This window comes from Excalfactoria chinensis, chromosome 17 (assembly GCF_039878825.1).
Source record: "Excalfactoria chinensis isolate bCotChi1 chromosome 17, bCotChi1.hap2, whole genome shotgun sequence".
Lineage (NCBI taxonomy): Eukaryota > Metazoa > Chordata > Aves > Galliformes > Phasianidae > Excalfactoria > Excalfactoria chinensis.
In genome coordinates, this window is record NC_092841.1 from 2472083 (window position 1) to 2544171 (window position 72089).

Sequence of the window (72089 nt, forward strand, 5' to 3'; positions counted from 1 at the left end):
GTCACAAGGCCCCTTGGTGATGGATCTACTTCCCCCTGCCCTGTCCCAAACCCTGCTTTCCACCACAATGGGATGTTTTCTTTGGGGGCAGCTCCATGTCAGGCCATGCTCCCTTTGCCTCCAGCCCTATAAGCGCTCATTAAGCACTGAGTTCTCCATTCCCATTTTGACCACGCTCCCAGTTTAACCCCTGATCTCTTGTGGGCTATGGGTCAGTGGGAAAAGGGAAAAATCACAGCTATGAGGCATTGGCATGGGCTGAGTGTTTGGGAGGATCTGGGCTTGAAGCCTTTCCTTGTGAGTCGTACGGGAGAACCTGGAAAGGTTGAGGTTGAGTAAAAGCTGTGTTGAGCAAAAAGTCTTGGTACCAAGAGAAACTCATCCAAAATCAAGGGCAAAACCTAATCAACCTCCAAGAGGTGTCACGTTTGCAGCTTTGCCAGCAGAGCCTGCAGCAACATAGGGTGAAGCTTTTGGTGATCTCCCAACTGCTCTGCCCAATGAGTAAATCCCCTTTTTGGGAGGCTGCTGCTGGAGCCCCACATTCAGCCCCAGCAGCAGCAGCGATGAGTCAGGCTCGGAAATAAAATCACAGCATTGCCTTAAATATCTCAGCGCCGGTTTAAACACAGATATATTGGGCTGACTGCTTTCTAGACACCAAAACTCTATTTAAATAGAGTCTGGTCATATTTTCCCCAGGCAACTGGTGACTGTTTCATGGAAAGTTGAGATTCTCACTGATATTTCCAGGAAATATAAAGCAGCAAGCAGTGTGTGCTGTGGCTCAGCCTCATGCAGGCACTCATCCCATCCCATTCACCCTTCTTGTTTTCCCCACTTGAAATGACCATTGATTCAAACTGAAAACGTAGCATTGTTCCGAGCACCCAGGAAAGAAGCCCCATAATAAGCAGCAGGGAAAAGTCAGAGCACTTCCCATTGATTGCATTCCTTCTGCAGGGCCCACTCCAAAGCCCATTGATGTCAGCAAAGTCTTTTCATTGACTTCAATGAGCACGGGATCACAGGGTAGGCTTATAAAGGCATTTAGGTTCCTAATGATGTAAGTAGGCATTTAGGTTCCTAATGATGTAAGTAGTTGCCTAGAGGTGTTGGGGGCCTAACCTGCTTACAGCCCTTTGTAACTCACACCAGGCATCTGCCTGCATGTCGGAGCAGGGAAATACCTGCAACACTGCAGCATGGCCAAACACACAGAGCTGGAACTGCATTTGCAAACGTCAGGTGTATGGATCTGGTTGCACCGCTGCTTAGTGGGTCTAAGTTTGGAAGTCCCGACATTCGAGGTGAGTGTCAGCTTAGAGAGGAAACATCGAGTTGAGAGAAGATCGAGTGGAATAATTCATTGCAAGTAACATTTGTTATGAATTTTGGCCTGTTTACTATTTGGAAACACATTTCTAGTAGTCAGCCAGCTCTGCAGATGGCTGATTACTATTCATTGCAATTTTTTCCCCCTTCTCATGGAATAATTTGTAGACGCACCAGCTTAACTTCCAAAGAGTTGAAGTTTAATTCCTTAGTTAAGTCCACACCAAACAGAGCTGGTGGGGGGGGGGGGGAAGGGCATGAGGGGGGGTATCTAAGACAAGTAAGACAAGTGTTTTATGTGTGAGTTTGTTTTAAAAGTCTGCAATCTATGACAAACATTTCAAATTAAAAGGACATTCCCACAGGCAATGGAATAATGAAGCCCTCAGCACCAGGCAGCCAAAGCATGGATGGAGCTGATGGCTGCTTGGGCATTTCGTGTGCTCTCAAAGGAGGAGAGCAAATTCAGAGGGCAGCGTTGCTTTTCGTTCCTGGGAATGCCAGCATGTGCTGATTCCACAGCCAGCCTGCGGGTCATTAGTTCAGGGGAGTGGGGAAAAGAAGCCTGATTTCAGGTCTTCCAGCACTGATTTCAGGTCTTTCAATGCTGAATTCGGACGTTTCCTTGCTGATTCTGTGTCTTTCAGCACTGATCTCAGATTTTCCACACTGATTTCAGGTCTTTCCTTGCTGGTTTCAGGTCTTTCAGCACCGATTTCAGGTCTTTCCGTGCTGATTCCAGGTCCTTCAGCACCCATTTCGGGTCTTTCAGTGCTGCACGCATTACAGCTCTCAGTGTAACAACATCCCCGCAGCTGGACTGATGCTATAAGGAGGATGGTTCTGTGCGAAGACCCTCTTTCCAGGTAAGGATACAGCCATCGGGCACACCAGGACTTTGTCCCGCACACTGCGCTGATGATGACGGACACCGCGTTGGGGGGGGAGGGAGCTGACACCCCCCGACAGACGCCCGCCGGACTCACCACGAGAGCAACTGGGCTGACGGTGTGGCCGGGATCGATGGGCCACTCCCGGGGCCGCCCTCCGCCGCCGCTCCCCGCGGACACCCCGCAGCTCCCTCCCGCCGGGATGGGCCGTGCCGCCCCCGCCCCTCCATTGGCCGCCGTTCCTCCCCGCCCCGCCCCGCTCCCCGCCGGTGGTTCGGGCGAACTTTGCCGCGGCGACCGCCGCACGTGGAAGCCCCGCGCCGAACGCCCCCCCCGCTCCCCCCCTCACCCAGAGCCGGCGGCTCCCGGCAGCGCTTCCCCACCCGGCCCCGGGGGCGGCGGCTCCGCCGAGGCGATGCCCCCTTGAAGCTCCGCCGCGGCGAGGTCCGGGGGGCGGCGGGGATGCGGCGGAGCGCGGTCCCCCCCCTCCTCCTCTTCCTCCTCCGCCGCCGCTGAGCGCTGCGGGGCGGCGGCGGAGCATGGCCAGGGCGCCCGGCCGCCGCCTCGGGGTAGCATGGCCGTGAGCGCGGCGGCCGCCCCCGCCGCCGAGCCGCTGCCCCGCAGCATCTTCAAGAAGTTCCTGGTGATGCTCTGCTCCTTGCTCATGTCCCTCTACGTCTTTTACTGCCTGGCCGATCGCTGCCAGACCTTACCCGGACCCATCATCGCCGCCGGCGCCGCCTCGGAGGAGGAGGAGGGCGGCGGCGGGGGGTACCTGGGGGGCTCGGCCGAACTGGCCCCCTGGCAGGCGGCGGCGGCGCGGAGGAAGCGGCTCCTGCAGCGGCTCAAGCAGCGGCGGCGGCGGCAGGAGGCGGCGCCGGGCCCGGAGGTGCCGGCCGGGGAAGGAGGGAGCCGTGCCGGAGGTTCGGGAGGAGGAGGCGGCGGGGGCAGCGCGGCGGGCACGGCCGGCACCCTGACACTGCTGCTGGGAGAGGGCAGCAAGCGGCTGCCGCAGGCCATCATCATCGGCGTGAAGAAGGGCGGCACGCGGGCGCTGCTGGAGTTCCTGCGGGTGCACCCCGACGTGCGCGCCGTCGGCGCCGAGCCCCATTTCTTCGACCGCAACTACGAGCGGGGCCTCGCCTGGTACAGGTACGGGACGGGGGTGCGGGCGGCGGCACGGCGGGGTCGGGCAGCGCTGTACCCGAGCCGGCAGTGCCCCCCGCTGGCTGCCGAACCTCAGCCCCGCTCCCCGGTCCTCAGCCCGAGCGCGCTTCTCTCTCCCCGCATCCCCCAGCCCACGGCTCTCCACCGCTTTCCCCGTCCCTGCTGCTCCCGAACCATCTCCACCAGCCCTCTCCGTCACCCTCAGCTCTCCCCGCTCCCAGCGCTTCTCCCGACTCTCGCGGGGCAGAGCTGCGGGATGCTCCGGGGGCTGCCAGCGAGGTGAGCTCCGCGTCCCGGGGCTGCGCGGTGATACGGGGTGGGAGCCGAGCCCCAAACCCCGCTGCTCCTCAGACTCCCAGCCCTTCGCAGCCTTTAAAAGCGGCTTTTCTGCCGTTGCAGAAGCCCTGTGATGAGTAACCCAAACTGTCAGTTCCAGGGCAACCCACGCGCTCACCTGCCTCAAAAACAAACAGTACGGTGGATGGGGTTCTTATTTAGATGCGTTAGTGTTTCATTGAACCAAAGAGAAGGAGTCCCCTTGAGAAGAAAGAGAACGTTACAGCCGAGGGGCATTGCTGCCGCTCAGATGCTTGCCTTATGTGTTGCAAAGTTCGCAGAGCAGCATCTGCCGGAGGTTCCTATGGAAAAGATTGGGGTGAGGGAGAAACAGCTCTTCTGCATAGCGTGTTTGTGGCTTTTGTGAATAAGCAAGCAAAAAGGAGACGATTCGGGGCAGCCCTGGAGCTTATTTTGCTTGCAAGTGAAGCACGGCTGTTGGTAGAGAAAAAGAATGATTTTGACTGAGCTCGTGGTGACAGCCTTGAAATGTGGAGTAGGATAGTACCGACAGTCCGGTGTTTATGTAAAGTCTTAACACGTGGAAGTGATGAGCTTCCCTGCGTGTCCGATGGTGTCAGGAGCGCGCCGGGCTGCTGCTGGCAGGGTGTGGGTTCTCCAAGCAGAAAGATTTCCTTTGGTGTGGGCTGAAGCTGTCTACAGAATTACATGTTTAGTGCGCGCTTATCCCATTTCCACATGCCGACCCCATATCAGAAAGGAAGCATTAAAAAGGAATCTGCAAACCTCAAGGAGTTTAATCGAGGCTTGACTTGGAAAAATAAACACATGGCTTTGGGATGGCATCTACTGAAATTTATGGGGGATACGCAGGGAAGCTCATTTATCAGCGATGCTCTCGTAGCACTGGGGAGCAGACAGCAGTGTGTTTGCCCTGCTGGCTTTGAAATGAAGCTTGGGCGAGGACTGCAGACCCAGACAGAGGAGGAGCCACCGGCAGTGAGTGCACAACGCAGCCCTCAGCACAGGGGGTTTCATTTCCCAGAGGTTTGGTCCTGATCTGGCAGCTCGCACTGGTTGGAGGTGCTGCCCTGCAGGCTGTTTGTGTAATCGTTATGTGTGAGCACTGGGTACGCGGAGCGCTCCCATTAATTGCTGCAGTTTGTTTGTTCTGGTATTTGATGTAGTGAATTTCAGCATTTTATTTTTGCTTTTATTAGCCCTATGGGGGCTGAGGTACAGTGAATGCTTTGTATGGGATTATTCCTCTGAGACCTAATCTTGCCTGCTTTGCTTGTGTGAGTAATCTCTCCAAATGCACAGGGTCCCATTGTGATGGCAGTGTCCGCCCGCCACTTACCCATTATCCACCCATTCTAAATGCTCACTGTACAAAAATCTGTGTCCCTCCATGGGTCTGCTGTAATCTTTGATGAGGGTTCAGTGCTGGGGAAAGGGCCAGATGTTTGCCAGGGGTCCTCGTTTCTTATCTTTGGCATCAGAGTCTTAGGTTTCACGTGCATTTCTGTTTCCCGGCCGTCAGACTAAACAGCATCATTACAAAGCATAAACAGTGGGGTTGGCTTTCAGCGCCCAGGGGAAACCAGCTTGGCCAGCACCCTGTTGCAGGGAGCACCACGTTTATGGCTGTTTGCATGGACACAGGTTTGCATCAGGGGGAACTGCTCCTGGGTCAGTGGGTCCAGGTGGCACCGCAGAGGGCACCCTGGGAAGCAAAGAGGTGGAATATCATAGAATCATAGAATGGCCTGGGTTGCAAAGGCCCACAGTGCTCATCCAGTTCCAACCCCCTGCTATGTGCAGGGTCACCAACTAGCAGACCAGGATGCCCAGAGCCACATCCAGCCTGGCTTTGAATGCTTCCAGGGATGGGGCATCCACAGCCTCCTTGGGCAACCTGTTCCAGATGGGACCGCAGGTGTGAGAGGATTGTGGTTCCTCCTGGGAACAAAAGAGCACCTCCAGTGTCTGCTGCTTGTTACAGATGGAAGTGGGTCTGGATGGTCCTGGGGTGCCGCACAGTGCACACAAGTGATGGGAAGTGCTGCCTGTTAAATCAAGCAGAATAATGGCTCACCTCACAGCCAGCATTGTGTCTGGGCAGGAAGGCGGTTGTCCTACAGAGAGGCTGATTTATAAAAGTCAATCTGACTGGTTTTATTTGAGAAGTGTGACACCTCCGAGCTGGTGTGTGGGTTGAATATGGAGGGAAGATGTGTGCTGATGGCAGCACTCTCTGTTTGGGTTTGCAAGTCCCCTGTTTGTATGGGGACAAAGGGAGGGAGGGGGCAGCCCACAAAGCTCTCATTGACTTCCCAGCACAGAAATCGCTGCTTCAGCCCTGAACAAGGCTATTGAGCTCACAGAGTTCAATAGCAGGTGAGCATGTGTTTTAATAGTGTTCAAGTGCAACCCCCCACCCAGAGCACTGCTCGCACACAGCCCGGGGACAACTCAGGAATAGGGGCTAATCCAGTCAAGGGAAAAGAGGAGGGAAAAAAAAGCCTGAATAAAAAAATATCTGTGTTTGTGGGTGATATTGCAAGTCTGGCTGGTTCCCTCTGATCCTTTGTTAGCCTCGCGCTGATTGAGCTGCCTGTTGGAATGTCATTAGGCTGTCAGTCACCCCAGGAACATTTATTTCATATGTTTTAATCTCCCTGCTCTGCAGCACCGATGCCAATTCCACTAGAGCGAAGCCAAGCTAATGTCATTAGATTACACCCGATCCAGGGGAAGATGAAAGATGCTTCAAAGTTACCCCGTCAGGTTGGGAGTGTAAGTCTCACTCCTCCCCACTGCTCCCAGATCTGGGGAGTTCTCTGTCTCGTAATTAATGGCCTCTTGAGATTTCTCTACAAGGCTTTCTATAGTTTTCCTTCTTTTTTTTTCTTCTTCTTCTTTGTTTTTAAGTCCGGGCAACCAGTGATGTTTGTGAGTCGTAGGGAATGGAGGATGTCTTGGGATGGTTTGGGGGGGAAGGAACGTGCTCAGAGCAGCTGCTCACAGCTGCATCCCACCTTCTTGTGTAATTTCCCATCCTCAAATCACAGCAAAACAAGACCCTGGGGATGGAGGAGGTGGCCCACTCCTGCAGTGCTGGCTGGCCCAGAGCTCTGGGTTTTGTGGTCCCTGTGATTCAGCAGCACCATCTGGGAGTGCTTTATGATCCCAGCGGTGAGCAGGGGGACAAGAGGGCACGGATGGTGGCAGGGGAGGTGTTGGGGAGCAAATACAATTAATGAACATTGCAGCAGGCACCGGGAGGTGCAAACCTCTCTGTAGGAGGGAGATGCTGTAGCAATAGCTGCCTTGGAGCAGCATGATCTTATCACCTGTCCTCGCAGCATCTGCAACAACACCAAGGCTGTGTGTTCACAACATGCCCTGCCAGAATGTGGCTTGTGCTGTTGGACATCAAGTTCGTGCTAGTTTTGGTTTTCCACTCCCTGCTATGCGTGTGTGAGAAGTTCTGGTTTAGCAACGGCTGCTCCTTGTCCTGAGAACACCGCGTCTCCCAAACACATCTGAATTGCAAATAGCATGGAGTGCAGCCTGCAGCACTTTTAATGGAGCATGCAGCCTTGGACAAACCCATGCTGAAGAGGATCAAGGTCCTTGTTTATTTATTAGCTGTGTAATCAGATAGCGTTTCACACCGAGTTCATTGTGCCAGGTGTTGTATAAGAAAAGGAACAAAGGATGGTCTTGGCCCCAAAGCACAGATAATTCACTGTCAACAGCAGGTGGAGACAGGCTGGGATAGGCTCGAAGACAGTGCTCATGTCCTGGGCAAGGAGTTGCTATATGATGGTAACTGACCGGTTCTGGTGCTCAGCACTGCATTTGCAGGGAATCTGGGCTTGGACACTCTATGGCACGTTAGTGAAGGCTTGAAGCAGTTGGAAGGTTATGCCCTGTGACTTTGGAGGCACACAGAGTATCTCTGTTTGCCCATCTGTAAAAGCAGGAGGGATGTCACTGCCCTGCGTTTGAGACATCGGGATGTGGCACTGAGGTTTAGTGATGGGACTCGGCAGATCAGGTAAAGGTTGCACTTTGTGATCTTAAAAGTCTTCTCCAACACTACCAGTTCTGTTGATTCTAAGGCACTGAGAACACCAGGAAGGCAGATACAGACGGGCCTTTCCCTGTCGCAGATGCCTGGGACAGCCTCGGCTCACTGTCACCTCGCAGCAAGGCAGAGTGCCATCTAGTGTACATGCCTGATGGCACCGTCAGATGGTGGCACCGTCTGGATGCAGCACCCCAGCAAATCCAAGTGCAAAGAGCTGGTTTTGGGGCTCTCATCCCTTAAATAAGCCCCCAAACGTTATTATTATTGGTGGTGCTTTTAAACATTTTGCATCCATATGTATCACTTCTCGTTTTGGAGAGCAGAGAATTATGTATCCAGTGTTGGTTCCTGATGGTGGGGTGAGCTCCCCTGTTGGCACATAGGGAGAAGTCAACCCCGTTCCCATCAGAAAGCATTCAAACAAATGGACAGTGTTTTATTGGACTCGTTGTCTCAGTTCTGTATGGGGACATTCAGAGATTCAGAAGTCTGGGGGGCCCATCATCCTCTTCAGCTCAGCTTCTCACCCTGGTTGGTGCCTGGGTGCAGGAGCCCCAGGGGATAGAAGCGGGGTCTGTCCTGACCCTGCCTGCTGATGCTGAGCAAGCTTGAAAATATGGCCCCGGCCGTCCAAGATTTTGTCAGTTAAATTCATAGAGCTGCATCTTGTGAAAAGCAGCGCGAGGCTCCAGCTGGCTGGGGCCAGAGCCCATTTATGGCAAAAATTGTGATGCTGCTTTAGAGAAGCAGCAAATTCACCCTGCTTATAAACCCTCCTCTGGGGTCGGATCCTGCATCAGCCCTCCCTCCTGCAATTTCTCTGCTGCCTGCAGGGGCTCCTGCCAGTAATTCTGCCAGGGGCTGCCCCATCCCTACCACTGTGCCTGCAGCTGAGCTTGGGTTTCACCCCGACCTTTTGAAGTCTCTAATAAGAGCAGTTGGGTCTGGGGAGGGGGAAGGGAGCTGGGTCCTTTCCAAAGAGCTCAGAGCAACGAACATGTAAGCAGCAAATCGGAGAGTCACCTCCCCCCTGTTTGCCCTCCTTGTCTGCATTAAAACTCCTGAGCTGCTAATTACACTTTTTCCCTGGAGAGCATCGAGGTAACCCAAACTGCCTCCACAGTGAAACAGAAGAGGTTGGCAACAGGGAGCAGGGGCTGCTGTTGTGGCCATAAATCTTTGCAAATTCATTATGTGCAGGTATTAGGGAAGGGAAGTGGATTAGATTGCAGTTAAGGTCATGTTCCTAGGGTGGGATGCTATGGGTATTCCCCCAGTGCAGAGCCCTGTTGGGGCAGTGGGGCTGTTCAAGTATGGTCTGGATAACTGACGCTGCCCCACTATCCTGGCTGCTGTCCCTGCATTGCCTGGAACATGTGAGTTTTCATGGCTTGGGGTTAAACACGTTCACCCCCAAGCTGTGGGACCATTAGCAGGATGTGAATCACAAACAATTCTGCAGGAAGACATTCTCAGAAATCCCTGGTTCCCTTTGGGCACAGCCAGCCCATCCTCCTTGCTTCCCAGAAGTGCTGCATAACTCGTTTTTTCAGTTGCAACATCATCAGTTGTGGAGATAGATAGAAAGATCCCCACTTCAAACCCCCATTGAGCCACAGCCTGGGTCTGGAGCAGCATCCCCTGCCCTGACCGGTGGGTGAGTGGGAGCTGGGAGCAGCCGGTGAGACCATCAGCTTCCATTGCTGCTGAGCCATCTGAACCTGCTCGATTGTCATTATATTTTCTTTTTCCTCTAACAAGACATTTATTTTCTGCTGAAAATGTTAGAAAGTCAGGGTGATTTGTTGTGACGTTTCCAGCTGGAAAAGGGCAACTTCCCGGAGCCTGTGCTTGCTGGGGTTGCCTTTTATGGGAAAATATCAAAGCTAATTGTTTCTGATTTCCATGTATATCTGATGATCGATACGTCTGCACCTTCACACCAGCATTTTTGGGCTCTCAAATGTTGCATTTTGTCAGTAACATTCAATTTCACTTTCACGTTCCTTATTGCAATGCCATACACCAGCATCTTTCACTGTTCTTAGTAAGTGTTTGTGCTGTCTGGAAGCCTTTTTGGGGGAAGAAATCCCACATCCCAGCTTCTGGGTTTCCCACCATGAGGAAGCTGTGTCCCTGTGGCACAGGGTTAGTGAGAGAAGGTCCCTGTGTTGTACCTTGACAGGCCTTGGGAAGCTCCCTCAGCCTGACTGAGTGATGATGAGCCAAGGCTGTTGGCTCTGGGCTGTTTCCCCATCTGTAAAATGGGGCTGCTCTGCTGCACTCACCCACAAAGAGCTTTGTTAGAGCTGCTTTGCCTCCTGTGCTTTCCAGAGCAGTGGATCCACAAGAAGGAGCTCAGAGAGGAAGGATTTAGTGGGATGTGCACACCTGGAAGCCTCAGAGGAGCCAGAAGTGGGGGAAGGGCTTCCTGGCTGGACCCAGATGCAGAGCATGACAATTAATTGAGTTTGTCTTCCATGCTCCATGGGGGTGGGACACAGGCAGGAGCCCTGCACAAATCCCCTGTGAGCAAAGCATTTGGGTGCAGATATCACAGGATTCATCTGCTCGTAGCTTCCTGATTACAAATGGGGTGTCTGGCCGGGTGACAGTGACCTGCCAGCTTGCAGCTGGTGCCTGGATTTGTCCCCATTTCTGGCTCCCATCTGTGCACCCTGATGATCCCAGAGGCTCTGGCAGGGTCGGTGCCACTGAGCAGCTATCACCCTCCCCTTGGCTGTGCTGACCCTGGCCAGCAAAGGGAAGTGAGTGAGGCTACCATGTCACACCTCAGCTCAGGTACCTTTCTCCTCTCCATCCAGATTCACCTTGGCACCCATGCTTGTGATCTGGCACTTCCTGAAGGCACAAATCATCCTGCTGCACAGAGCTGCTGGAGCTCGCTGGAAGTCCTGCCATGCATGAGGGCTCTTCCCTCCATCCCTGGGAGTTCCTACTGAATTCCCATGGTCACACTCACTGAGTGCCCTGTCGGGTCCTGCTCTGCCCCAGGTCACCTTCATGGTCACCTTGCCTTGCCGGGAGCCAGCTCATCCAGGAGCTTTACCTTACTACCCCAGGAACGTATATATCTATCAGACCACTGAGTTTAGCAGACTCTCTGGAGTCTGTCTGTCCGTCTGCATCCCTCAGTGCAGCTGAACCCATCATCCTCACACTGCAGTGCTTTCCCACAAGTGAGTCCTCCCCAGTCCCACAGTTCAGGTCCCCCCAGGGCAGGTTTCCAGGAATGCTGTCCTTAGCATCTCCTGCTTAGCAAATCGTGGCCATCATATGTTTAGGGGAGAAATTGGATTTGCCTTGTAATCTAATCGATGTTAAATAACAGTAATTCTAACTCCGTGGCTGTGTATTTAAAGTGCAGTTGGTCTCTGGGGATCATCGGAGTTATTTAATCTAATGAAATCACCATTACTGTCTAATGAGGGTGCACCACGGGGATGCCTTTCACTGTGCCTTTCTTTCCCTGGAAGAAAGCAATGGTTTTAATAACTGGCAGCCAGAGCAGAGCATTCAGCAGAGGTAGACAGGTAGGGTGCAGCGGGGTGAAGATGGGAACCCTAAACTTGTTGTGCTTTTTTTTGTTGTTGTTCTCATTAAGCGATGTTTCCTTATCTCCTTGCAGAGAGAGACAGGGCCTGTCCCAGTGCAGTTTCTGAGCCTCCCAGTCCGCTCAAGCCAAGCACATGCTGCTCTCCTACGCATGGAGCTCATTGTGTGCAAATGAATGAGAGTTACGGCAGCAGCAGGCAGGGGCTGCGCTGCTGTCAGCTGTCAGGATGGCTGCATCCCGCCTAGCCAGGGCAGTGCTCCTTCCCCATAGCATGTGCTCTAATTTCCCATTATGATTTCTTTAATAGAACCGATACTTACTGTACGTCGCTCATTTGCTGCTAAAATGGGAACCATTAGAGCAATAAGTGGCAATTACCGTCGGTGCGGCATTTGCGGGTGAACTCAGCACAGTGCTTCCCTGAAGGCTGAGCCCTGCCTTTGTGGAATGGACACCCACAGCCTGCAGTGCTGGGGCTCCAGGGCAGTTTGTTTGGGATGGGGTGGGATGCAATAGGATGGGATGCGGTGGGATGAGATGCAGTGAGATGGGATGGGATGGAGTGGAGTGGGATGGGATGGGGTACCTGCTGTAAGGGTGCCCAGCAGCCTCCAGGTGCAGTGGATGTATCTGGCTTGCTATTGGCAGCTGTTGTGGATGAGGATGGGTTGTGGCTCTGTGAGTGCTGCTGATCCACCTGGGGATGTGTCCCCATCCTCCGGGCAGCCCATCCTCAGGCTTTTCCCCAAGAAACAGTTTCCATGATGGGAGAAAAAGAAAAAAAAGAGGGACACATCTACTGATTCAAACAACTCCTAAAAAACCCATATCCATGTTGCACAATAGCACATCAGAGGTCTGGGAAGGATCTGACACCCTGGTGAGGTTGGGTGCAGGTTGGGTCCCCATGCATGTCAGTGAGCACAGGGGATGGCTGCATTCAGTGCCTGCAGCCCTCTCACACTGCCTTCATTATTTGTGTGCTATCCAGCGTCATTAAGATATCAAGTTCATTTAGGTACATCCACATTGGCAGTTTAATTATGTCTGGGTACTACTCTGTATTTTATTCATGGACTATCTGGGGGCGGTTGTCAAACACAAGCCCAGGAGATAAAGGTTTGGTGGCTGCAGAATGCTAATGTCCTGCTGGCTCCCTTTTGACAAATACACATGCCAGTTATTACCAAACTGATTATTTCATTCATTAACACCACATACATCAGCTCCCTTCACCCGCTATTATTGTATACATTCATCTTTTCATAAACAATTACCTGACAAGGTTGGGAAAGGCAAGTACTGGGGAATTAATGCTCTGATGGGAATTTCCTGGCGTGGGCTCGTAACAAGGTGCTGGGTGTGTGTGGAATGCCCCGTTAGCGTGATCGCTTCATTAATCAAATTAGGGACAATAGCACATCACATGTGCCCTTGTCCCTCAATGGGTTGGGAGCTGCTTGCCTTGTGCTGGGCACAGCGGATGGGCCCCGTGTCTGTGATGGTAACAGGGGACCTGCAGTGATGCTTACAGAGCATCCCCTGTGACCAGCCCATGGTGTGCAGCTTTTCTTTTTATTAGTGTTATTACTGTCACAAGGAACATTTGCATGAGAACAGGTTCTTTGTTCATTTTTTTCTGCCTTTTTTTTTCCTGGCTCTCTTGTGCTGCTTTCCCTTACTACAATGGTGATGGGAAAGAGTAAGGCACCAGGGAACGTCTGGAGAACAAAATCTCTGTGTCATCTTGATGCACTTTTTTATTGTAAGGGAGAAAAGAGAATATGGGGAGACATGAGCAGTGAAGAATAACCAAACCCATGTAATAATCAGCTCTTGCAGCTCCCTTAGAGATAGTGGAGAACACATCCCACGGGGTCTCCGTGTGTTGTTGGTCCCACATCTCTCTGTTTCCATATATCGGACCCTCCATGTTTTCCACCCAAAGCTGCCACTCAGGACGAGCAGCTCTAACCCAGCCACAATCAGTTCAGCTTCTTGCTTGGAAAGTGCTTCAGGGTCACACTGCTGCTCTGCTCCAGCGTGGGATTTGCAGACTAAATAAGGGATCTGAGTGAGATTTAAGTGCCTATCTCCCTTAGTCCCCTTTGAAAAAAGCCCCACCAGGCTCACTAAGAAGCTTTTGCAAAAGGCATTAATCCTCCTTGCTATCTCTGCCCATCTCTTTGATCACACTTAAGAATCTTCAGGTCCAGGGGTCCCAGCTTTTCAAGTAGCTTCAAAGAGCCAACATCTCACTGGTGGGAGCTCCTGGGTCCTACTGGGAAGGAGCCCCAGTCCTTTTCATTTGGGTGCCAAGTGGGGAAGATGAGGTTTATTGGCGTGGGTTCTGATGACTCGTGTTTACTCATAAACCTCAGTTCACTCATTGGTTTTCTTTTCATCCATTCATATTTTGACAAACTCCTCTCTTCTCCTCTCCTCCCCTTTCCTCCCCTCTTTTTCCCCCTCCCCTTCCCCTTCCCCTTCCCCTTCCCCTTCCCCTTCCCCTTCCCATTTCCTTTTCCTTTCCCTTCCCCTTCCCTTCCCTTCCCTTCCCTTCCCTTCCCTTCCCTTCCCTTCCCTTCCCTTCCCTTCCCTTCCCTTCCCTTCCCTTCCCTTCCCTTCCCTTCCCTTCCCTTCCCTTCCCTTCCCTTTACTGTCTTTTCCATGATGAGCTGGCTCACCTCATGTCACACTGATGCCCAAGTGACTGCATCCCCATGCATGATGCGGAGGGAGGCATGGGGTGAGCATCCAGCCCCACCTCTGCCTCTCCCCTGCTTGCTGCACAATGTGCTCATGAAATTTAGATCTGCAATCAAGTGAGAATTCCTGAAATATGTAAGATGACTCCGTTTGATACCGGGTGAGACAGTGATGCATTCCCTGGGACGAGGTGGAATAGCTGAGCATAGAAAAGAGCTCTTAATGCACGACCTTTTGAGCTGTGGCTAAAATACCTCAATAGACAGGGGAGCTGGAGGAGGCCGGGTGAGATTGCTTCACATCTTCAGCCCTGGCCCCCACCTCACCCAGAACTTGCAAATGAGGCTACAAGGAATCTTTTTTAAGCTTTCTGTTTTCTGGAGACTTTTGCCCTCTTTGCACTTGACTGCTTTGCTCCAGGAATGAAAGCAGGCAGCCCTTTCCTCACCATTAAAGTTTCATTTAGCGAAAGGACAAAGAATTGGCACGGGAAGGATGAGGAATGACTGCAAGGGTAAACTTGTGTGACTCCATATATTTTAGATCATAGCCTGAGGTCAGTCCCTCTATTTTATAATACAGATAAAGGATTTTCTGGCCTTGCAGCAGGAGGAGATGTGTGGTGATATATAAAGAAGTCACTTCTCAGCGTAATTTAAGAAACAACCTCTGCTCTCAGAAGCGTGGGTCTGGCTCTCCTAAAGCTCTCCATTGCTGTGCCCACACACACAGGTGTCCTTCCCCAACAGGAAAAGAACGCATCAAACTATTCTCCAGCACAACATCTCAGCGGGTGCTTTTACCTCCAGGAGAGTGTGGCTCACCACAAGGTGCCACGAAAGTTGGCACATGGTCCTGCAAAGTCTGCAGCAAGGGAAAGCCCTTTTCCTGCTCCCAGGACAGCCAATGTTCATGTAAAGACCACTTGTTCTTTCCCTTGAAGAATGCGTGCGTTGCTGTGATCGTGCACGTCTAAAATGTGTTTGCACGGAAGAAGAACGGGCCAGACATGGGAAACAAGCAAATCACATTATGCATTGGAGGCAATAATGTCGCTCCCAGGGGACAGAGATAATACAGCAAAAGACAAAAGAGCAATAGACTTTGCCAGCCTGAGCACTTGTCTGATTGTGGCTTTGCTGGAAATACCCTCAGTGTCCTCATTGCCACTGCTGGAATTGGACGGGGACTGGGTGTATAGTGTGAGGGTGTGCTTTGGTTGCCGGCATCCCTACACTGCTCTGAGCACAGCTCTGCACAGCAATCCCATGGCATGGAAGGTGTAGCTTCCTTCCAAACTGGCTGTCATTTTGGTTTGGAAAAATTCTTCATCCCCAGTTTTGGAGGTGACGGAATGGGATGCATTGGACAGGGCAGGGCCCATAAGGTACATGTAATGGGGATGGCTTTCCTTGCCAGCTTGGTGAAGGAGCCTCCAAAGCCAAGGCACCAAGAGCTTTTGGAAGACCCCAGTTGAGCTGTATGCCAGAGGCCCCTTCAAAGAGACCACTGAAGCTCTGAGATGTGCTTCAGGCTTTTCCTCTCTTCCCCTTCCTTCTTCCTTTCTTCTTTCTTCCTTCCATCTTTCTCACTGTCCACTTCTTCCTCCCTTGTCATCTTTGTTTCATCTTCTTCTTGCTTTTCTTCTTTCTTTTCCTTTCTCCTCCCCTTTTTCTGTCCATCTGTCTATCCTTCCATCTTCTTTAGATCTCAGCAAATTCCAGGGAGGCATCAGTTGTCTTTAACACCCAAAGGAAAAATTGAAGGGAAGGGTTCAATTACTCGTGTGAAAAATGAGTCTCCTAACCGAGGTCTATCCATTTGCTAGTTCTGCTTGTTTTAAAACTGAATTATAGAGACTGCACATTTTTCTGGAGACAAATGCATTAATTTTTCTCAAAACAGACAAGAGGGAAGCAGAGGGAAAATAAGATAATAAGAGTTTCCACAGTGATTTATATGCCTTTGTGAAAACTAATGGGGGAGGCTGCAGCCGGCGGCCGGGGGGAAGGGGCTGCAGTGGCAGGGATGGCTGTGGGGAGAACTGCCAGAAGTCCGAGCAAGATGTTGGCTTTGGATGATATAAGATCGCTTTACATCTTTCTCTAGCTTGAAAAATCTCTCCTTCTCTCCCTCTGTATACACACACATGAAATATGTGCCATACGATGCTCTTCAAATCAGCGCAGGCCCTGCTGTTTATACAGGAAAGGATTGTGTTTCTCGCCGACCTCCCCCCAGCCCTCCCTCTTCTGCCAAAGGATAAACTGGGACCTTCCGAAAACAAAGTGGTGGCTGCAGTTTGCAACAGATTTGCTCTCAGTTGTGTTTACCCAGGGCAGGAGAGCCCTTCCCCGGGGCGGCCGCCTGCACTCTTAGTCACGGAGCAGCAGGGTTGAGTTTATTTTCTTGCTATCTGTTCCCTTTGGTTTGATTTAGACGCGAAAAGAGATATTTTTTTATGATAAGCAATAGCAAATTGGGTTTCTTTATGGCTCGTGAGAGCCGTTTGACAAAATTGGACTATTTATGTAGTGTACTGATTGCGATGGAGTCCCGATTTTAATGTCTAACTGAAGGGAATAAAGAAGAAAAAAACAACACAGCAAATGGTGTTTTTTAAAGGCTACAAGCTGTTTGTGAAGAGAGATGCAGTGGACATCAGCAGCTCCCTGATGTCTTAATGTGGCTAAGTGAAGGTTTTGGGGTGAATGGAGAACCCCGAGGGCTGGGGGCAGTTCTGGCAGTGGCTGTAATTCATGGGACCCCCCCAGGAGGACAACAGCTGCCCCAGTGGCAGAGCCTGTGCTGGTGGCTCTCTCCAATTACTCACAGGAATGACTCGATGCTTTTATTCCCCATTGGTTTCTGAGTAGAAAATCCCACGGTGTTCAGAAGGATCTGAGAACAGAGAAGCTGAAAGCGATGCTTGAAAGCAAAACCCAAACGTCTTGCAGGGCAGATGGTTAATGGCGTGGTTCGGTTTATTTGCCCAATGCAAATCACATCCCGTCTGCCCATGGCTGCGGGGAGGCCAGTTCCTGTTTGTTTGGCTAAAGTAAGGCTGAGATTTCTCTGCAGCTCACAGGTGATGTCCCCAGGGATCATAGACTCACAGAATGGCCTGGGTTGAAAAGGACCACAGTTCTCATCCAGTTCCAACCCCCTGCTATGTGCAGGGTCGCCAACCAGCAGACCAGGCTGCCCAGAGCCACATCCAGTCTGGCCTTGAATGCCTGCAGGGATGGGGCATCCTCCTTGGGCAACCTGTTCCAGTGCCTCACCACCCTCTGTGTGGATGGGGATGGGGATGAGACATGAGGTTGTGGGATCAGACCTCCACCTCTATGCAGACACTGTTGTCCCCTGGGGGCCTCCATCAGCTTTGTTTGTTTGTCTCCTTCTCCCAGCTCAAAATCCAGCAGCACTCTGTTGGTGGGTATGTCCCCCCTCCTTGTGTTCAGACCAGGAGGGCATTTCAGGGGGTCCTCACCTTCCCCACTGGCCCTAATTGAAGGCTGAAGAGATTTTTCACAGATTCCTGGGTTTTTAAAAAGGAGCCATTTGCATATTAATAAGAAGCTGTTCAGACTGATTGGCTTAATGTGTTTGGGGTAAGTATAATTAAATGTCAAGGGAAATATATCATGGAGTAATGAAGCTGAAGCTAATTTATCAAAAAATGAGGCCTAGAGAGGGAGATACTCCCAATAATAAGCAGTTCCTTAACCTTCCCCTTCAGGTGCTGTGCTTGAAGCATTTGCTCTTGGCAATCCGTATGTGAAGAAGTGACCAGCAGATTGCTTTGTCCTGGGGGTCCTTCTCATATGTGCCCCATTGCCAGCCCCCTGCCATGGCTGAGCCTATCCATGGGATTTGTGGGGCAGAGATGTGGGAAGGTCCCTGTGGGGCCAGCAGCAGCACTGGGGAGGGTGCTGGGGTGGTTTTACATACAGAACACTTCAGGGAATAAGAGCATTCATGAGGTTTTGTTGTACCAGACTTAGTTTTGTTACTGGGTCACTTATGCCTTTATTTTTCCCTTCTCATCTGTCTTTTTACTCCAGAAGCTTTTCAGAGCACATGTGTCTCCTGCTCTGTTTATGTACTAGGCTCCTAAATATCAACTCCTGTAGGCACCGCTTTGCTATGAACAAAAAATACAACCCTCATTCAGGACTGCAGGGCAGGTCCCAAAACAGAGTTTATTAATATCAGGGTGGAGAGTGAGGCTCATGCTGAGGTCCACACTCATCCCTACAGAGTCTGGGACAACTTCTGCATCCCAAAGCGTGATGGGAGAAGGTGGTGAGCTCCCTTCCCACAGCACAACGGTACACACTTTGCAGCAAACCCATTCCATTCCATTCCATTCCATTCCATTCCATTCCATTCCATTCCATTCCATTCCATTCCATTCCATTCCATTCCATTCCATTCCATGATTGGACTAGATGATCTTAGTGGTTTTTTCCAACCTTAATGATTCTGTGATTCTTTGATCCTATCCTATCCTATCCTATCCTATCCTATCCTATCCTATCCTATCCTATCCTATCCTATCCTATCCTATCCTATCCTATCCTATCCTATCCTATCCTATCCTATCCTATCCTATCCTAATTCTATGAAGATGTGGCTTTAGGGCAGGACTGGATTCACAGAACTCACTGTCATCCAGGCACTGCCAATGTGCTCATGGTCTCAGTGGGAAAAATCCCCCTTTGGCAAAATCTGATGGAATCAGTAGGTTTGGAGATTAGTTGAGGCATCTGTAAAAGGTCACTGCCAGAGGTGATGGGGATGGATCTGGGCATGATGAGGAACAGCAGGGTCTGTATTGCCTGATGCAGGGCAATCCCTAAAAGTGTTTGCTCCCCACCCTCCCTGTGCAAAGAGCTCTGAGGTTGAGGAGCAGCAGGCTTGTGTTCATGGCCAAGAGGAGACACTGCAGGTCTCCCCTGCTGCAGAGGGGACTGGGGAAGCCAAGGGAAGATGCAGTAAAGCCAAGGGAAGATATGGTGAAGTCAACCCCAGCAGATGAAGCTCCTGGTGACACAGCTTTGATGGCTTTCCCAGCCCTTTGGAAGGGAAAGGGGCTTTTCCTGGTGCTGAGCTTGGAGCTGGGCCATCACCCATAGAGCCCAGGTCCCTGCTGTGGGGCAGCAAGGCACATTCTGGAGTGATTTTCTGAAGCACTGAAGTTGCTGAACCCTCGCAGAGATGCCTGCGGTGCTTGGCATACAGCAAGGGAACAACTTAAAGAAATTGCTTTTTATAAAACAAATGAAAATCATATAGAAGTAGATATATGTAAATTATGTATACATCTATAAATTATGTGTTTAATATATTTTAAAAAAGCAACAACAACAAAAAACCACCCCACTGTCATGCTTTGGGCACAGGCAGCAGTGATGCTACAGCAGCACTTTGAGGTCAAAGGACCCCTAGACATCCTCTGGCTGTAAAGTGGCATTCCCCTTACCCAGCTCATCCCAAAGCAGCAGGACCAGGGCTGGGGCAAACACACAGGGCTCCCTGCATCCCCTCAGGCTGCATTTGAGGGATACTGTGTCAGGCTGTTGTCGTTCCTCTAAACCTGTGTTTTGATGCAGCTTCCTATGGCAGGAACTGCAATTCTCTGTTGGGTGAAGTAATGAAAGCACCTTGCAGCCACTGCCATGTTGCTGCCTTCCTAATCTGAGCTCCTTTTAAGTATTTGGTCATCCAGGAATGTCTGATGATGAGCAGCATGAGAAGGACTTGGCTGGGTGCCCCAGTGGACAGCGGTTCTGCTCCCATGCATCAAGTGAGCAGCACTGATTTTAGCCAAATTTGACCATCCCTTGGGGCTGCTGTGCCCATCCCGCAGCCCTGAGAAGGTCGGATTCCTCCTCTGCAAGGGATGGCAGAGGAAGGAGAGAGGGGTCGTGCTGATAAGATGCTGCCTGACAGATGCAGCGTGGAAACAGATGCTCCCAGCTGCAGCTGTAATGAGATCCATAAATACAGAGGGTTGCTCAAATAAACGCCGGCATCCGCCGCACGATGAGCTCAGGAGCTGCTGTTGTCAGCAGACACAAGGCGGGTAGATTTGAGGCAGGAGGAGAACAAGGCAATGCTGCTGCAGCTCCATGTGCAGGCTGAGGGGTGAAGGTGCCCATGCTGTGCCCAGCTCAAGATTTCAGGGTTGTTTCCCAAGAGCCTAAAAGTGCTGAGATCATGGGCACGTCAGCATGCTGAATGCTTCCTGCCCTTTCAGCTCAGCACAATTGGGCACTGGTTTTAATATCCTCTCAGGAACACTGGGGAGAACAAAAATCTCTGTGCCCTGGGAGGTGTCATTTTGAGACTCAGATCAGCAGGAATTGGGTCTTACCCAGCAGCTCTATGCCCAGTGTCCTGCTTTCCCCTTGGTACCTCTAAGCATTTTCCACTCATTCACCTTCCTCACTCCCATGGGTTTCCTTGGGATTTTTGGGTAGTTCTACCAGATTCCTGGAAGGCATCTCACCATGTATTGATCCCATGTGATGTCTGAAGGGACAGGAGGCTCAGGGAGCTCGGCTGTGCCTTTGCTGCTTTCAGAGCCCTTTGAGAGCTGCCGGCCCCCAGCCCAACGTGAGGACAGCTCCCTCTTGTTAGGCATTGGTTTTAATTCATTTATCCGTGCACACTCCAGGTTACATTATCACTCTTCCCAGAGCATTTTTCTTTTTAATCTCCTGTACGTGCTGTAATGGCCCTCCTGGGAGCAAGGGCCTAAGAGGAGCGAAAGGGAATTGCATGTGATCACGGTGCTTGTTTTCTTTTAGCATTTTCTGATGCAGAAGTGCTTGAGATGATTTGGAAGAGGAAGGGAGATGCGGTGGGAGAGAGGAGGAGCCCATGTGGCTGGGGGCTGTAGAGAGCAGGGAGAGATGCACTGTGCTGTAGGACATGAGGCTGCATTGCATGCACCTCAGTTTCCCCACTCTCCTCAGCCAGTGGCTTCATGTCAAAGAAGGCTCTGTGCTTCCATCGAGGCTGCTGCGGGCATGCCCATCACTGTGGCACCTGGCCTGATCCTGGTTCCCATTTCTGCTTCATTCCCACCACCTGATCCCTTAGCTCCCAGGTGTCCTGCTGCAAGCAGCACCTCTGTCTCTGTGCTGCTGCAAAGGGCTGGGGAAAGCCCCCGGGTGTCCCAGCTCCATGCTTCCAGCAGTGCCCCCACACTGCAGCTTAGGATCTGTCTGTTGCAGCTGTGACACCATTGCAGGCTGCAAACCCTGCACAAACACACACCCTTGGGTGCACTGTTTGTAGGGATGGAGCCTGATACATTGCTGGGGTTTCTGAACATGAAGCACTGCTTTGTTCCCCAGAACCTTGCTCTCACAGGGACACGCCATCAAGTCCTGTCTCTAAGGACTCTGATCCCATGGCTGGGGTCAGGCCAACGCCCAGCTCAGATTTGTAAAGGGATCATTGTGCAGTCAGTCAATAAAGAGACATAAAAGCCGTAACAAACAAGACATCAAAGATCATTCCCACACCAGGAGTGCCTGAGGCTGGGGACCGGCTATGGGGACATGCCAGGGTGACCCCAGCATGAAGGTGTCCATGAGAAGGACTCACCCAGTGGGGTACAGCAGTCAGTAAAGGCAGCACAGCACCCAATGCATGGCTGAAACCATGATGCAGCCCCACTAAGGGCTCACTGCGAGTCCGCACGCAAATCCCAAACGCACCCTTTGAGGAGAGTCTTCCTCTCCTGTTAAGTAATTAAATAAAGCCCCGAGCTCTACTAAAATTAAAATAACAGAATCCATTTATTCTGGCAGGGCCCGCTGGTGGCTGCTCTTGCCAAAAACATTTTTGTGGTTCTTGTCTTTTCAAGTGGCTCTTTCGCAATAAAACCCAGATGCCATTAGTCCAGGGAGGCCTCCAAGCAACTGTTTACGTCCATGAAAGATGCCCTTTGTAATTAATTAATCTCCTGAAAGCTGTGGCAGCACATTCCTGGTGGGTCCCAGCATGTCCCTGCCCGCCGGGCTGGCAGCCGAGGTGCAGGCTCATTCCTGAGCACTGAAGAAAGCCTTTGTGCTGCAGCTCAGCCACTGAAGGGGTTAATCTGCTCCTTGGGAAGACACAGCAGAGATTTCAACACTTAAACTACCAAAACCCAAACAGAGGTTGGCATGCCTGCTGCCATTGCACAGGCTGCTTCTCTTGCTCAATGGCCAAGCAGAGATGCAAGAAGGTGGCTCTTAAGCACAGAAGCACAGGAATGGGTGCAGCAGGCCCAGCTAAACAGCTGTCCTGGCCATTCAGGTGGTGAGCAGCATTGGGTGCATGAAGAACAGGCAATGTGCAGAGGTATTTTTGTCACCTGCATCCAGTTGGATATGATTGGGGTTGGGGACTACCCAAGGCTGAAGTCACTCAGGGGTTCTTGCATCCCAGTGCCATCAATTGATTTAACCCACCAGAAATTTGACCAGGCTGTTTCTGACCTATATATCCTTTTGGCTTTGCAGCATCGGGTGATGGCAAATCCCTAACATGAAACTATGGCTCTGCTTGGCAGAGGTGGCTTCTGTAGAGACCATGCCTCTGTTCAGCCTCTGTGCAACTCGGTTTCAAACAGCAGGAATTGCAGTAGGGCTGATCAGTCCTCACTGCCTCATTTGTAACATAACGACTCAGCCTGGGGTTCGGTTGTTATTGGTGTTGTTAGCTGTTGTTGGCTTTTCATTGTTGCTGTCTTGATAGATGGGTTTAATTTGGCTGGTGTATTGCCCAGCGTTGCACACCAGATGTTGCTGTGGCGGGGAGCAGTCCATCACCATGCAGCATTGCAGCTGGGTCAGTGCCTGGGGTCAGCGAGTGCAGACGTGGGTCCCAGGGCTGCAGTTGCCATGAGAACTGTGGTGGCACGGTGGTGAAGCCCCATCCATCTCCTGTTGGCCTTGGGCTGCTGAGGTAGGAAAAATCTGCCTCCTTGGATGGGGTCATGCAACCAAATGGTGAACCTCTGGCATTCTGCAGCCCCCATTTGGGGGTGGTAACTGGGTGGTGTGAAACTAATGGATCTGATGTGGTGTCTCTGTGTAAGGAGAGCTAATGGAGCTCCTGGGAGGAGCAGATGAACATTTGCTAAGTGTTCTGCACCCTTCTGTCTTGCCTTTTTAACTCAAAAGTCACCCACGGGCCAAATGCTGCATTCTTTTAGCATATCTCACCCAATGCCCAGCCCAGGAGAGCAGGAGTGACCCAGAACTGAGCCCTCACCTGGGCCAGGAGAGCTTCCCAACAGCTTGTGTGCAGGATTTCTTTGGGTGGAAGAAGGAAATTGCTGAGGTCAAGGGGCTGACATTGCACATTTTTATGTGACATTAGCTTGCTGCCACCTTGAAAATACCAAAAGATGGAGTCTTACATCCTGGCCCTTGAAAAATCCTTTGTGCCCTGCAGAAAGGGACTCTTGTTACTCAAGAAATTCACTGTTATTCTGGGGAATTTAAGCCAATGTGCAGGAAAACCCAGTGTGGGCAGGACAGAATTTAAAGGGGTAGGATGTCAGGACCGTAGAGGTTTGCTCTATTCTTCCAGTGTCGTGGCATAGAACCATAGAAACACAGCATGGTTGGGTTGGAAGGGACCTTAAATCCCCACAGCCCTAACTCTGCCATGGACTGGCTGCCCCTCACCAGCTCAGGCTGCCCAGGGCCCCATCCAACATGGCCTTGGGCACCTCCAGGAATGGAGCACCCACACTTCTCTGGGCAGCAGTGCCAGCATCCCACCACCTCTGAGTAAAGGATTTCCTCTTCATATCTGACCTAAATTTCCCCTCCTCTTGTCCAGAACCGTTCCCCCTTGTCCTGTCACTACCTGCTCATGATAGAATAAGAGGGGGGATCCATCTCAAAATGTCCTTGTGAGGCAGAACAGGATTACAGCAAAGTTTTGGTATGTGCTAAGATGCTTTTTGAGTCGGAGCACCATGAGCTATCTATGCTAGAAGGAAAGTGAGCTGAGTGGTACTTGGACTCCTCTACAATACTTGGCACTAACGTGTCCCTCTCCCCTCAGGGACCTCATGCCCAGGACCCTGGAGGGGCAGATCACCATGGAGAAGACCCCCAGCTACTTCGTCACCAAGGAGGCCCCAGCCCGCATCTCCTCCATGGCCAAGGGCACGAAGCTGATCGTGGTGGTGCGGGACCCCGTGACCAGAGCCATCTCGGACTACACACAGACGCTCTCCAAGAAGCCCGACATCCCCACCTTTGAGAGCCTGACCTTCAAAAACAGGACTACGGGCCTGATCGACACCTCGTGGAGCGCCATCCAGATCGGCATCTACGCCAAGCACCTGGAGAACTGGCTGCTCTACTTCCCCATCGGGCAGATCCTCTTCGTCAGCGGGGAGAGGCTGATCAGCGACCCCGCGGGGGAGCTGGGCAGGGTCCAGGACTTTCTGGGCCTCAAGAGGATCATCACCGACAAACACTTCTACTTCAACAAAACCAAGGGCTTCCCCTGCCTGAAGAAGGCGGAGGGCAGCAGCAAACCCCACTGCCTGGGGAAAACGAAAGGCAGGACCCACCCCGACATCGACCAGGAGGTGGTGCAGAGGCTGCGGGACTTCTACCGGCCCTTCAACATGAAGTTCTACCAGATGACGGGGCAGGACTTCGGCTGGGACTGAAGCTGACAAAAATAATTTAAGAAAAGGAAAATATAATATAATATATATTTTTTTTACGTATCAGTAGGGGGCGGGGGGAAATACAGGAAAAAAAAAATAGCTGTGCTGAAACACGATTCATTCTTAATTTTCTATTTTTTTTTCCTTTTGACCCTACTTGGTTGTCTTTCTTCTCTCAGAGATGTGTCACCAAAAGAGGCTGTGAACTGCAGCCTTGGTGCCACTGACATCCCCCCTGTGGCTTGGGTGCTTCTTCCAGCAGGCCCCAGGTTTTGCATTGGGATCCACAAAAAATAACACGGGGGTGCAAAGCTGCGGGATGCCTTCAGGTCACCTTCAGAAGCGATAGGTGCAAGGGGGAGCTCATGGCCTGGCAGGTCAGCCAGACTGGGGTTTGGAAATGCCATTTTAGACCCTTTTTTGTCCCCTTTTTATAATGAAACAAAGGAGGTGCAACATCTAATTTGGTTCTCAAAGCCTTACACTGGGAGATAGATATTTTTTATTCCACCTTCAAGAATTTTTCACTTATCCATTCTTGGTTTGACGTTTGCCTCTTCACTAAACCAAGCTCTTTTCACTGACCAAACTTAATTTTCACCTTGCAGAAGCCAAAAACAATGTTCCTTTGGTTTGTTTTTGACCCTCAAAAAAAATCACCAAATGAAAACAAATTATCCTTTTGACTTTAGGACGGAAATGGCCAAGCAGTCTGAAGTTCCCATTTAAGGGAATTCCCTGCTCCCAGGAGCATGCACCCCCTCTTGCTGGGCATTTCTCCCATTGTGGCCTATCTGAAGGGATCTGGGTGATGGGCAGGGAAAGGTTCATGATGCATGTGGACCTGTTGGGTGATGCTCATTAAACATGTGGAAGGAGGTGGGACACCCTCCATCCCACTGCTCACACACACAGGAACCAAGTTTACAGCGTCTGGCGGATGATCTTTAAGCCATAATGAAGAACGTTTTGGGTGGAGAAAGGGGGAAAATGAAGAAAAAATTGCATTCAGGGTGAGGAGAAGCTGGTGGAAGGCTTCTAATCCTTTCCTAAAGAAGAACTGAGGGGGAAGTGGGAATGAGAGCATTGGCTGTGCAGGCCTTTGAAACTGTCAGGCAAAACGAATCTCCTGTTTGCAGTAACCTGAAGCTTTAAATTCTTTGCTTTGATCATTATCACCTTTTTTGGACAGTAGAAATGGCTCAGAGACAGAAATCTATTAGCGCAGCAGGATCCTGCATTACCTTGGGCTCCTTTATCTGCTGGTTCTTTATCTCCAGCATTTTCTAGGTGATAGGAGCACCTAATTATGGCATGGTGCTGTGTACCAACACGATGCCCCCTTTTCTAAGCCCAACTTTAAGAAAGTTGTGATGGGGGCCAATAAACTTCACTGGGCATTATGGGCATTACTCAGAAAACCTGGCTGGGAAGGAGCATGGAGCCTCTGCTCACTGTATGTCTGCTTGTCTTCATGTCCCATCCCAGGAGGCGTTCAAGGTCAGGTTGGATGGGCCCTGGGCAGCCTGATCTAGTGGCTGGCAACCAGCCTGCAGCAGGGGGTTGGAACAAGATCCACTCCAGTCTAAGTCAGTCTATGATTCTATGTTGGCCAAGATCCTAATGAAATCAGAGCAGAGTTTTCAAGGAGTCCAAAGAATTTCACAGGGAAAAGATGCAAAGCATGTACCAGAAACTGCCATTCAGTGGCAGTCATTTCCGGCTTGTCTGTCCTGCTTGCTGTGTCAGAACAGCTCAGGACCTGGACAATTTCAAAGCACCAAGTCCCACTGCAGGTCCCGGCAGCCTGTAGCCCCCATCCCTTCATCATTAAGGATACAAACCCACCTGGTTCTGCATGCAAGGCCAAGTTCCCAATGCAATTAAGACCACTTCATTTGCATTGTGGGGTCCCAGGACCTTCTCCCACCACTGTACCCTCAAAGCTAACCTCAGGTCCTCATGCCCTGGCTGGCAGGGCTGTGGCATGGGACTGGTGGTAGCAGCAGTGTCCTGGCCCCATGGCTATGTACCACATTATCTGGCCCCACTGATTTTCCCCTTCCCACTATCCCTACCCCAGGCACCAAGGAGGTTTTCCAAGCTGCAAAGAAGAGTTATGCAGGTAGCTCCTTTGAGACTTAAGGGTGGGCTAAGCTGTACATGCTTTTGACAAGTATAACTATCACTTGAGCATGATTTAAAAAAAAAAAAATCAATATCATTATATTGCTACTGTCTCTCATATGGTCACATTTAGACTAGTACAAAGGTGCTTTATAGTGCTACAGATTGTTCTTCCCATATTGAACCAGCTCTAGCGGTATGAAGCACCTTCCTACAAACGAGTTTCTACAACTGCCAGCAAATCACTGCCATTAAATCCATACAGCTCCAGTGCATCCCCAAGCCCAACTCTCATACGTGCCTTCAGAACACTCCCAGCATCCCAAATTCAACTCCCATCAACGCTCAGATGCTCTACTCCCATTACTTTCTGAGGGTCTGACTCCCTCGATGCACTCCTAGTAAAACTATTTAGGGATCAGGGGCTGTAATTGATTTTTTTTAATCTGGGCCATAAGTAGTTTTGAAAATCCCTCCACATAGGAACAATGGCTTTTAAAAAGAGGTCGTGCAATCAGGTCGCTTTGAACTCTAATGGTGTTTAAGCCTCCAAATTCTTTAGGCTTATTTTAAAATCCAGCCATGAAGTTTATTTTAACCTAAGAAGAACTGGAAGTGAAGTGTTGGAACCTGCAGCCCTCCTGAGCCCACGGTACTGGGCATCTCTGTTAGGAGAAGTATGCAAAAGTGGCTATAAGTGAAAATGAAAGTGACCCTATAGAGTATGATTAGGAAGAAATCAATACATTAACGATGAGAAACTAATTTGGATGCATTAAGATCTTTCTGATCTTGATAATCCAGTGCGCCCTTAGGCACTGGTAAAGCTTGGGCTCATATGCCACGCGTTGTTAGCAGTCTAAGAACATCTGTTTGAAAACTACACAAAACACCCTGAAAATTTCAGACCAGTTGGGATTTCCTTTGTGAGCCCAGTTTGGCACTGTGGGACCCGGCCTCTGCTGCTGGGACCTCAGGGGGGTGAGGAGGGGCTGCGGCTGTGCTGTGTTGAGCAGCACTGATTGCATGCACTGAACGTCCTCGGCTCCTATAAAGCACTGCCAGCCAAGAATGCTCCCACATAGAAGGAATACAAAGGCCAACACGCCATGAAGAACAGTGAAGGCAACTCCTATATGTGGAATTCAGAGCGGGCTTTGGGCTGCAGCACCACAGAGTCCAATTTCTGGAGCAATTAGTGATGCCCGGCCTGCACTGAGTCATTTTGACTAACCCTGATGCACAGCCTCCTTGGTTCTCTTGCACACACACTAGCAGATGCAATGTTACATCTCCACATTCGGGGGAAAAAAAACGCCCGTTTTCTTAACCATTAAAAAGATTCTTGTTCGTATATAATGGTTTCTGGATTTTCTCTCCTCCCTCCCCTCTGCTCTGTGATGCTGTCATCTCTCCCCCTTCGGTGCTATTCCAGTATGGAGCAGACTGATTTTAATTTAATTTAAGAATGAAAAAGCACACATTTAATAAAGTTTACGGGTACTGAGAGGCTGTGCTCTCTTTTTGCTGGCAGTAGCAGCCTGGAAAGAGCGGGGAGTTCTGCAAAAGGCAAATGCAGAATTACCCACTCGTGTCAGTCTATAAGACCACCTGAGCTGGCACTGCCTGGTTGGGGATCCCCACTTTGGCTCTTGGTCTTCTTGGCATCACTTCCACAGCCTCCTATCTTCCACTTAGCAATGCTTGATGTCTCGCTACAGCCTTTAGGCAGCAGGACACCTTGGAAAGCCACATCTTTGCATTTCACCCTTCTATTCCCCATTCAGTGCCACGTCCCTTCGCCACCATTCATGGAATTCCTTCTTTCCCAAAACCCAGCACTGTGTGAAATCCGAGGTGGGAGCGACGCACCAAGAAACATAGACAGCCCCCGTAGATCAGGTTCTCTGTGTGGTCAAGTAAAGCGATATTCTATTTACTTTTTTAGATGTATAAACAGAGTAAGTCCCAGGGAAAATATGCTCCCAAACTTCATAATATTTTATTAAACCACTGAAGTTTAATATAATCTTTTGGCTTCCACGGGAAAAAAATGTTCCATTGCTTCGCTGAGCACCTTTGATTTTATTTTCTTTTAATTACTGCTATCCGGAGTTAACAATGTGGGTTTTGCGCTCCACCCAGAGGACTATCCAGATTAGAAGTGAGGAATTTTGCTGAAATACAGAAATATCTGTGCGTGGTGAGGAGTCAGCGACGGCCGGGTGGAAAACTCTGGGAAAGCCAACGTGTAGAATGAGTTCCCCTCAGCCAGGCAATAACAAGACTGCATTCCTCAATCCATAGCATTTATTACTAAGACATTGGCCAGCAATGTTCCTGGGGAAAAAGAAATATCAGACCTCCTTCATCTTAATGCTTGTCCACAGTCTGCACAGGGGCGGCAGCTCTGCACTCCGTGGGGAAAGTTCTCCATAAATCAGAGCTGATGCAGTGCCAGAGCTCAGGGTCACACAATGGGAATGCCTTGGGATGTGGCATCAATCCAGGTGTGATGCTACTGCAAAGCCAACATCACACAGCGGCTCAAAGGCTTCAACAGCACTGATGTGCAGTGCTCAGTGGACACAGCAGAGGGGTGGGAGCCAAGCCGGGCTCTCAGAAAAGACTCAGCACTGTTAAACAGTAATTATAGTAATAATCCTCTCATGGTTCCTAAGACAACTGTGTAATTTCCGGAGGTCAAAGCCGTTGGTCTGAGCATTACCTGAAGCTGTTCATGCAGGAACCTTAGAAGCAGATCTCAGCTACTTTGCCAAACTTCCTCGCTGTTCAAAACCTGCCACCAGGACAGCCCTGGCAATGGAGGGCCCTTTATCACTGCTGTCCCATCACCTGCCTCCATGCTCTGCTCCATCAGTGCTGGGCAGCGGTGATGCCTTGAGCAGGATTAGGCCCATTTGGCCACAGTTCCTCCATCTCCATTCTTTTGTTCTTTCATCAACAGCTGTTATTTAGGGCATGTGAGCAACATCTAAAGGAAAAGACTGAAAGGTATTGGCTGGGGAGCACTTACCTCCCATGTACAGGGCTTATGGAACAGAATCAATACATTTTCTATATGGCTTGCTGCAGAAACCCCCTGCTGTTGGGCACAGAAGAGATGGCAACAAAGCAAAGCAATTCTCCCGAGAAGGACAATTTGAACAGCACATATAGGGCTGAATGCATTGCATCGACCCAGCAGAACAGCCACTGAGCTAATGCCCAGCTCTCAGGGGTCCTGGGACCCTGGCTCCGAGTGCACAGCCTTTGTGCTTTCACCATGCTGGATTTCACCTCCTTTTGTTAAGTGCTCAGAGATCACAAAAGCAGCCACAGGCTTCTGATGCTGTTGGAGCCTACAGTGAATGCTGCAGGGCGCTGATGTCTGATGGCACCCAGGACAGGCAGTATCTGCCTCTCAAGGCTGTCCCAGACCTGTGACCCTCACTTTCAGATACACCAGCTGCCACCACGATGGAGACTGGCTCCCTACTGCAGGGACAGGCTCCCCACTTTGGGAACTCAAAACCAGCATTGGCCTGAGGCTCACCTCCTCCACTTTACACACTGAGAAGACTCAAGGTTAAATAAAGGCTACACATGTGGTCTGCTGGCGGGGCTGCTTGTTCACAGAAACACAGAATCATTAAGATTGGAAAAGACCTCGCAGATCCCCAAGTCCAACCCCAGCCCACCCCAAACTTGCCCATTGATCACATCCCCCAGTGCCACATCTCCATGGTTCCTGAATTACCTCCAGGGACAGTGACCCCTCCACCTCTCTGGGCAGCTGTGCCAATTCATCATCACACCTTCACAGAATAAATGTGTCCTGCCATCCAGCCTGAACCTCCCCTGGCACAACTTAAGGCCATTGGAAAAGGTTCCTAGAGGGCTCATCCTGCCTCAGTCTGAACTGCACAGCTAAAGGGAAATCTGCCACATGCTCCTGCTTTCGGAGGAGCTGAGCTGTCCTTTAGACACCGGCTCCCAGCACAAACATACATGGGAAACAGGTTTTGAGTTCCTGAAAGAATGTCTAAAGAATTTCAAACAATTCTTAAAGCATATGGGGATAAATAGCGAGAATCTCAATATTGTTTATAGTGTAAAAAAAAAAACACAAACCAACAGTCGTTGGAGTTCAGACAAGCCAAGCATTTTGGATGGATAGCTTTTAAACATTTGGTTTCAATTCTCTCAAACCTTCAGCAAAGAAGCCCCATTCATGCGATACTCAGCTCACAATTCCAAACGAGGAGTATTATGGGCTGGAAAATGGGATGCTTCTATTTCCAAACAGAGTCTTGGCCAATCTTGGAACATCCTTTCAGAAAATAAAACCAAACCAAAACACTCAGCTGAGTAATTTGTCCAGGCTGCTCTTCTCCTGCTTCAAGTTTCATTATGTTGAATTAGTCGTTTGTTTTTCTTAACAACAACGACAACAAAGGAATACTCGGTCGAAAACATCCTGAGCAGACTGCAGGCTGAGCACTTCCTCTGTAGAGTGGGAAAGTCATCACTTTCCCCTTAGCAGTAAAGCAAAATGGGAAAAGCCCAGAGCAGCTCTCACTGAGATGTCAGCATTTGCATTTCTATCACTGTTCAAATAATGTTTTCCTGTAGGCTTTTCTTGGCCCTTTTTTGTCTTTCTCCTAGGGGATGGAGACCCCACCTGCACCATTGGCACTTACCTCCTTCACTGTTTATAATTAATTCCTGAAATAATTTCTTTTTACTTCGGACGTTCTCTCATCTGGACAGTTCTCAGGCCCACAGATTGCTGGGGTCAACAAGGAATTCTCTGTTTGTGCTGCTCTGGTGGTTACTGGTAGGGTCCCATGGCAGCACACCATTCCCAGGGCCAATAACAAATGTCTCGGAAAATGAAAAAGGGACAAACTGGTCACCAGCATCCTTCATGGAGTGCACTTGGGATGATTGGCAGCCCCTCCTAAACCCATCGGATCTGGAGCAGAATGCAACCTGAGCTGAAGCCAACCTTTGTGTGAGCCCATAGCATCAAACACTCACCCTCTGAATGCACAAAAGGGATTCTGCTCTTTTCTTCCTGAATACCCCAGAAGACAACAAAATTGGGCACTCTCTGTGCCACAACCCCCCCAGCAAGCATTCTGCTCCAGAATAGAGCTCTGCTCCAGGTTTCCTAGATAGATTTGGGCAGTGTTTTTGCAGATGTAGGGGTGTTCGTGTAGGCGAAGAGCACTTTGGCAAGGCCTGCATGTACCTCTGAGAGCTGCTGCTCCAAAATAAAAGGGAAAAACATGGGGAGAAAAGACTCCCAGATGTTGCACTTGACTTCACATCAGACTCGCTGCTACCTGTGTGGCCCTGGCAGAGCAATGGGGCTCTTGGATGCGAGCTTCCGCACTGCTGCTGGATCCATCCCGAGATAGGAGCTGGCTGGTGGTCAGGGAGCAAAAGCCAAGCAGCAGCCTTCCCCTCCCAGCCCGTGGGCAGCACTCCAGTATCTGCTGAGAGAAGGAAGGAAGGGTTTTTATTAGCTAAATGGAATAAAGGGATGAAAGGGGAGGTTTGAGGAGCTGCAGGTGGGGAGCCACCAAGTAAGTGTAGTGTAGCAGCTGCTCCTGTTGGGTTGGCTGCTGGACCAGCCCTCTGCACCCTGCTTTCTGCTCCAACTCCTTTCTCTCCACCACCACTACACCCATCCCCAGCCAGAAACACACCCCCAACCACCCATATGCAGAAGGTGTAGCTCCATCTTTGGGCTTAGATTTACACACTTTGCTCCACGGGCAATTGGAAACAGAGGCACTCAATCATTCTCCTCTTCTTTTTATACTGTTTCCCACAAGCACTGAAATGCAGCCAAGTTTGGAAGGTATCGGTAGTTTGGTGGACAGCTGATCTCTGTAAAGTGATATGCAAGCGAGCTCAGGAGGATATAATGTTCCAAGGCAACCAAAGCATATTTCTGTTTTTACATCAAATTTTCTGCTACCTTTTGGCAGAAGGTCTGCCCATAAGGTCTTGGTTGAAGATTCGTGCACTTAGCATCTCTGTGCTTGGGTTAGGTAAAGAATTCTTTTAAGTCCACATTATCCATACCAATCCAATCCTAAGCAGCAAAGTGATGGTAACTTCTGAAGCCCTGCTGTGCCACCAGCAGCCTTATGAGAGGCTCAGGCTGGAAGGTTCGGCCTCCAAAGAGCCAGAGGAATCTGCTCATGCATCTCTGTAGGTGTCTCCAGTATTTGAAGTACCCCACAATGTCACTCCAGATGTGTACTCATCTGGTGACACACACAGAGCCCCTTTTGTCCTTCCAAACACCCAACAGAATGTTTTTTGCATGCATTGATCCTTCTTCCCTTGGCTCTGCATGGAAGTCCCCAGCTGGGGTGGCTGGCTGCACAAACACCCGAAATTTCAGTTGGATCCCATCTGCAATGACCTTGACAGCTCCATACATTGAGATGCAGGCTGAGACACCGGAGGAACATCCAGAGAAGACCCATAAGAACAGCTGAAGACCTGGAAAGCCCTGGAAATGCTGCCATGGGTGCACGAGCCAAGCAAAACTACTGGATTAACAGCAACCTTTCCTTGGTCTGTAAGAGAAGACACACAGGATCTGAGCATGGTGCAGAGCGTTTAGTCACTCACTGAGGACTTAAGTTTGAGCATTCAGGTCTAGGTTTCATTATCCTCTGATGTACATTGCCCAGCTGTACTATGGAGTAAGAAGTAATTCTTAAATTTCCACCTTTCAGCTCTGAGACATAATAGACCTAAATAAATTGACTTTACAAAAAGCACCATGGGTGTACTGAGAAAATAATTCCTACCCACGTTCACCCACACAGCAAGGCAGGCAACCGAATAAAAAGATACACAGAGCTTTTCAAAAGAGCAACCTCAGAAAAAGAAAATCAGCACTTGCCTCTAAAACTCTGACTGTGGCATCATTTTACAAAGAAGGGATTCCCACATGGGATAACTAATGACAGGTATTACAGTAAGGCACAGCTTGGTGGGTAATCAGATAATGAGGGACAATAAGGAGCTCCCCAGGCTCCTTCAGGCTATGGGGCCAAATACTGCCTACCTGCCAGCGTCCATCTCCTCCCCATTTTCCCTTCAGCTCTTTGAGGGCCTACAGCAGACACAGTTCAGCCATGACTCTTCACCACCAACACGGTGGAACCCTGCAGGTGCCAGAGCTCCAATGTGGGATGTGGCACAGACATGGGTCTGATGGAGCTGCACTGCGAGTGGCTCCCAGCTCTGAAACAGGGGCTCCGTGTCTCCCTGGAAGGAGAGGAACATCAACAGCCACAACCCAAGAAGTGAAATGTCTGTTTGTGGGTAATAATCCCAGACAGATGCCTCCCGGACACAAACAACCAGTGCCTCCGAGACGGGAGGCTCTAAATAAATAATCAACAAGTCCTAGAGCTGAATGCACAGTTGCTATTTGCATCATAAATAAATGAGGAGTCTATTATTTACTCATTCTGGCACACAACACGAGCTCCTCAGGGCTCTACTAGCGCTGCTCCAGCACAGCTGCTCAGATGGGGATGTGGTGGACGCAGCACAGCTCCGTTTGATGGGAAGGTTGGAGTCATACAGTGGCGGAAAAGGGCTGGACCGTGGCCCAAAACTCCATGAAATGCTTCAAGAAATAGAAATGCTTTATAAAAGGCCTGGGAAAACTCAGAAGACACCTCAGTAACTCCCCTCCACCATAGGTTCCACCTGGGAATGCAATGAAGCAGCAGCTGTTCTTTCTGCATGGCACGTGGCAAATCCTCCACCCACCATCACCTCTGGGATCAAATCTGCTCCTGGAATTGCAGCTACAGTGCAACTGCACAAACCCGGCAAAGGGGCCAGAGCTTGTGTGTTGAGAACCAGCATTTGGGGTGTCTTCAATAGAAGTGAGATTGAGCCAGAAAGAACAGAAAAGTTTCCATCTATTTCCTTTACTACCCACGAGACACAGTGAACAGCCATATGCCATTTCCAAGGAGAAAAGACATAAAATCTATCCTCAGAGATCCCACAAACCACAGCTTGGCTTGGTTTTATGTAGGTATGTATCAAGTGCTATTGATCCATTTGCTTCAAGCAAACTAGCAAGTGGTGAATTAATACTTTTTTCAGCTCCTTGTGTCATGAAAACTGTGTTTTTTTCCTTTTTGAGTTTAGGGATGACCGATAGCAGCACTCACGTAGCGCATGTAGAGCCTTACCCCATCCACACACTGTGGTGACATTTACCACCTTACATCCTCTTTTGGCTCATTGATAAAACACAACCTGGGCTCACAGAGGCAAACACATGGGCAAGAGAAGCAGTGGTGCTGAGCTTGGAACTGAATTCAAGTCTTGGAGGCATCCTGAATGCAAAGTCATTCCTCCCCAAAAGCCACTGTCCCGCAACCCTCTGATGACAGAAGGTGGTCAGGGCACAGACAATACCACACTGACAGCAGGGTTTTGCAATGCAATATGGGGGAAGCTCAAATGAGACCCTTCAGGACTCCAGCTGTCTATTCACACAACTGTTTTACCATCCAGCCAATGATCCAAACATGTTTCTATGCCTGAACAGTTCATCCCAGGATTTGTAATTCTCCTCTATCTGTGACCCTAGCACTGTGCATTGACCCCACTGCCATGGCCTCCCCTCCTGACCCCACACTGGGGTGCCCCTATCTACAGGACACATTGAGAAAGGCACAGATTGGGGTATTTGGTGTCAGGATTTATAGCTCTTTCCTACAGGAATGTGAGCTGCTCCAGCACTCAACAGGCTGGCACCAAGCTACTAATACTGTTCAAAATTAGAGCTGGTACAAAAATGTGTCATAGCATTTCTTTTGCAAAGGAAGAAAAGTCATTTTTAGCATTTCTTCTTCTTTTTATAGAGAAAGTATTTCCTCTCCCCACACCATCAACACTCCATCCTCCCCCACCCCACTAGAATCATGTCTCATCTTGCACAGGAAATTTTGTTTTTTCATTGGGGGGGAGGAAAAAAAGAAGTAATAAATAAATGTTAAGCAACACAAAGTGAATTATTTTGGCACGAGTCTGATCCATTGCAGTTCCAACACTGCCACGACACCTCCAGCATGGAGCACCCAACTAGGGAACAGCTGCCCTGAGGATGTGTGGCAGCACAGCCAAAGCAAACTGGTTGGGTTTTCCAGTAAAACACATCACCTCCCAGCTCACAGAAAGGCTGGTTTGCCTCCTAGAACGTGCACATTGGTGTACAGCCTCTTGCTGTAGTGGAATGGGAGGTTTCCTATGGGATCTGGTGGGTTCTTTGTCACAAGGTTTGAATGGATGAAGAAATCCACTCAAACTTTAGACTGTAGAGTGGTCAGGCACTGGAACACGACATGGCACAAGCAAAGGATGCAAAGGCAGAGGAATGCTGGATTGATATCCTCCTGAGTGCAAGAGTTGGCAGCTTTATCCATCACTATTTTTAGCCCCTCTGGGATTTCTGCTGTGTCCCTGCTTTATAACAAGATCAAGAAGAGGCAAAGCTTCACCCAGTGGCATCACATCATGAATGGCACACAGGTGACGCGCTCCAACTTGAATGATCTGCAGTCCTAAAACAACTGTAAATAAGCAGTGATAACAGGAAACATCAGGAACCTTAACAACAGCAGAGCTGAGCGCCCTGCCTACAGCACAATGCTGCTGCATTCAGTGAGCTTGTTATATGCTATATGTCAACAGCTACACACAAGCTGTGAATAGCTTCCTATCTCCTCCAGCCTATTTGAGTCTCGAGTGATTCAAATGACTTCTTCAGAGCTGTTTTGGATTTACACTGGCTCTGCTGAAACCAAGGATGCACCACAGGGGTCTAGGAAGCTCACTGGGTTCCCATCCCTCCTTGGCACACACAGTAGCAGTGGAGCTCGAGCAGAGCTGCACTGATTCCCTGCCATTGGGCATCAGGACTTCTGATCACAGGGTGTGGGTCTGAAAAGGGGCAGAACTGATACGGGACATCCCCATCACCCCCAAGACCTCACCAACCCATCACATTGCAATGTGTAAAAGAGGCGGCTCTTCTATGCAGGGCAGCCCTAAAAATAAACAAAGAAACGAAAGTGATCCTCTCTCCAAAAAATTAACTGTGATTAATTATTCCGAAAAGGGCTGTTTATAGCTTGGACTTCATGAAACGGAATGCGTGATTTAATGCACTATCTGACAATGTGCTGTTTTTCATTTCAGCACAATCAGGGCCTAAATCTGTGTCTCCCTCTCCCTCATCTGAGCTGGAAATGGTTTTATATTCCATCTTGCTTTAAATTATACACATCAAGTTTATAATAGGACACGGACTATTTTGTTGCCAAAACCTGCTCTGTAAGATCATCCATTAAACTGTATTTATTTTTTATGACAAACAAGAAAAATGACAAAACAGCTACCGAGCTTCTGCTAATGAGGACCAAATGCCCCCTCAGGCACCCTTCCCATCACACTGAGCTGAGCTGAGATCCTCCCACCTGGGGACATGTGGGGCTGTGTCACCCCACAGAGGCCCAAGGGACCACCACTGTGGGCCTGCACTTGAGATTTGGGGTGTGGAGTTTTATCCCACTGGGATGCAAGCAGGAAAACAGCCAAAGGGAAACACTCTAGGGACAGCAAGAATGGCCAAAAAGCTGACCTTGGGAAGGCCTCCATCTTGGCAAGGCGTCTGGATTAGAGCAGAGGTTTGCATTCCTCCCACCCATGCTCCTCTGTGGGGCTCTCATCCATAAGCCTGGGACCGAAGTGGGGCAACACCAGGTGCAGCCATTCCCAACACCTATGATTTGTTCTTGGAGATGACAGCAACATAAAGCTCCTCTGGTGATTGGTACAAACAGGCCCTCATCAGCGTGGGCCCATTTTATAGATCTCAAGTTTTTAAATGCTATAGGAAAAAGATCACCAAGATCCCCATGCTATTTCAGCTTTAAAGACTGCTCCATTTATATTAAAGTGTTAATGCAGAAAATCCCTCTCCTGCCATCTTTGTTTATTTTTGCCATGCTAGTTACTAGTGAGCACAGCAGCAAGTTTTTATACCGAGTGCAGCAACCCATCTCATCCCAATAAATTCCTTATGTAGCCTATGAATAGCCAGACAAATGAATAATTTAACCATGGTTTAATCAACGTTAAACGAATGCTTTAATCAAGACCAACTACGTCATTTCTCCTTAAAAGAATTACAGACCAAGGCTCTGGCTCTGGTTTCACGGCATAGGAAGAGCACACATCTCCTTGGTGAAGTTTTAAACAAATTAATCATGCATTTCTCCATGGCACCAGCCAGGCAAAGACTGGAGCGCGTTAGCTATCCCTTCTGCTTCACCCAGAAAGTTTGGAATCATAGAATCATAGAATTGTTGGAGTTGGAAAGGATCCCTAAAGGCCATCTGGTCCCATCCCCTCTGCAATGAGCAGGGACACCCACAGCTCCATCACTGCTCAGAGCTCATCCCTTGACCTTGGCTGTCCGCATGGACAAGGCACCACCACCTCTGTGAGCAACTCAAAACTTACCACGTGCTCTCTGCTGTAGCCACACAGTGAATGGAATGCAATAGAAAGGAGATCGTGGAAGCAAATCCACTGTGTCAGGTGTGTGACCGGAAAAAAAAGGTAAAACTCGTGGGTTGAGACAAAGATAGTTTAATAGAACAGAAAAGGAAGGGAAGATGATAACAATAAAATAATATACAGAACAAGTGATGCACAATGCCACACTCACCAGCCCAGCATGATGCCGTATGGTTTGGGATATCCTTTTGGTCTGCTGTCCCGTTGCTGTCCCCTCTCAGCTCTTTGTGACTCCAGCCCCTCACTGGCAGGGCAACAGGAGAAGCTGAGACGTCCTTTGCTCCATGCAGCACTGCTCTGCACCAACAAAACCACTAGTGTGTTACCCATATTATGAATCACAGAACATCCCAAGTTGGAAGTGACCAGAAGGATCATCCCAAATCCAAAGCAAAGCACCATTCCAGCTACTAGGTTACAATCCACTCTATTCCAGCTGAAACAAGGACTCCTTCCACTAACAGGGGACAGCTGTGCTGCCATGGATTATCTCTGACCTCAGGCACCTGACCTGGGACAGCACCAGTGAAGCTGCAGTGTTTTAGGTTTCCGTTCTCAAACTTGCCACAGAAAACACTGATGGAAACAGTGCCTTCTGCCATCACACCTCCAACATCCTTTGTGCAAAACACGGGGTACACATTGCTCATGTCCAACACCACCAGAGAAAGCAGCCCTGGACATCCAGCCCTCCCCCCCCCCGGTAAGCATCAGCTTCTTAGGGATTTGCATTTATCAGCTGATGAGATTTTTGAAGGAGAAAATCATCACTAACACACTTTTACACTGGCCAATTTGCACCAACAGAGGATGTGGTCCTTCCATCCCCTTTGGGAACATCACCCCAGGCTGCTGCTGCTCTGTGACCCCTGCTCTGTGATCCCTGCTCGTGTTGCTCCCTGAAAGGCAACCCAACGCCCAGCACCACAAAACAAACCATTGTACCTTTAAGGCACTGCTCCAGAAAGAAAAGGCCTTTCATAGCAGTGAACAGCATCTCTTTTACTCCACGCACCATCTGTTTGCCAAGATGAAGAGCTCTGGGCTGGTGGAGGCTTAGTCATTTGGACAAGAATAGGTCCCACTGTACTTACACTTCCCAGCTCCCAAAATAAAGCCATGGCGAGTCACTGGCTTTGCTTAGCGCATGGAGAACATGGAGCTGCTCTTGGGAGCATCTCAGCTGTTGTCTTCCCCTAAGGCAGAATCAAAAGAGGAACCCCTGTCCCTGAGGGTGCTCAAGGTCAGGCTGAAAGGTCCCTAATATAGTGCCTAATGTAGTGGTTGGCAATCCTACCCACAGCAGGGTTGGAACTGGACGGTCTTTGAGGTTCCTTCCAACCCAAGCCATTCTGTGACTCTAAGACAGCAGTGGGAACCCAGTGGTCAGCAGTCCCTACAAAGGCAGCCTTATCAGATCAGGGTATCCTAGGGATGGGAGAGTGCTCCATTACAGCATCCTTACAACCATGCCTAGCAATTGAGCCACACGAAGCCCCAGCTCATGTCATTCTGGTGGGAGAATCCCAATGGCCCCATTGCTTCACCATAAGCAGGGGCTGGGATAGGCGCATGGGAGCTCTAATCTTCTGATCTTGCTGGGGATTTCCCAGCTCCTTTTGCTTGTGACCAAACTTAAGCAGTATTTAAATACCATCACCTCGCTCCCCCTCCCTTTCTTGTTGTCACCTGTAAATTTAGATTAACAAGAAGGTTTGACAAAGTGCTACTGCATATGTTAATAAAGCCATTAGTGTCGGCCCGCCTGACATATAACCTGCAGAGCCTCCAATGTTTACTAATATGATTGTCAAAGCAGAGGAACATTACTTTTTAATGACATTTCATATCACTTGAGTTGAAGTAATATCCTGGGACATGATAATCAGAAAGCCATTAAGCCACAGAACTATGTGCCGAATAGAGGCTGGTGCATGAAAAATGCTCATTTTGTCAGAATTAAAACATTTGTGTTTTTGCTTCATAAGTTGCAAGTGCTCTTGTGGTGAAACACGCTGTGAAATATTCATTGGAAGCAGCTCAGTTCAGGTAAATGGGGCTTCCAGATGAAACGATGGAAAAGGTTATTATTGCATTCGTTGCATCTCTTGCAGGCCATACAGCATTGGGCAATTGATACCTATGATATGCTTAACAAACCAATGAGGTTTTGGAACTTCTCCTCAAATAAAACTTCTGAATTGGTATGAGTGATCATGATGGGCCCAGCTGAATCTGCTGCTCAATCACGCGTGTGCCATCAATCTGATCAGAACAGCTTTCTGATAGAGACTAGCGATTGATTCAGTTCAAATCTCCCATCAGATGGGGGACAGAGCTGATTAAAGCTGTGCATGTACTATTAATAGGAGTGAGATGCCCTTCTGTCATTATTATTAATTATGCTTCTGTGATTACTATCTGTTCATCCATCCATACATCCTTCCTTCCATTAATCCCATCACTGTCCAGGTCTGGATGACATAAATTCTTACTCTCCTTTCGCTCCCAGTTTCTCAGGGTGAGGTGGAAATACAAAGTCTTTGTCCAGCCCTAATGATGCCCTATGTGGGCAGGGTGGAGATGGGTAGATCACTGAATCATAGAATGGCTTGGGTTGGAGGGGACCTCAAGGATCATCTAACCCCCCCTGCTGCATGCAGGGCCACCAACCTCCACATCTAACACCACACCAGGCTGCCCGGGACCCCCTGGCCTTGAACACTTTGAAGGACGGGGCATCTGTTCATAGATGCCTGGGCTTTATGATCTTAGAGGTCCCTTCCAACTTTAATGATTCTATGATAATTATGAGAGAGTGGGGGGTTGGAGATGTGTGGGTGTGAGCAAAAAGCACAAAAGGAGAGTTGCCAAAGCATGAGGCCTGACCTCAGGCCCCTTCCCACACCCACAAGCTCATCCCTACCTGGAGGCAAGGTTCTCCTGATCTCTCATCCACTGTCCTCAGGATGGGCAGAAATTTTCCTTGGCCAAATAATTAGGCTGTGATAAGAGGAAACAAATGGGCCCTCAGAGCAGTGAGGGCTGCAATAAGAGATGAATTATTAGTCCAAGATGGAAATCTCTTTTGATAAATGACTGGCCTCAAGCAAGGAAGGATTCAGCAAAACACAACAACGTCCTTGTTGTGACATGAGGAAGGGGAAGGAACAAACCGTGCACAGAGCAACAAAGCCTCCGCGTTACCGCCTTGACCAATGGATTAATCAAGTGTGTCCCACAGTGTCACTACACTTCCCTCTTTGCATTACTTCACAACCTCACCACGCAGAGGAGAGATGGAAGGAGCTCACCCTGTCAGATGTCACTGCAGAGGGCGTCAGGAAGGAGCAAGGAGCAGAGCCTGCAGATGCGTGGGGCGCTTCAAAGCAAACATAGAGCATTCAGCCTCGACGGTCTGGGAACAGAAAAAGGAGAGAGAACTGGTTTTTTTTGCTGTTTTTCTGCAAGCAGTTGGCTTGGTAGGGTGGGGCAATGCCTCGTACTGCAAGTGGAAGAACTGCCATTTATTAACGCTGGCCCAGTTCCTGACTTTTTTTTAAGTCAAGTACAGAGCTGGGGAAGAAAATCCATTGGTTGTCGAAAATAAACCTGACAATGAGACACTGGGCACACCATTGAAATCAGCAGGTTTTAACATCACAGCTTCTCCCAGACTTTGATGTTTGGGGGAGTGCTGCCTGTGTGCTGCCTGCATAGCAGAGTTCAGCACATCTAACAGCAGGAAGGGACAAGAAAACCTTTCCAATACCCCTTCTGATCAGTACCCAGCCCCATGCAATGAGACTGATGGAGCTTCCAAGCCCCCATAGCCTGCAATGCATTTATCCCAGAGGATGGAGCCTCTGGTACCACTACATTTAGTGGGATATTTAAGCAGAAGTGGTTAGAAGGAACATGCACACTTAGAGCATATATACTGTGCATACACACACCCATACATACATGCTTTTAAAAAATCTGGCAGAAGGAACTCAAGCATGAATTGCTAAATGTATTTCTCTCCCTGCCCTTCCCCAGAAACCGCTACCAAAACATACCTCTCCATCTAATGAGATTAGCAAGGTACCATGCTAGACCTTTATTAGTTAAAGCTGACCAGAGTGCAAAACTTGGCCTGAATTGTAAATGAGCTGATTGCCAGATTGAGTAGTACATCCAGCAAGCAGATTTATCCCAAATGGGTCTCTGCTGTTTGCCTTGGGGAATAGGCTTCCTTCTCTTTAACTCCCTGAAAAATGGTAGCCAAATTTCTACTCTCCTTACATTCCCCAAAGCCAGCAGTACTGCTGCTTCTCACTCACACTGACCTATGCAAACTTAATCGCCCCAACCTTGGTGATTTACTTGAATACAAGTTAAGAGGGAATCAAACTTATTGGCTCTGGTGGCTCACAAGAGGATTTTGCACTGAGGATGTTTATATATGGCAGTTCCTGCCTCCTCCACTTTGTCTGACTGGCAGCTTGAAGAGGCCAACACTCTAAATACTACGAGAGGGAAGCACTGGATGATATCACAAGTGCTTGTTTACAGCTTCTGTACTCAGACCAGTTACTTTGGCTCCCAGTATTTCTCTTTTGTAAAGATGAGGCAGAGAGAAACAAGTGAGAAGGACAATTTATGTTATGCAACAAATGATGCTAGCCTACCCTCACATGTAGTGATCAGTAGGAAATCTTCCATGATATTTGCACATTCCTTCCCTCAGTCACACCCCAAACCTCCCACTAAAGGTCTCAGAAGGACCAGCACATGCCTTGGGGGAAGGAACAGAGGCCAAAGCATGGCCTCCTATGAGCGTTTCACCACAAACAACTTTCTTGCTTTGGAGTAGAAATGGGAAGCATACGCGGAACAGATCTGGTTTCCATCAGGCTGTTATTTATAGGGCTGGTTTCACACCGTGGCTTACACACACTTGTGCTTGTTCCTCTAGACTCTTGGCACTCTGCTGTGCTTCCCTCTTACCTGAGCTACGAATCTGTGAGTTCTGCCCTGCCACAATCAGCCTGCCAGCACCTCAGCTGAGCATCCACTAAATAGCTCCTCAGAGCTTGGCTGCTCATGAAATGAGAGTCAGCAAGCAGAGTATCTCCAAAGCATCCTTCTGAGCCTCAGGCAATGGTAGAGAACACAGACTAGTTTATCAAGAGAGCACGACAGAGAGATCTTCTGGAGCTTCTGATTCACGGGCCCCGAAGAGCTAACTGCATCTCTACAGCTGAATCAATTGAAAACACCTTTAGCACAGCAAAAAAATACTGTCTTATGAAACAGCAAGTTGCTCTGCACAGCTCCTGCACTCTAACAGCTGCATGGCAGCAAAGACTTGACAGAAAGTCCCACTTTGACCAACTCAGTGGAGGCAGCAATGAGACCTCCCATACAAGCATCCCATGACTGGGCCTGTGATCCTACCCAGCACAGCTCCCTGGGAAGCCTGCAGCCCATCCACTTGTTGATTGCTCATGGAGAGCAAAGTGAGGGCGGTAGGGCGGTAAGGCCCATCTGGTGTGCCTGGAGTCATCCAGTGTTGTCCTAAGCACTGAGTTCAAACAATGGCTGTTTGGTCTCTGCTGCTGATTGAATGAAATTTGTTGTCTGTAATAAAACTCCTGGCACACGATCAGTCGCTGCGTATAAACCTAAATCACTCTAGGAAAAGCCAGGATACTGTCAAACAGCTCTAAAACATCAGTAAAACAGAGGCCAACCCCAGGCATGGCTCTGAAGAGCCGTGAGTATGCTGGCGATGTTCTCCAGCTTCCCCTCAGGCAGACGTGTGGGCAGAGGGTCTGAGGACAATGGTTATCCTTGAGAATTCCCTACCAGCATCTGCATCACAACACAAAGGCCAGTGCAATTTCTAAGACAGCCAGGACCAAAGAGCAGAAGATGACAGCACACTCTGCCCATGAGCCTATAACCAACAAGCTGTCCCTGCTGGATTTAACTGGCCAAGCAGCACGTGAGTTACAAAGCCTAGTTGCCCTCCAGCAGCACCTCACCATGCCAGGGGCTGCACAGTTGTGGTAGGCAGCAGATCAGGAGTACTCCTTCCAGCAGCATTCTCTGGGCTACTGCAGCTCAGCAAGTATTTATCAGGAAACCACATATGCATTTAGCCTAAGCAAGATGTGCTCAGGAGAGCAGGTGACAATGTCTGGCCTACTGATAAACCTATAGGTGGTTCAGGTTAGGGGAGATGGATGTTGCACCCTATTTCTGGAGTCCTAGCACCTGAGCCAGGGGCCTAAATACAGGTACCTGCACCTAGTGCCACTGCAGACGTAGCAGCAGATCTGCACAGATATCTCAAACTGCACAACGTGCTTATTGGGAACTAGGAATGAAAAAGGGAACTGCAATTACAGTTTTGAGGGCTGTGGGGTTGAAGGGAACCACTGGCATCAAGATACTTACGGTGCTTTATAATTTAGCTTACCAAAAAGAAGTAGTAGTAACTTAGTAATGATAAAGAGCACCTACTGAAGAGGAGATCTCTAACTGCAGAACTCTCTTTAATCTAACAGACAAAAGCCTATCAAGATCAAACGGCTGGAAGCCAAAATTAGACAAATTCAAGCTGCAAGGAAGGTGCCAGTTTGTAATTGAAAGAGTAATGAGCCATTGGAATTACTCACCCCGGACTGTGATGGATTCTCCACCATCTGAAACCCTTAAATCCAGAGTGGATGCTGTTCTAAAATGTGCCACACTGCAAGCACATCTTTCCGAATTGGGGAATTATTGGTAAAAGCTTTCCAGCTTGCATCAATCATCTGGGCTCTAAAAAACAAATATCATGCTGCCTGGTTAGAAAGGGAGAAAGGGTGTAAAGTGAGTTTCTCTCTTTCCTTTGCTTCCCAAGGAGCACTCCCAACTCTTGCATACTACATAGGACAAAGTACATGTGAGATGCGTATTTTTATCATCTTTCCAGCAGGCAGGAAAGAGAAAACCATGGGGGAAATGGTCATCTGCCAAGACACCTCTGTGCTGGACCCATTGTAAGGGAACGCCTGCTGCCAGCCATCGCGCGAGAGCAATAAACACCTGAGGCTCAAATACTCTCTCATTGAGAAAGTCTATTTTCCTGACTTTAAGGGCATGCAATAAAAACTAGCAAAAAGGGCAAAGGGAGGTAAAAGAGCTGAAGGCTAGACTGACTCTCTGTTGGGCCCTGGGAAAGAGTTAAGCCCCAGAACTGGGTGAATAAATGATTCCTTTGCTTCTCTGGTGAATAATTTCAGGTTGCCCTCACAAAAAGACAGAGATCAATTCATCCCGCTTGAAATAAAAACAAGGTTTAAAGCTGCTGAGATATCAAGTGAAGTATTTCACCAACTTCATCTAGTTTCATTCTGAGGCCATGAAAAAGGGGCTTGAGAAATTAAACGTAGGTACATTTCTAAGACACCTGCTTTGAAATAACCAAGAGAAGTATGCCAGCTTGGAAACAGCAAAATGAAACCTTTTGACTTAAAACTGTTAGAGATAGTCTTTCTTGGCTGAAAAGATGTAATAAATTTGTGGATAGTTTTATAAAACCCCCACAGTTGCATCGGTAGGATTGCACGTAGACCATAACCAGGAAGGCCTTTGCAACACACCAGCTTGGAACAGCCCAAACAGAGGAACTCTGTTCCTTCTCCTTTCCCCAGACCTTGCCTGCAAACACATCACTACAGTTAACACACAAAACACCATTCACTACAGTCAGAACATGGGAGCGCACAGTTAGTACTTACACCCAGGTTGGGATCAAAAACGTAACAAAAAAAAAAGCAAGGATGAAATATTGAGCCTTCTGAAAGCTCCAATGGAACGAAATGTTACTGTTCCTCATGCAAACAGGAAAAGCGAATAAAAGTTTTTTTTTCTTTGTTCATTTCAGTTTATTCAGCCACATCCAGGGAAGGTGCTCCAGATTTGCTCACAGCAGAGCGGCTCAGAGCAAAATGCAGCCCATAGTGGCAATGCTTTGGGTCCACACCAACACTGCGTAGCCAGCTGGAGGACCTCAAAGTAGCCAGCACTGCTGATGTTCAGCCTTATTCTGCCTCCTATGATGGTGAGCAGGTCTCCTGTTTGAGAGCTACTTTATCTGAGGTTTGTTTGGGACTTCTGAACTTCTACAGAGCTCCTAGAATTGCTACATCATCTCAGCATAAGTCATCTGAAAGTTATGGCTGCAAGTAGACAGCATCTTTATGATTCAGAAGCAACCAGAAATGTGCAGACCTTTGCTAAGCAATTACACAGCTAAGGCATAAGTGTTTCCCCAGTTAGAGTTAGTCAGTCTGTTCTGGATATAAATAATGTATCAGGGATTGTTATTACATTAATATCTTTTTTCAGATCAGGACCTAACCACAGAGAGACTGAAACAACCCATGTGAAGGCAAAGAGGAGGTCGATATGTGAGAGGAAAATCAAACCAGATCTGGCCATACCTAACCCAGCAACTTGCACTTCAGGAGGCAATAATCATTGATGTGTTCATCCTTTCTTCTCCCAAACTTCCAGGCTCACCATTCTCCACATTTGGATCAGCTCATGGCCCCAGGAGGCTGCATACCCACAGCCACAGATGCCCCTTCCCATTGAGCAGTGGGTACCGCACCGACTGAACCACAGAACAGCGGGATGGATGAGAAATCCTCCCCTCGCAACGGGAAATACAGCAGGCAGGATACTGAGAGGGTGGTCTGCCTGTTAATTCAGGAGACAGAATTCAAACTGAAAGCTCCATGTGGTGCAAATTAGCAGAAACTAATTCTAATCCATCCCACACTGGCACAGAGGCACGTCAGCCCCGCTTAAAATTGCACCTCCCTTCAGATCCAGGCTGCCCCTGTTCTGTGCCGAGAGAAAAAAAGGATGGGAAGAGGCGGCACGGCGGCTTGAGTGCAGATGGTCCAGATTATCGAATCGCTGTGCAGTATCAGCCACTTGCCCTGTGCCCCGTGATAAATCCCAGTCCCCCTTCCATGTTTGTGGGGAAGAGCAACGCGCTCCTGGGGCTATGATTGGGTTGAAAGCCTGCCTAGTTAAGGAGATGTAAATACCGAGCCCCTATCAGCCTGTAATTGTCATCATCATCCTGTTTAGGAAACGAGCCACATCTTTGAGCAGTTACCCCATGTCTCCTCCACCTCAGGAGAGGGTCTGGGGCCCATTTCCGGCAGCCGGCAGCGAGCCGCTTTCCTTGCGGTGATGCAAACCGAGTTTGTCAGCTTGTGCATCCTTGGGTTCTGCTGGGTTTGAAGTTGCTGCGGGAACCTCGGGAGCAGCTGGAAGCTGCAAGCACACGGCCTTCACCACAAAGCTGCCATTGAGCAGCACCGGACCCGGCCCAGCGCGGTGCCTTCGAGGCAGAGCCTGCATCCCCACCTGAGGGGAAGTGACACTTCCAGTGGCTCTCGCGGAAGGCAGAGCCAAAACGTGCATGTTCGCTCCCTTCTGCAGGCAGAAAACTGAAGAAAAACCCAACCGGGCCAAAATAAATACATTTGGCATCTTTCCTGCGTCCGCACCGGCACGTTTGTGGCGTTGGGACTGAAAACAGGCCCGAACTTTATTTACACTACGGCCTCTTTCCATCGCTTTGGCAGTAGGAAGGGGCTTAGTCTTGGTACATATTATATTTTCTTTTCAGCATGTGTAAATGAGGATCGAGCTTTCACATTGCTTAAAATAGATGTAAATGACCCTTTATGCCATCAGAATGGTGCTTTCCTGCAATAAAAAAACTGGCCCCATTATGCTTTCATATCGTGCTCCACTCATTTAGCTTTGGTTTCCCAAACTCAGGCAATTCCCCTTGACCTTGGCAATCTGTGCTGAGATTTTACACAGCTGGGCCTAAATCCAGGGACAGGAGAAGGCACGTGAGCTCAGATAGAAACCTTCAAACTGAACTGGATTTGAAGGCCAGCATATTCCTAATTGCCTCTCATTTATCTGTGACAATTTTTTTTTCTATCAGTTGTTTTGGAGATGGTTTTAAAAAAACTTTGTACATTCCAGTCTTCTTTAGAAACTATGAAAAGGAGAAAGGGCAGAAAGAGGGAATTAAGAGACATTCTGGGCTTCCAGAGGGGTTCTCCTGCCTCACAGAGGGACTTGCCATCCTCCTGCTCTGCTAGGGGAAGCCACCACCATGTATCCTTGCCCACTGGCTTTGCCACTTCACCAGCTTGCTCTGCTCAATTCAAAGGAGGCCCTGATGAACTGGCCTTCCTCAAATCTCTACTACCACATGCATTAATCTTTCTCAAAGTGGTAGTGTCTGAGCACTGACCACACACACAGGCAGCCAAGCAAGAGTTGGTGGCTCAGGCAAGTGATGGGATACCCATCCCTTCATGTAGAGGAGACCCATCAGCCAGCAAGATCTGCCCAAGGAGCAGACTTGGTCCCAACACCTAGAAGTCTGGGGACAGCTCATGCTCTTAGGCTCAGTCCTGAACTAAGCATCCTCAGGCAGCTTTAGTGATGCAAAGAGCCCTGCTCCTCCACCTTCCCCTTGCTTTGTAGGGCAAGCAGAGCCCTGTTAGGGTCTTTAAAATAAGGCAATATATTTTCACAGTGGTGTTTCTGCCAATAAGTAGGCTCTAGAGCCAGGGAGGGGCTGGCTGTTACCTTGATTAACTACTACTGGTGCTCCTCATTGCCCACTGCTTCTCCCATTTCAGCTCCTATTTGTTGTCTGGACTGCTGAAAAAGAAGGGTTTCATTCCACCTTCTGGACTATTAAGCCCAGATCCCATCCACACAACTGCAGCTCAAACGTTTCCTATTCCAACAAATAAGGTCTCCTTCTAAACTGCACCATTTCAGTGCAGCCAACCAGCACACACAGAGACATCCTGACAAGTCATCAATACCATCCATCCGCCTGTAAGAGCTGGAGAAAGCGATGCTGAACCCAACTGCAGAATAACTTAATGGAATACGCTGATGCTGTATCAGCCCATCCATTCCCACAGCACTCTGTGGGCACTGCCTGACCCAGCACAGCAGTGAGGCCACAGGATAACCCAGCCAAAAGGGCAGAACATTTACAGTAACTATCATTTTCTCTTCCTTGCAGAAGAATGCACAAGGGATCATCAACACTTTCTAACCTCCTCCTCTTTTCCTATGCAGAACAACCTCTCCATGCTACTCCATAGCTTTTCTCCAGAAGCAACCGTAACTGCAAGCACCCAGACAGATATTACCCAAAAGCTTATGAGGAACAGCTCACAGACACCCTGAAAAGTTCAGCATACTACCTGGAGTGCTGCAGATTATTATTACTTTTTAAATCTTGGTATAGTTCTGGGTAAAGGTTTAATTGGGCATTATATTTCAAAGCCAGGGAGTAGGATCTATGCAAAGCACTGGCTAGTTTTTGCATTAATTGACCATCAAATCCTTCCCCTTTGCATCTGCATTCTATTATTAGAGAATGTAAAGCAGTTTACAGGGCTTTTAACCTCTTCAAGCAAACACTCTGTGCAAGTTATGCTGCTGCAGGGACCATATTAGCTTTATAGACTTCGTTTCTAATCCAAGCAGAGGGAAAAAGTGGAGAAGAGACAGAGCAAAGGAATGATTTTTGATAGTAAATTCAGCTGGTGTAAATCAGCACAGCTCCATTACATTGGGTGGAACTATGCTGGATTAAGCTAGCAAAACATCAGACATTTGATCTGCAATGAGGTCCTCATTCCCATGAGACCAAAGCGGTACCAGGTAAATCTCCATAGACCACTTACCAGACTTCTCAACTAAACTCCCTTCTGTTGCACAGAAAAGCTCTGATCAGATACCAGGGAACTATCTGGTAAAATAGGCACCATGGCATACATACACACTGTGTGAGCACACAGTCACTGGGTGGAAAAGCTCCTTTATAAAGGGACTCTAATGACTTCTGTGTCCACCAGCTTGTCCCCAGAGCTCCCACTGCGATGGCTGCCAGAGGTAGAACCACACTGTAGGATGGCAGCCTTCAGGTTTCTAGTGTGCAAGGGAGATGGTGTGCACATACACTACCCTCCCTTCTGAAACTTGCAATCCCCTAACAGAGGGGCTTGACACCTGCACATCTGATCAGCTGCTGCTCTGGATCCACATTAAGCACAATAGAAAACAGGTAGCTGCATAGTCTCCTTAAGAAGAGTCATATGAAGGGAGAAGATGAAATCTATCCTTACCAGGTAAGACAAGCACTGTTTGATCTCCTATCTCTGTGCAGCAGGATCAGAAGGAAAACTCCACACACCGTTTGCTGCCTTTGTTTTCTTTACACAACAGTTCCAGCGCCCCACAGCAGGCAGGATTCCCATTTTGAAATCCCCACCTTATTTCTTTCTTTCACAGTAACCCAAAATGTCACTAAGCTGAGACTAGGACAGTGATTACAAGCATGCAAACAATTGTGTGAGAGCCAGTATAATTATCTTGTTCCTAAGCATTTGATAATGCTTCCAAGTATCTTGTACTTAGTTACTTGCTAAGGTCCTGAACGTCTGGCTCTCAGGCACTACGGTTTTATTGCTACAGAATGAGCCAGAAACCATTCAAAAGCTTTAAAGATCTTTTTAAATACTCAGAATGAATTTACAGTCTTGGCTGCCTGGCAAACGCAACAGGCATTTCAAGTGGAAAGGAACAACCCTTTATTGCATCTGCTGTTGGCATTTAGGGCACTCTGATAGCTAGCAATTCCTCAGCTCTATTGCACGGCATCCTGCAGGCTGCTGGCTGGGCAAAGCCGAGGGCAGAGTGCAGTGCAGTTATATGAGGGTTCCTCCATTACCGTCTACCCTTCCCCAAAGGGACTCTTATCCCTATGAGGAGATGTGGGGAAGGGCCAGACCTGCAGCCCCCTTTGCAAGAGCCAGATCTCATCTCCCATCTAGGTGGGGTATTTACTGCTTTGGTAGTATACTGGTGGTTTGGGGTCTTTGTCTGCCCGTTATGGGCTCAAGAACATTCAAGAACATCATATCTCACCTCCACTGGCTGGTAAAGACTGCTTAGGAAAATATATATAAGAGCCAACTGCTCTGTCCTTCCCTGGCACAGCTTCCAAAAACCACAAGTTTCCTCGGGATGCTAAAGAAAAGCAATTGGTAGAGAAGGCAACAGCCAGGAAAATGTTTTACAAAGACTGAACAGGATAATTTAAGGGTGTTGTTATTAATGATGGCAATCACAGCGCTAGGAAGCTTAGTGCTTTCTCATACAAGACTGATAAAGGAAAAGGAACAAAACCAAGCATCCTCTATGAGCAGTATGGAGCTGCGGAAACCAAACAAGATGAGTCTCTGAACAACCAAGCAAAACCTTGAGTTAGCCAGTGTGGGTCCCCCGGAGCTCAGGCTGGAGAGAATCAATGCTACATCCCACTGACCAGGGCAGAGGATATTAAAGCAGAGCTTTCCAAAGACCTTTCGGGAAGTAAGCTCAAACTTGCTTCAATTAAATAAGCCAAGGAATTCCCCTGAGGCTGCAAGAACCCCTGTCTGGTCTCCCAGCCTCCTGAGAGCCACCAGAACTGCTGTCATCCACATCACAGCTCTACATGAGCCTGTGCTTCCGCACACACCATCGGACCTTCGCCTGGGACGTTTCCTGAGGATCACGCCAAGGCCGGCAAGCCAACCGGTCATTAATTCTCAGGAAGCACCCACTGCCTCATTGCTAATTACTTAAATAAACTTCCCTTTCATGGCGCCTGAGCCAAGGCCTTTCTTTCTGACACGTCCCAGTAAAGCTTTATTTAAGGTAAGATAACATGAGGGCTATGCACGAGGGCTGCACCTGACTAAACACTCGACCACGGGCAATGGCCGGATGGCTCCAGCAGGATTTCACCACCTCGTGCTCCTCTCCCCACAGCCAGCGCAGCCCCCTCGAGCTCATAGCGAGCAGGGAAACGGCCCGTGTATGATTTCCCCTTCTATATGCAGCATATATCCCTCATGCAAATCTGTCTCATAAATCACTGCATCCCAGGTGCGCTGCGGAGTCATTTGCTAGGAAAATACTGTTCCAACCGAAGGACCCAACATACCGCAGTGGTCTTTATGAAGGGTAATATCCAGGATGGGGGTGACTTGGAGGCCTGCCAGGCTCCGAATATGATTCATCCTGCCTGACCTTAAATCTTGGGTTCTGACTATTGCAGCCGTGCTTGCAGGCAGGAAGCGTCAATCACTGCGCGCTCATATCCCAGCCATGGTGACAGAGCCCTGGGGCCACACGAGAACCCCAACCTGAGAACCCGGGGGTTACAAATGACCCCCTATTAACCAAAACGAGGTCTCCAGAGACACCAACCCAACATGTCATGTAGAGCTTTGTACACCTTTTGCTTTCTGCGACTTCACTAAAAGCTGCAGCCCACGCTTTTCTCACTCGCATGGCTTTGAGAAGCCTGTACCTGTCTCAGAGATTCAGACTTTAGATCCTAGTCCCAATGCTCCAAGAATGTCTCTGACTTTAAATCCACAGATCTGTCCACTGATAGAGAATTCTACCCAGACCACTGCTTGCTACAGTTCCAAAGAACCCATGCATCTCAAATCCTCAAATGATCCCATAGAATCCAGTATGTGCCCAAAGAACTTATTTTCTATGTCAGCAATAAGATCTGCTAATCAGACCTTCGACACACAGACCACTGAGATATTTTAAAGCGGCTCATGAGCACAGGATTCATTTTTCAGAGGGCAGCTTTAAGTAACCAAAGGAAAGATCCATTTAAATGGAACGTCTAATAGCTTTGTTGTGGCAATAGAGGATATCAAAGAGTCAAGGGAGGAATATTGTACTCAGCTGAGAATATGGACGAGCAGTCAGACACAAAAGCCCTTCTATTGCTCTGACAAAGAAACAATAAACTTAAGCTCTTGTAGAGCTTAGCTTAAGCCAAAGGGATAGAAAAGGGGAAAAAATGAAATGCAGAATTAAGATGCCCAGTCTATTGATATTAAGTACAGTAATGAGGTGACGTGCAATACCACTGAAATTATTAAAGCTCATAAGAAAATATAAAATAGAAAGACACGCGGGTCAGGGATTTTCAGTAATATCTTACAAATGGACATTTTAGACCATTTAGCACCACAAGTCCCCAAGGCTTTATCCATATTCAGCACTGCCAATACCATCAGGCACGAGCAGCAGACTGCAGGAGCTCAGCTCTCACTGTGACTTGCCCCCAGCACTACCTTTGGGTGTTTTAACAGAGAGATGGTTGATCAGGATTGATCAGGAGCAGGGACAAATGGCAACAGAGGGCTGCTCAAATGCAAGCACCTACCAACTGATGTGCTAGCAAGCAGCTCTTCTGCACACCACAAAAGGGATGGGGACACCTCCTCTTCCCAAGCAGCCCATGGTTGGCACATGGCACTAGACAGAAGGATTTCCATTCTTCAGTGTTTTCACCACTGCACCTCTGAAACCCATGAACCAGTTGATGTCCACCACATATTCATAGTCAGTGCAAGCAAACCCTCGTGCTCTGACAGCCCTTCTGTTGGGTCCAGGCAGACACACGAATGCCTGGCCCAGATGTCGTGCAGGAAGGAGCAGATTTGCCCAAACACACACCAGGGACATTCAGTAAAATGCTTTGACCTCTGCCCTCCTGGAATGAAAACAGCCCCTCCAAACTACCAGAGAGGGGAAGAGAAAATTGTAAATGACTTAAAGTGGGATGGAAACCTCCGAGGTTGACGATCACAAGCTAATCTTCTTGTCACGGGAGCAGACTCACCAGGCAGAAGGGAATTCCTGCCTTTGACTGGCCTAATTAAAGGCATCGAACTCTGCACCCGCTACGGCTTGATGTGCCTTAATGCGATGTGACATTCGGCATACGCGAGGAACGCTGACGCACACATACGGTTCTCATTGCTTGAAGGAGTTGGCATCTGCAGTGTCCCAGCTGCAGCACACTTCCCTGCCTAGTCCTGCTGTTGGGGGGGCAAAGGGGGATATCTGTGCATCCAGCACCACTGCCTCTCTCAGCTCTGAGGGGCTAGACTTGATGCACAAGGTCCCACATAGGCAGAGGAGCCTGGTTCAACTCAGCACTGAAAGGTCATTCGGGGCTGGGACTCAGAGCTTTTCTCATGTGAATTGCAAGTGGAAGGCTCTGGCTGTCTCTCTCCTGTGTAGGGATAGGAACAATTTGTTTCTGTGCCTTTAGACCGTAGGATAGTTCTAAACATGAAAGTACATAAGACTGCAAAGATATCATACCAGGATCTGTTAGAGCACATCCAGAAGAGGGACACAAAAATGCTCCCAGGGATGAACAACTTCCCTATGAGGACAGGCTGAGAGCTGGGACTGTGCAGCCTGGAGAAGGAAAGACCCCACAGAGACTTGTGAGCAGCCTTTCCATGTCTAAAGGGGCTGTCAGAGAAAAGGGGACAGACACTTGGTCAAGACCTGTTGTGACAGGATAAGGGGAAATGGTTTCAGACTAAAAGAGAGGGGATTTAGACTGGATATAAGGAAAAAGTTGCCCACAGAGGTGGTGGAAACCCTGTCCATGGAGACATTCAAGGTGAGACTGAGCACCTGATCAAGCTGTAGGTGCCCCTGTTCAGTGCAGAGTTGGACCAAATGGCTTTAAGGGTCCATTTCAACTCAAACAATTCTATGATTCTACAGTTTAGGACACAAGATAAACCTACTGGGCATCTGCATGCAGTGATGTGCATCTCAGACATCGTATCCCTCATCTCCTGTTCCAGGTCTGGCCTCTCCATCAGTGGACACATTGCAGTGTTTGACATGCACCAGAACAGCTGGACCTGCCCTGGGAAGAAACCTCACCTTAAGAACGGATGGGAAGGTGGCATGTGAGCTGGGACATCTGTGCTATGGGAGCACCTGGCTCTGAAGAGCCGTGTTAAGACTCAGACTCTGAAAAACAATAAAGCTTTCTCAATGGCACTGTAAGAAACCCACTTTCCTCTGCAGTTATTGTGTAAAAGATTAGAGTCCTGCAGTACTATTACTCGTGCTGCAAGAACAAATGTCGGCCTGCTAGGTCACACGGCAGCAGGCTGTGTGTTTACATCGGAAGGTCCCAAGTTCATTTCCAGTTAATGATCCATAAGAGAGACTGCAACATTTCTCACAGGAAGACTGGAAGCTACAGATAGACTGCTTGGGCTGGAGTAGAAACAAAGCAGTGAAATACTTGTCATGAGTTATAAATCAGAAGTCAGCGATGCTCCACAGGAGCAGTAATGTTTTTGATGCATGCTTGTACCAAGAGCCAGTCAGTAAAAGCTCCCTCAGAGTGAAAAGAAATATAGAGATGGTGAATTCAGTGCGACTGAAATGCAGAACATGTTCAAATTCATATTTAATAAAGCAATTATTGTTTATTATTGAAGTACCAATTGATGATTAAAAACACATTTATTGAGGCTGGACCACAAGGTAACAGATATGTACCTCTGGCATAGTTGCGAAACCTCAGTAAATAGCGATTATTAGAAACACATTTATTGAGGCCTAACGATACCATAAGATGTGTATCAGTTACAGAGCTCTTAAAACCTGATCAGTGTGTTCTTAAGCCGTATTTACTGAGGGTTTATAGCCCAGCAGCAGAGCTACATGTCTTCATTTAGGGTTGCTAAGCCACACTGAATATCATCTTAATGCTCATTTGATACTTGATTAGGTCATGTTTACAGGGAAAAGGCTACACCAACCAATGAGGAATGAGGGAAAAAAGCAATGACTTTCCTGCTGCCAAAAACACAGACCTGAGCGACTATTTGACCTGCTGTCAAACCTTTTGCTAATCGCTGAGCACCAGACTGGCTGCAGCGAGTGGACTGTGGATGAGCTGAGGATACGGCCATGCAACTGCTTCCATCCCAGTGCCTGATGCTGAGCAGAGCAGGAACCTTATGACCAGCCCTGATCTCAAGCCTCCATCAGGTCCTGACCAACCCACACTCAATAAACCTCTGTTCGCCCCAAGGAACTTCATTGGGTCCCTCTCTTTTGGCACCGCCATTGAAAATGGACTGCTGCCCAAACTGCAGTGATGTTGAAATTAAACAGAGATTGAATGCTGTCCAGAAGGAGGAAGCTAAAAAGCAGAGAGGACTGAAACTGGGGAGTGCCCTGAGAAGGAAAACATCCACCAGTGACATGACCTGAAAGCACGCAGACAGCAAAGCCTTCCACCATCAGTGAGTATCATATCCAACCAGTGCAGTTCCTAAAGATCTTGGGAGACATCATCTGGGGCACTGGGAGGAAAAGCCACTTGATCAGTGATGTCACACTGATCTACAACAGCTGGAGATGTGGCTCTGCCATTGCCAGGGTGAGGGACGGCACATGGCAGCTGGTGCTGCAAGAACATTCACCTTTGGAGCTACTTGCCCAGAAAGGTGGTGGATGCCCCCTCTTCAGAGATACTCAAGGTCAGTCTGGATGGGGCTCTGAGCACCTGATGGAGCTGTAGCTGCCCCCTGTTCATTGCAGGGGAGTTGGACTAGATGACCTTTAAGGGTCCCTTCAATGATTCTGTGATTCTGCTTCCTGGGTATTTCCCAGAACTCACCAAGCAGGTCCCTTCCTGCCATCCCTCACCTCCAGCCCCACGGTACCTGCAACCCACTTTGCCATCTCCATCCCATACACACAGGGCAGCCCTGCAGCACAGCTACTGGGGACATCCCTGCACCAGCTGAGCCTTCCCCATGCCTTGGGATGAATGCATGAGATCGGCTCCAAAGGACACAATGAGCCAAACAAAGAGGCAGGATGGAAACCACAGCAAAAGCAACGATTTTGCCCAGATCATGCAGAACGACTGAGAAAAAACCCAGGGGAGAAGGGAAGTCTGCTCCTTTTCTTTCGCCATGCCTTAGACCTCCCTGCCTCCCCTGTGGGGGAGGAGGGGAGAACAGAGCAGAGATTACCAAAGAACTCCCCTAGCACCAGTCTACACTGTTCCAATTTATATATTCCACTACAGGTGACATCATGATTGCTGGAGTCTGACAGGTGATGCTGTAAAATGCATGAAACCATAAAAATTTCAACAGCAGCAAGCTCCATTGCTGCTACATCTGACAGCACTTAGCTGCCCAGCTAACACAAATATTATAAAAGCACTCGAGAAAGAAATCCAACCTGCCTGACCTCAGTTTTGGACTAATAAACAGTACAGCATGACCAGATTTCACCCACATATAATAAACAGAGGGCTTTCAAAGAAACCAAAGCAGGGTGTTGGTAGGTGTAAAGAACTAAGGAAAGGGATGAGTTAAAAGTGGGTGAAGTTACTGCTGAATGCAGAGGGCTCAGTTCCCAGCCTGGGCTGCCCCTCTGTCTCTGCTAAGAGGATATGCCTTAGAAGTGACCAACCACAGCAGCAAAGAGATGCCCATTGCCATTACACAGCCACATCAAGATGGGTAATTCCCTAAAGTGATGTTCACCTCTGCTCTATACAGTGAAATAATGTGTAGTCTAGTATCAGAAAGTTGGACAGTAGGTGAATCCAAAGGAATCACTGCCCTTTGTTTCACACCCACAGTGCTAAACCATACAAGTGCAAAGATCTATTTCTTTCTGCCATGAGGTCCCTTTGGTCTCCCTGGTTTCCATGGGCCTCCTCGGGGTTTGTCAGACAGACAGACGGGCAAAAGGAGCCTGTCACCTTCTGCACACTGCCTTGAGACAGGCAGATCCAAGGATCTGCACACAGAGTATGGGAAAGGGATATTTTGAGAGGTGTTATGGGGAACCAAACAACACACAGCTTTGGAAGTATTTCCAACTGGCCACCTCAATGGCTTTATGACTAGAAACCAGTGCTGGGATGTTCCTGCTGTCCTCAGTCATCTCTCGGGTCCTATTTCCAACCCAGCCCACAGCCAGAAACCAGCTGCTACTACCCACACACAGCACACCCCAGGCACTGTCAGCATCCAAGACCACCAGTGGCTGTGCCCAGAAAACAAGTGGCAACCCAACCCAGCAGACATATCAATGCCAAAGCGCACCTGCAGGCTGATTCATGGTTAGATCACGGTGACAGGCAAGCAACAGAAGTTGCTATAAATACTGACACAGCTCTATTAAATCCCCCTTTATTCACATGACTGGGGAGCTCTCATTGAGCTGCTTACTTTCACAGACGCACACACGAGAGGCATGAGCTGAGCAGCAGGAACCCACCCGTGGTGCTGGAGCTGCTCCCACAGCATCATAACCCCTTTGTTGCCCATACAGTTTTTGCAACTGGCAACCCTGGTCATACTCCTAAATACGGTTTTAATTATTAAAGCTAGGCATACCGAAATGCCATTTTCCAACCAAGGATGGTACTGCGAAATTGAATACGGTATTTTTAATCACAGATTACAACAAGCACTTCAGAAAGTGTACAATTATTTGTTGCTGCTTTTCCACCACTACAGTTTTCCTCTTTCTATTGAAGCAACTGCTAATAGACAGAGCTGATTTTTTGAAACAATTTTTTACAGTAACTGGAAATATACACACATTGAAAACCAAAAGGACGTCCACTGGAGCGAGTTTAAATCCTTTTCACATAAATGGCTCCTTGTTTTGCAGTCAGATTTATCCGAATTTAGCTCAAATGATGGAAACGTGAGGGATGCAGGCGGTGATTAGAAGCACCAACAAAGACCTATTTGTGAGAGGACCTCCTCAGCGAGGAACATCACTGTAATAAGGGACGGCACAAACTGCAACCTGATGGGATTTCACCCCTCCTGCCCCACTTCCTCTAAATCTTCAGCTACAAAAGCCTCCAGCCATACATTTGAGCACCCCATCAAGCTGTACGTGACCCTGTTCATTGCAGGGGAGTTGGACTAGAAGGCCTCTAAGAGTCCCTTCCAATTCAATTGATTCTACGGTTCTATTCTTACCAATACAAGCAGACATTACAATGACTTCAGTGTGGTCTTTGCAGTCATCTTTATGCAGAGCAGAACGATTTTCAGACACCTCATTTCAGCTAAAATAAAAGCGATGCCCATGGGAAGTTTCTGTCTAATCACACCTTGGATCTCATCCCACATCTCCCTGCAAAACGCAATGGAAAACGCCAAGGGGACTTCCCAGAGTGGCGTCAACTTCAATTCCTACTTGGGTAGCGTGATCGCTCAGCTCGTCTAATTAACATGAGGTCGTTATCAGGAAACGAGCTCTCCCTGCCTCACTCAGGAGAGCAGCTCTGCATCAAGCACTCCCACCTCCTGCAGCTGTTCTTTTTCTGGATGATTTCCCCCCCATGACTCCAGCTCAAAGGGAGCAGAAGCAGCTGCCCCAGCGGATGGAGCAGCGCTGACTGAGCCCCAGTTAATTCCTATTGAGCCAGGAGATGGCACTCCACATCGTGCAGAGCAACGCTGGGCTCTGCAGCCCCCAGCACCTCCCTTCTGTGCCTGGTAAAGTTTCTTGCACCATCAGCACCTACACGAGCCACAGAGCTGTACCAGACCCCCACAGCCACCCACCCATGTGTCACCACTGCAGCACCTGCAGCACTCCTTGGGCACCAGCTGGCTGCCAGCAGCTCTGCTCTGCAACCCGAGAGTCTCTTTACTGCAATTCCCCACTTTTTATGGAATAGGCACAAAAACGTAATAATAACCGATCATAAAAAATCAAACTCGTTTACCTTTCAGGAGGCAGCTCAGCACAGACTATTACAGGGTAATTTGGTACATCATAAAGTTTCCTATTAGAAAAGAAAATAGGGCTGCTTGCATGGGCTGCCAATTGGAAGTAAAATAGTAGTGGGGTCGTGATCATTAGCACTGCTCTTTCTGTTAGGCTTGCTTTCCATCAGGGTGGGAAGAGGAGGGAGATGGAGGCTAGGTACAAGCGCATTCCCCTTTGCTGCAGGAAAACTCTGGCACTGATTCTGTGCCCCTGATGCCCAACTATTTCCCAGTTCCTGGTTGCACTCAGGTGATGCAAAGCACCCAGCAAAACCCAGCCTCCTGCCAGCTGCATTGCAGGGCAGAAAGAAGTACCCTGGGGTCTGCGGGGCACAGCAAAGCATGAAGTGATGTGACCAAGGCCCCACAGGGAAGCAGAGGCAGAGGCAGGGAGGGCACTTGGGCTTGGGACTGCACTCCAGGATCCGTGACACCCAACCACCAAGACCACAGAAGAAACTACTGCATGGAGATCCAGGGCTGTCAGCTTAGAATTTGGGGCACAGTGGTTACAAAGGGCTTCAGCTGCACCACAGCTACGCTCCTCAAACCAGGACACAGAAAAATGTCCCTCATGCCAACAATACCAATAGTCCAAAGACTGCTTCCCTCCGCCTTTGCAAACCCACGAGATGACCACAGTTGCAAGGTGTCAGGATGAGTCATGTAAAACCACTCATCTCATGGCCAACCTGGTCCCAAACCTGGCTCCGACAGATCCACTCCCAGATACCAGCTGGGTGCAACGCTCACATGGGCCGATCTGTTGATGCTAAAGCCAGGAAGGTCAGCAGAGAGGTTGAGCACTGAGGTGTTTGATTAAATGAGGTTGGTGAGGGGTTTGGGGGATCTGTTGGAGATGGAAGTGAAAGCTTTATGGAGTGCTGGTGGGTGCTTCTGACAGCACTGGAAACTACATGGATTTGGCACGGTTCTTCCTCTGCCATCTGACTTCCAGGCTCCGAAGGCTCTGGGTGACTGATGAAACTCTGCTATGCAACATTCCTGGTTTTAGACTCCATTTTATCACAACAAGCCCTGAGCTTCGTTCTGTGCAAGAGGCTGTTCATGTTTATTCTTAACATCCTCCTAAAAGACTTTGCTCTCACCCCCACCCACTCAACCCCCACAGATCTAATAGCTCCTAACTGAGTTATCAGCCAACAGGTACAACGTGATGCAACTTTCAGTCTCAGTCATCTTTTATTACTAGGACTCTTTCCTTAAACATTTTCTTTACCTTCCATCCTTCTTCGATTTTGGCTTTTCGTATTAATTAAAAAGGCAAGTTTCAATAGCCCAAGATTGAATTATAAGGCTTGTTTAGAGCGGGCAGAATGATCAGAGCAAAGGGTAGAAGCTATATATGTAATATATACATACACTTACGATACAGAATTTTGCTTCCAGACGTTTGGAACAAATTAAATAGAGGATCAAATTAACCAGTGATTGAATTAAGTGGAAAGCATCTCATTACCTAAAAGACGGAAACATGTGTCACTTTAAAACAGCTAAAAATAAAGCAAGAATGGGTCGAAATGAAAAGCAGGAACCTTGCAAATGTCAGCCAACTCTGGGCTCTGTTGAGCCCTCCAAATGTGAAGGCTGTAAATAAGGTGGGTTTTGCTGCATAGTGGGAACTGCTAGGAAATGATGAGCTTGGGAAACAGATGTTGCAAAAATGAACTGCCGCACATCACATTTCACATGCTGGCAATCAAAGGAACATGTGCAGGGTGAAAGGGGTCTCATCTGCAGATCACAGCTTAGCAGGAAGGGTTTGGGCTGCCCAGGACATCACTTTCACCCGCAGGGAGATATCCAGGGCTTCAGATCTATTACACGGCTGAGAACAGAGTAACTCTGCTAATTCTGTCAACTGGATTAACAGTTCGCTGTCAGTCAATGTCTGCAATTCACTCTTGCAACTCACTGCCCAGAGAGTTATTCAATCTGACTGAACATCAAGTATTTCGCACAGAGGACCAAGACATTTACATCACTGTAACCCGAAATGAAGACATCTTGTGGCTGCCTTCATTCAGCACCTTTGTTCAAGGGCTCGCTCCTCTGGTTTCCTGTCACTCAGTCTCCCCTGAAACCAGAGAAAGACTCAGAGCCTTTTGTTTCACCACCGAAGTGAGATCCCTTCACATGTTTCTCCCCTCCTGTGACACTGATGCTCACCTTCCTGCTCATCTGGACCTCACCAATTCCAGCCACTCGCCTTCTCCTCCCAACACAACATTTCACTTAGTGCTGCATCATATAGAAACCAGACTGAGCTGTCCCTGAGCGCAGGAAATCAGTTCTTCACCCCACCTAACTCCAGTCCCAGACCCAGTATGAAGAATCAGGTTTCAACCCTCTTCCTATCTAACGCCGTATTTCTTCCTTTTGTTCCTCTTATATATCACATTGTGACAAATGTGAGTGGAAGTTTTCCAAGATAAATAACGTTATCTCTGCAGAACCCTATGGCGCCCCATGGCAACTCATTATTTTTCAATTAAATTTACTGTTCATTGGCAGTTGCTCCGCTTTAATTTTCTGCCATTTGTTTACCAAAGAACGGAACGCATAACACAAAGCCCTATAAAAGTCAGACTAAGTTAATTAAATGTGAAACTGGGAAAGCCTAACTTTGCCTCCAGAGCAGTTTTATCATAAGATCTCCTTAAAAACGTCGCTTTTTGCAGGGATTTATGTAGACATAAGCAACCACTATTAATTAAACGTGCGGTCCCTTCGCAGCTCTCTCCAAAAGACACTTAGCAGTATTTTGTAACCACTGACTGCAGAAACAAGAGTTTGCACCACTCACAGAGCCAGATGAGGAGCAATATTTCTCAGTCAGTCCCACACCTTCAGCCCAATTCCTTTCATGACTCTGAGCTAGCTATCCTGCATTCAACCACGGTAAGTACCAGTTTGGGAGAGATGCATCAGATTGTTTTCCTTGTAAAAATCAAGAAGATCTGATTCCATCTCTTGATAAGAAGAAAATGTACTGATTAGGGTCCTCCACCAGCTGCTACACCGCACAGCACTTGGATCAAGAAATGACTGCACAATGGACATCAAAAATTAGTCAAGATGCAAACCTCAGCAGACAATGATGTCCCTAGACAACATCAGAAAAAAAATGATTATAAAGCAACAGTATTCAATATTTGCATGCCCTTCTCCAAACAGGCTAAATATTCTTCATAAATTGTACATTCTTGATTCCTGTTTCTGTGCATGGGTGATAGCTTGATATTTGCTCAGATATGGATGTCTACATTGCTAATCAAACATCTTAGGGGGAGCAGCTGAGGGAATGGGATGGGTCAGTCTGGAGAAGAGAAGGCTCAGGAGAGGCCTTATTGCTCCCTACGACGTCCTAAATGAAGGCTGTGGTGAAATGGGGGTTGGCCTCTGCTCCCAGGTAACAGTGATAGGATGAAGTTCAGGTTGGATATTAGGAAAAAAGTCTACTCAGAAAGAGCAGTGATACAATGGCACAGCTGCCCAAGGAGGTGGTGGAGTCACTATCCCTGGAGGCGTTCAGAAACCTTGGAGATGCAGCACTGAGGGATGTGGTCAGTGGGAACGGTGGGAACGGGCTGATGGTTGGACTTGGTGAGCTTAGTGGCCTTTTCCAACCATAATGATTCCATGATTCAATTAAGTCCATCATGATGGTCTCGGAATGCAGTGCCTAACACAAACCCTCCACCCAGGCAGCTATGTCAACTGGAAACATTTCATCTTACCTTGAGAGGTATCTAAAATAGGTGACATGAATTACAACTTGGAAGTGCCTACTTCCCACCTCCGATTGTAGCAGCAGCCTCTGCAATTTCCTTAGGTAGGTCACCACACTTTAGATTGAAAGCTGGGTGCAGTGTATTCACAGAATCATAGAATGGCTTGGGTTGGAAGGGACCTCAAAGATCACCCAGTTCCTACTTCCCTGTGAAGGTCTGCAGGGCAGCATGGAGACACTGGACAGAGAACTCCAAATGCATCAGCATGTGCTTGATCTCCCCGCTACTGATCTCCCTCCTGGAAAGCAAGAAGTGATGCTGAGATGGCAGCACCTTGAGGCAGGTGCAAGTGAAAGGCAGTGTGATGGCGTTGAGGTGAGCTTTACATCTTGGGCAAGGTGAGAGAAGCACAATGTCAGCAGCTAATAAGTTTATAAAGGGGTTTCTTCCTCAAGTCAAATGCAGCCCAGATTTATAACTCCCCCAAACCACTCTGAACTTTCCAACACTCCTCTTGAAACATTTCATTATTGCTCCATTACTGTCATGTTCTCTTAAGGACCTGAAGGGGGAAGGAGGTCTCCATTTGGAGACCAGATGCCATTTCTATAGATATTCACTAAACTGCCCTGTGCAATAAATCATCCATTCACCCTTTGGAAACAGGCTTTGAGGATATCATAAGGTTCTTTTTTCGTTTTTGCTTTCGTTTTTGTTTTAAAGAAAGAAATGAAAACTGTGACATGCCCTACGTGTAACAGAAACTACCCAGAAACAAGGATGTTGATTTGGTAGCAGGGCACCTCCAGCTGTCGTGCAGCCAGGCTGCCTATCTGACATGGAGGCAGCAAAGCAGAAATCCTCAACAGCACCTACACAATCTCCAGACACACTGAAAGACACCAAGACTCGTGGCTGTCTGCACAGCATCACAAATCCTGCCCAAAACAGGCCTGGAGCAACAATTTGGAGCAGCTTCTCCCAGACACCCCTGGTTGGACTAACCCCAGAATGGGACTGGCACATCAGAGAGGACCAGTTTGGAAGTACGATCCTCAGCCCACCCTCCAGGATGCACCATCTAAGCTGAGCTCTGGAAAGTGAGCAACCAAATCTTTTCCAGACCTAAAAGCTGGTTTGACCTCTTCTTCATATGGCCAGAGCAGACCAGACTTCAGACAGAATTCACAAGCATTACAGCCCCCTCCAGTACTGATGTCCTACAGTCAGTATCCTTAACCAGAAGACCAGGCTGGAGGATCCCACTGAGCTTAAAACCCACTCTCAAGTTACATCTTAGAATGCATGAATCAACTGACAGCTCTCCTACATTCGCTGGACAGACACTTCTACAGCATATTACCATCCAAAATGTTCTTACCGCTTTGATACTTGTAACATGTCTCCGTTCCTACATATGGAAACCACATTATATATTCCAGATGGAAATTCATACTTTATTCCAGAGAAGGAAACGAGAGCTATTTCATACTAGATGCATAATTTGTTGTGTGAATATGAAATACGTGACTCCCTCACATGCTATGTTGCGAGTTAATCATAAAAAAACATAATGAAAAAGGTCCCATCTGTCTCTAAATCCTATAATCCAACTGTTCTCAGCTAACTCCAGCTTTGGCAGTACCTGGTATACATACAGCAAGGAGAGTTTTCTGTGCCAGAGAAATACTAGAAACCAGAGGAGCATGAAAAAAGCTGCAACTGAAGTTTCATCTGAGGCAGCCTTAGAAAGAGGGGACACCTTATGACACCTCTTCAGCTGGCTGAACTCATTCCCCAACTCTTCAAATCGTTCTTGACCTGCCTTTTTATCCGGGCTACCCTATAATTATCTTCTTAAAATAATTTCCCTGCGTTTCCCCTAAGAGTCTTAATGGGATCACTGGGAAAGATCCAGCTACACATTTGAAAGCGTGGGGGCAGAGTGCTGTCCCCAGAAGACCACGGGAATACTGCTGCTCACGTTGTCAGGCTGTGATTGCTAACTGGAGTTTGCTGGCAGCTGAAGCAGATCTGCAGTTCTAAGTGCTAAGCAGGTGGGTCTGCCTTGCTCTGCTTCTAACGCTGCAGTTTTCATTTATCCACAGCCAAATTCCTGAGCCTGATCTTAAAGTTTTACTGCAGTATCACCAAAGAAGCTGCTCCACTGGCACCTCAAGGACCACTGTGAGGTTTGGCTTGGACCTAACACTGGGCAAAGGGCATAAATGGGATGGTTACGGGCTCTTTGAGTCCTTGAATAGAGGGTGCCAGATATTTTGACACACACACAGCAGCTTTCACTCCTCTCCATTAACATCAGGGACTCTGCTCCCCTTTGCTCACCCCCTGCACCACCTCGGATCCTGTGGTGAGCAGCATGGCTACGCTCATCCAGCCACAGAGCAGAGACATCCCTCTTACAGCCGAGCTGTGGCAGCAAATCCATCACTTGCGAATGATGGTGGAACTCCACGGTTATGTCACTGCTTCTGCATGCCCAGGACACAAGGATTTCAGTGCCAGATGGAACAGCTCACTTTAAAAGAGTTTTTTTTAAACCTCTAACAAAATATTTCCAAACAAGAGCCCTTTTATTGTTATGTCACTTTCAAGTCATGCTGAAGTTCTTAAACATCTGGGCCCGGGCCATTGCCTTTTGAATTTAACCGGTCCATCAGCGATTGCATTTCAGCAGTATGAGTTGTGTCTGTCTTTCCCCAGGCCTGCACTCCATTTCCCACTCAAAACAGGCTTTATTTATCATCATTCTCTCTCCACCCCTCCCACCCCCAAATAAATCTCGTCTTTATCTTTCACAAAGTCTGGCAGAAATGGCATGGCAGAGCCCTATGCCCCGTGGGCTCCTCATCCTGAGGAAACACAAGGAGGACATTAGCAGGGAGTCTGTTAAATATATCTCCTAGGAGAACATGGGAAGCAGACCCTGCTATGCAGAAGGGCAAAACAAACACAACCAAAAGGAAAGTTCTACCTACCAATAGCAAACAAATCTCCTTCAGTCCTAACCAAATGCATCTGGATGGAAAACTCCCTCTTGATCCCCACGTGTGGGGACTGAGTGCAGCACTCAGGCTTTTACAAGAAGGTGATGCCAACAGGTCTGAAGGGAGCTGCTCACCTCCCGCTGTGCTACAGGCCATATGAAGAGCTTCCCTAGCCAAGCAGAAAAAACAACAAATTGTGCTCCTCTGTATGCATAGGGTTTATAAAAAAATCAATCTGATCTCTTTTCAAAAGCACTGGGGATGTCAACAGATTAGATATGCAGGGACTCCAAAAAAAAAAGCTTTTTCAGGTCCTAGGCACTGCTGTTTTGTTATATAATCCCTTCCATAAATCTATCAGATTGCATCTTAAAACAACTCCCCAAGCCCATCCAAAGGCAGCTTGACCCTTCCAGTCACAGCAATTCACTGAGAATTCCTGCCAATAAGGATTTCTGCAATACTTCTCAGGTTCTGTCCCCTCCAAGATGGATAGATCCAAGATGGAACCTTCTCAGGTTTCCATCCCTCCAAGCTGTAGACTCCAGACTGCCCCCATCAAAGAGCAGCCCCTTCCTTCAGCTCTCTCTTCATCCAGAGAGAAAAAGAGCCTACCAAGGCAGTAAGACAGCCAAGACCACAGAACCACAGAATGTCTTAGGCTGGAGGGGACCTTAAAGTATCACCTTGTTCCAATCCCCCTTCCACAGGACAAGATCTAGATCACCACTTGGCCACGCCAATTTCTCTCCACCACTGAGGGTGATGACATTCTCCCTTAGATACCACAGTTAAGTCCCCAAGTTTAATGGGACAAGCCTTTGGCAGAGTGTCACAGGCTACAGATTAAACCTACTTACAGGATTACACAACAGCAGTTGCCTGGATTAAGGTAATTTTGCTGGTTTGAGTCCACTTTACTAAAGAACGTACATCACTGTAACCTAACTTCTCCTCAGGATTTATCACCCCAGTACCAACCAGTCTTTTACAAGCACAGCACTTGCACTGTCACTTTAGAGGGTTCCACGTTAATAGTTGTTCAAGACATCAAGCCTACTGCAACCAACTAAAAGCACTGATACATTTCAGCAAGTTTTAGATCCGATTCCTTAGGATTCTTCTTCAGTTACAAACTATGTAGATGCTTTAATCAAGAGGTGATGTATCACTGAATTAGAAACTAACCTGTAGGTGTCTTGGCCAACCAGATGACATTAGAGATGTTTCTGATAAGATCTGTCTTCCATCACACCATAAACTGAAACCAGTGAATTTTGCTGTCCCTGCTGAGAGAAAGGCAAGTTAGCAGTGACATTAATTCACACCTGTCACAGCTCCTGTGGATGTCCCCACACCCTTGGAACATGCCCACTGCATGCCCATTTCACCTGGAAATCTCCCCAGATCAGGATGGTACCAAGTGCCTGCTTACTGTTCACATCAAAAAATCATATGAGGAAATAACCCAAAGAATATGTAATATGGAAAGGAAAACATGGAAAGGAAAAGGAAAAGGGCTGTGGTGAAAGTGCACGGCTGCCCTAATCTATCATGCACATTTGGGAAACTGGTCACCTCTGGTCTTCAGTTTGTTTTGGTTTTTACTTCAGCCTCTGAGCTCCTTAAGAGGACAGCCACTAATTTCTATTCCAGTCTTCCCCAGTGGCACCAAAGTGTTTGCACGGGTGGAATTTACTTCTGCCTTGGTCACCTTTTCCCTTGATTTGGTTGTAAATCCCTTCTGGATCCTCTTTAACACAAGAGAGGGGGATAGGGAAGAATCCTTTAACCTCATGGACTTGGGTAAAACAAAGCATCTGATTCCAAGAGCAGTTCCTTGCCTTAGGAGGCATGCATTGACTTTTACAAACAGCAGACAGTATCCTGAGGCTTTTGGGTGACTGCTGTAATGTTTAATGGCTGGATGTAAACAGCCAGGTAACCATTGCAAAGCAGGGTTTGAGGTTCCTCCCATTTTCCATAGAGACCATAATCCAAGATCCTACCAGAGAAACAAATGATTTATCATAGCAGGAGTGTCTCGTTAAGATTTATTACAAACCCTTGTGATCGCTGAGGAAAACTGCTTCCAGGAGTCATCCAACATACCAGAACGAACAAGACAGCCCTTCAGGTGGAACTGTGCTATCCAAATCCCTTTACACTGACCTGCAGTCCAGAAATGCTGCGACAGCCACAGCAGCTGCCCCGCATTAACAGATGTGAGCAACTTTTAACAGGAATCAGGCACGGGGCTGCTCCAAGCCTCTGCCATAAAACTGATGAACTGAGAAGAATACAGCAAAGAGAAACGCGGAAAACACAGCATCATGCCACAGCTATTTGATGGTGATTTACATCCCACTCTACCTTATCTTAGCTAAGTCTTTCAGGAAGAACACTACACGTGCTGCACAGAAATGGCACTTTGTTCCTTGGGGTGCAGTTCTGCTTCCTCAAATGACGGGTCCTGCTGCACAAGAGCAGCACTCGCTGACACCCACAAGGCACACATGCAGCTGTTGGATGCACTGATGGCACCTGCACAGCCACAACATGGTGCCCACACTCCGGGAGTTATGCTTTGAAACGCATGCAGTGTAAAACACAGCATCAGTCCCCTTGGGAGCATCGCTGCCTCAGCTGTGCTGATGTCTTCATCCACAGCCACAAGCAGCCTTCTCTGCATGGACAGCTGGGGAAAGAGGAGCTCCTTGGCACAGAGCTGACAGATAGAGCACCATGCTGCTATTCAGAACCAGACCTTCCGCTGTTTCATCTCCAAGAGACATTTTTGTTTCCAGGACAAGAAAAAAACAACATCCAAGCAAACAAAAAGAAGCAAATTTTCCATTTAGTGTGAACACATTTCCCTTCGTGATACACCAAACATCTGCATTTCCCACACCTATCCCATAGCACAGCGGAGGGAGGCTGAATGCGCCTACTTAGAGCATCAAACTCAAGTGTTCTGAACTGTGACAGGTAACCAGTTCTCCCCATTTAAGGAATCAATATCAAGTTCTCTCCATAGCAATTAGAGTAACTTTAAAAGGCTGGAGAGCCCAGAGCAGCTACTGCCTTTCAATGGTGAAATAACTACTTTTGCAGTGAGCTCAATAACACAAGGGAGAGCTGCCCAGTATGTGAAAAGATCCAGGACACCACTTTTCAGCTTGTTTCTCCCATCAGTGCAGAATACTATCCGGCTCACACATAGCTGAACTAGAGCGTCCCTTCCAGGAAGAGATCCAGGTTCAAGGTGAGGCATCCAAGCAGGAATGAATTTCCCCCTTGCCTTGTTGAGCAGCTGCTCCGCTGGGTGATTACCGTGCTGCTCCACAGTTGTCTCATTTCCAACCTGAGTTCAATTTCCATCCACTGGATCTTCTTATATCCGTTATACATCAGAAATCCTCTCCTGGTGCAGGGAATCACACTGTTTCTGAACCTTCTCTTCAATAAGACACAGGCACTGAGCTCTTTAAGCCTGCCTGAGCTCCAGACCCTGGCTCGTCTCACTACAGCTGAGGTATCTTCCAACATATATCCAAGAAGAGAACAAAAGTTATCAGCCCATGTGTAGAGTCATAAACCTCATGCTTTGCCAGCCAGCATCACCCGCTGAAACAGCCCCAGCCACAAATCCCACCTTCCTGCCCCAAATGGGATGTGTCAGAAGGAAGGGAAGGGCAGTCTCCAGAGCTCCTTAAAGCAGGCATTTACCAATGCTAGGTGTCCATCAGCCCAGAATTCTGTTCCTAACCACACCGTTGTGCCGTTTCCCTAAGTTGCACGAGCTGCTTGAGATGGTTTCATTCAAAACTGCACCCGTCCTTGGGGAAGACAAAAGCAATTCTCCATGGAAATGGCTCGTTCTTTAGGCACTTGCTTTGGGAGAGGTCCAAGGAAAGGTTTTATGAATAAATCCCTCTCTGGATATCGCTGACATCCAAAGTGAAGACATCCCACTCAGTGCCATTCCTTCTTGGAGCCCATTCCTCCACTGTCGAGTCGTCATCCAAAGAAAATACATTAAAATCAACGCCCTTAAATATGACAAGCCCTGAAAATATGTGCTCTGCAAACAGAGATGGTCAATCCAAAGCTGCTCAGGAGGCAGCCCCCAGTTGCCAGGCTGCCTGTCACAACACTCACATGCAGTTTTTCCCCAGTTAAATATTGCTCGCCTTGCTGGACCTAAAGAAGCTTGGAGCAAGCTGTGCCTTGCTGCATTTGTTCAGTTCAAAGCAAGGCAAATCTAGCCCTTGATGCACTCCGCTGCCCTGCAGAAAGCACATCCTGACACAGAGGGGGATCAGTGCTTCCCAGGGGCTGCACTGCTGGTCCCAAAGCAGACTTTGTTATCTCAGCATCAGCTGCAATTACGGAGCCTAAGGAAGCAGATAAACGAACAAGGAGCTGAATGATTCCATGAGTGAATTTAGGGCTTGTGACAACAAAGATGGAAAAGTAATGTAGCCAGGCAGGGCACGGGGGGAATGCTGGAGTTTTCCAGCAGTTTGACCAAGGCAGCAAGCAGGGAGCTGCAGAATCAGCCCTGAAGCCAAAGCAGTGAGCTGCTGTCTTCTCTGGACCTCCAGCAATTCCTCTAAGATTTCACCCAGTTCTGCCAACACCCAAACTGAGATACATACAGATGCCAAAATACAGCCTTATACCCAAGAGCCCTCCACACACACCATGCCCCTCTACCCAAACCCACCACATCACCTCCCTCCCAACCTGCTGCAGCATCCTGTGTGCAGCTTCCAAGCAACAGTGAACCATGAAACAGGGACACAAGAGGAGCAGCAGGGCTAATTACTGCTTTAAACAGAGACAGTCCAGCCATTAAGAGAAACTGTTAAGAGAAACAGTGGGTTATCCACCGCATGCTCTGCCCAGACGGAGTGGCAGAGATGTTACAGGCAGAAGTGAGTTAGTGTGCTCGGCTGTGAGGTTAATGGACAACATTTCATAGTCTGATGTTCA

The 72089-nt window shown here is 48.5% G+C and overlaps 1 protein-coding gene across 1 annotated transcript; it reads left to right on the forward strand.

The window, feature by feature from the left end:
- Positions 1–2539: 2539 nt before the first annotated feature.
- Positions 2540–28374, forward strand: HS3ST3A1 (heparan sulfate-glucosamine 3-sulfotransferase 3A1). The gene is made up of 2 exons (XM_072352253.1): positions 2540–3377; positions 24158–28374. Exons 1-2 carry the CDS (start codon positions 2800–2802, stop codon positions 24774–24776), a joined length of 1197 nt encoding a protein of 398 aa, XP_072208354.1. The 5' UTR covers positions 2540–2799; the 3' UTR covers positions 24777–28374.
- The last annotated feature ends 43715 nt before the right edge of the window (positions 28375–72089 follow it).

Coding starts and splice junctions, on each gene's coding strand:
- HS3ST3A1 (XM_072352253.1), top strand. CDS start 2,800: ATGGCCGTGAGCGCGGCGGCCGCCCCCGCCGCCGAGCCGCTGCCCCGC. Junction 3,378..24,157: donor CGGGGCCTCGCCTGGTACAG/GTACGGGACGGG, acceptor CTCTCCCCTCAG/GGACCTCATGCCCAGGACCC.